The 72,089-nt window shown below is 36.3% G+C and overlaps 4 protein-coding genes across 4 annotated transcripts; 2 read left to right on the top strand and 2 right to left on the bottom strand.

Moving 5' to 3' along the window:
- The first annotated feature begins 19,389 nt into the window (after positions 1 to 19,389).
- Positions 19,390 to 22,010, top strand: LOC145765234 (regulator of G-protein signaling 21-like). Its single transcript, XM_082577021.1, has 4 exons — positions 19,390 to 19,565; positions 19,827 to 19,894; positions 20,612 to 20,775; positions 21,230 to 22,010. Exons 1-4 carry the CDS (start codon positions 19,417 to 19,419, stop codon positions 21,578 to 21,580), a joined length of 732 nt encoding a protein of 243 aa, XP_082433147.1. The 5' UTR covers positions 19,390 to 19,416; the 3' UTR covers positions 21,581 to 22,010.
- A 16,126-nt stretch (positions 22,011 to 38,136) lies between these two features.
- Positions 38,137 to 44,074, top strand: LOC145765274 (regulator of G-protein signaling 8-like). The gene is made up of 5 exons (XM_082577075.1): positions 38,137 to 38,333; positions 38,920 to 39,101; positions 40,145 to 40,197; positions 40,926 to 41,089; positions 42,160 to 44,074. Exons 2-5 carry the CDS (start codon positions 38,932 to 38,934, stop codon positions 42,298 to 42,300), a joined length of 528 nt encoding a protein of 175 aa, XP_082433201.1. The 5' UTR covers positions 38,137 to 38,333; positions 38,920 to 38,931; the 3' UTR covers positions 42,301 to 44,074.
- Positions 44,075 to 55,541: 11,467 nt separating this feature from the next.
- Positions 55,542 to 61,024, bottom strand: LOC145764390 (uncharacterized). The gene is made up of 3 exons (XM_082576007.1): positions 59,696 to 61,024; positions 58,843 to 58,981; positions 55,542 to 56,871 (listed from the first exon to the last, which is right to left on the bottom strand). The coding sequence occupies exons 1-3, from the start codon at positions 61,022 to 61,024 to the stop codon at positions 56,711 to 56,713; spliced, it is 1,629 nt and encodes a 542-aa protein (XP_082432133.1). The 3' UTR covers positions 55,542 to 56,710.
- A 4,225-nt stretch (positions 61,025 to 65,249) lies between these two features.
- LOC145765415 (uncharacterized) lies at positions 65,250 to 71,572 on the bottom strand. The gene is made up of 3 exons (XM_082577239.1): positions 70,301 to 71,572; positions 69,764 to 69,902; positions 65,250 to 66,730 (listed from the first exon to the last, which is right to left on the bottom strand). The coding sequence occupies exons 1-3, from the start codon at positions 71,498 to 71,500 to the stop codon at positions 66,576 to 66,578; spliced, it is 1,494 nt and encodes a 497-aa protein (XP_082433365.1). The 5' UTR covers positions 71,501 to 71,572; the 3' UTR covers positions 65,250 to 66,575.
- Positions 71,573 to 72,089: the final 517 nt, after the last annotated feature.

The following is a 72,089-nucleotide window of genomic DNA, read 5'->3' as shown; positions in this document are numbered from 1 at the left end:
TACACGTTATTGCTTTGTTCTAAGAAAATGCTCTGGGTCTTGGCGAATGCAAAATACTGAGGAGCTTACTTTCACCAGCTGTATCGCAGCGAATATGTTCAATCGATCGAGAACAAAATATTGATTTCATAAGTGATTCGGCGCCAGTGGTGCGATAATTTTAATGTTGACGTCCTATTGATATAATTTCGAACACGAATAGTGTTTTTTAATACCCAAGCGTTCTCCAACCGAACCAGTAGCCTACTTATAAAATGAAACTGCCCAATTTTTAGTCCAGAAATTAATACATTTACTTTGGAGAAAGCACATGCAATTTACTAGAAAAGTTAAGTGGAAGATATATTTTCTACTGTACATGCCATAAGTAAAAATTAGAAAATACAATGCTACAATCCTAACAACTAGACGTATCTGAGCGCGCTTTCTCATGCAATAAAAATGCCCTATTTTCAAATGCTGCCTGTTACTGATAGTGGCCTCATACCGCTTCATATCCCCAATAACTGACAGAGGTCTCACACTCTCACAGCCTCTTTACCAGGCCAATAAACCTAGCTGCAAGGCTTCACTCAGAGCTGGACCAAAAAATTGCAACGAATAAAGAAGATTGGTTTCTATTTTCTAACGATAATGTATCATAAACATTTCCCTTACAGCAAGTCAACAGTTTTTACATTAATTCAACGTCTGCAGACGTTGAATCAATGTGAAAATGGGTTGATTTGCCGTCTGGTATGTATTGACACATCCCTATATGCGCTGTTGGCTAGGTTACATGACAATTAAACTCAGCCTCATGTGATGCAACCAAGTAGTTAGCCTACCAGTCTCTGCTGAATACAACAACCCAGCAGTAAACGGAAACTTTAGTTTTAGGTTGTTTTAAAGGAGCCGAGGCAAACACAAACATTAAGTAGCTAGAGTGGTGCCTTAAAGTAAGCACTGTAAGATTAAAACCTCAGGTTACAAACCTCTTCCCAAATAATTACAGGGTTTTGCCATATTTGTACTTTTATGTTAAAACAGGGGGAAGCAGGCTCCCCCCTTCTTCATTCATTCAGCGGCATCTAATGGATGGAATAATTTCCCGGCAACGACACTTCAACAATCGGAAACTTCAATCTGTCGATTTTGGTGACCGGGCCTGCGTCTGTGGTTCAAAATCTTTACAAGTATGCAAAAACTGCCAGGATTGAGCTCTCAAAAAAGCTTTCCCAGGGTAAAGATTCAATCAATCAAAAACCAGAGCCCATCGAAAATTTGTAACTTCAAAGTTATTGCCAAATGTTTTCTCTAGTGCCGTCTAGCGGTAATAAAAAGTTTGATTTTTGACCACGCTTTTAGCAAGAAATAATTATATTTCTACGCAAAGCTAACACCACAAGGTTCACAGCTTGAGGGTCAACCACAAAAATCTGCCAAGGTAGTTTGCTGCGGTGCAGTATTGTTCAAATTATTATTGCTTGTGTCCCTGCGCTTGAAGGAAGGGTCACTATTCTACTTAACAGACTATTGGATTTCTGCTTGTAGTACATTTCTAATTTCATTGGGGAATGTAAAATAGGAAGCTATAACTCCCACTTGCAAAAACACCAAGCCAATTGACTTGCGTTTGATTTCCGCTTAAGTATTCCATCTCTTACTCCATTTTACAACGATAAAAGAGAAGATAGTCTTCTACACTATTTTAAGTAAAACAGTTGAATCTATTTAATGCATGATTTTCAAACTTGTTAAATCATACGTAACTACTTCAAAACACTGTTTTTAGAAGGTTGTTTTGACAAAATATTTTTTCTATTCTTTTTTACTTTAAACGTAGATAGGCTAACAAAGCATCTAATTAACCCACTACCGGCTTATTTTCATAAAATATGCATATGCCTACAATCAAAACTTTTAAGAAAATGGACAAAGCTTCTGGGACTTTATTCTTGGCACTGATATAGCCTACGTCAAATACAAAAAGTTTTTACAAAAATACTTTTAAAGATGTAATCGCTTTGAGATAAGCTACCACTAAACAACACACAAACTATTGAAAACCGGCTTCTCTTGATTTTCATCTGTATTGTTGTGCAGGTAGTGCATACACTTAATTAGTTTGAGTTCTAAAAATACAAACAGAACAAGATTTTAAATTGGAGCAACAAAAGAATAATTAATTACACTAGCATGTCATTTGAGGTTGTTTTTTTACTTACGAACCAAATGGAAAATTTTCAGAATAATTTTCTACTTTGCACCCTCAAAGCGTAGCCTACTTTATATCATAAATTAACATGTTTTCTTTCAATCACTTCACTAAACGTTTCATATGTGTTTACTATGTGTTTACTTAAGGTATCCATTTTTTTCTTCTTTTTGTGGCATAATTCGTATAACTCCTAAGTTGATGTCAATGCAATTTATATGATAACTAGTTGCTATGACTAGTTAGAAAAATCAGTCTTTTTCGCATAAAATAGGCTACTTTATTAGAGAAGATACGCATTTAAAGATACTGCAAGTTGTTCGATGTAATATTTTTACATTTTACCCGTTTATTACTCTTGTTCTGAAAGTAGTTTTTTTTGCGCAGCTGAAAGATAATGTGGTGGTTTTGTCATCTCCTCCGTAATGGGTTTTCAACACGACTTGAAAATCGAGTACGATTTCGTTTAGTAACTGCTGAACATGAGCTTTGGAGAAAAGCTTTTAACAAGCAACGAAAGTATTCTACTTTAATTTAGTTTCAGAATTCGAAAGTTGACGTTTAATAAAAAAAAACAAAAAAAAACAGAAACACTTTGACAGCGACTAATTGACGTCAACATGAAAATATAAAGAAGCAGCTGCGTTGCTGCAGAATACGTCTACAAAATCGACGTCATAATCCAGCAGTATATTTTCAAATTTATTTCTGGAATGCATTAGCCACATCTAACCTTGTTCTAGCTATATCAGTACAGACTTTTAAAGAGCTACGACATGATGACGTAGAATCGGTCGCTTCTCTTCAAGATATCGATTCAACATCACGTGACAAAAGCACTTTTATATTTTTGCAGATTAGATGCATGCCGCCATTGAGTCTGCAAAAGACAGCCATAAAAAATCAATGCATTTGCGAAAGAGTATAGCCATTATGTTTTTGTGTGGGGTTACCTGAGGCTGCAATGAAGCAACCCAGTACTTCATTATAGTTATTATGAAAATAGAAATCCCAAATGGTTGCTTTCAATAAACACACTGCCGGTCTGCTTACGTGGTTTATGGATAAAAGCAAAGTTTTAATAACTGATAATTTTTGTTTCTGTAGTTTAATTTGCTTGACAGTGACCCTTGTTGAAAAAAAACAATCAATATTATCAAAATGCAACTCATTGTCTTTTTTGATATTCTGAGCTAGAGTAGGTCTACATTAAAAATAAATAACAAAAACAATCCCTAAAGCAGTGATTGTCAACCTAGGTACCACGACCTTATTGGAGGCTGTGAAATTTTTTAAAGGGTCCATCAATGCACTAATATTAGCTATTCGCTCAATAACCCAGTTTGCTGAGCGCCCGACTTGTTGTACAAAGAAACCGTAACATCAAGCAGCGTTGGTTCAATTCTCGGATTGTGCGCTTGAGCAACGTACTAAAGAACCGCTTTCCATTTAGTGACCACTGATGAATGGAATAATTCAGAGACTTTAACAAGAAACTTCACTCTATCAGTCTCGATGACCTACGTCAGTGGCCTACGTCACCGGGCCTACGTCAGTGGTTCAAAGCCTTTACAAGTATGCAAAACTGCCAGGTTTACGCTCTTACTTAGATGAAGCTTTCTCAGTTCAAAGATAAAAATTACTACAATCAATCAAAACATTTCAAAATATAAGCGTTAAAATTCAAACACATAAGCATTTTACAATATTTATGATAGATCAGGTTCATTCTTAAGATATTTAGGAGGCCTGCAAGACCGATAAGTTTGACAAAACTTTGTGACCGCAGAAGAGTTGGGAAAGGTTTTAATTTATGTACAAGTTAGTGGCCACTTTTCAGCAGTCTAATTTACCTACAACACTGAAAGTAAACTAGAAGGGCGTTACTACGCAAAACTCATGAATTAGGAATGTAATCTTCTCTTCTCCATGTTTATATAGAAACACTGTAGCTGATTTCTTGGTAAACATGTTTAGACCAGCTCAATAGACTTTAAACGGAATGATAAAACCAATCAGGCTATGACAAAAGAAGTCGTGGCAGCAATTGACGAAAACAATAGAGTAAGTGCTTATGACTAAAACTATTTTGACGATGTCAGTGACAAGTATTCTGTACCGATGTTCAGCCTTTGGCATGATAATGTTATTGTCTGACGGTTGTAAACAACCTTGTTATATCATCTTGCTTTTTATCGTCATTGTTGGTCAGGTCCAGTATCTTTCGAATCATTTCAGTTGCTGACCGTGTATTACCTACTGGCAACTGATATGATCTCAATTGGTTTAATAAGGAAAATAGATAAGATTCATCTCAAAATAAAACTTTGTACCGGAAATAGCAATATCTTACGTATGCGAGTTCTTAATTATATAAATAAATTTGTATCCATTTGTGATGATCTTTTTGAAATATTTACTCAGTTACAGCAGAAATTCCCTGAAATAACAAAGATGATTTGAAATGAAAGCTGTAAGAGCAAATCGAAGGAGTTGAACAAAATATTGTTTACATTGATAGGGATTAAAAATTGTCATTGATGCATAATAAACGGGACAGACTTCTGAGCCCGTAGATACCCCTCATCATCATCATAATCCATCGTCGGTTTGTTCCCCACTAGTGGGGGTGGCCGATTGTTTTCGCGCAGCAATTGTTTTAATCCCTTTTCTCCATTTCACCCTGTCCCTTGCATCTTCCTCCTTCAGTCCGACTTTTTTAAATTCATCCTTCACTTGTTGTTTCCACGTTCTTCTTGGACGACCGCGTTTCCTCTTCCCATCCCTGTGATGTAAAACTGCGTAGGCTACACGTTTTTGTAAATTTACAAAAATACTATTTACAAATTTTTTTGATTTTTAAAATATATTATTTTTATGAACATTAATAAAAATCTCTTTCTAGAAAGATTTTTCCAACTTTTTTTTGTAATTTTGAAGCAATCTATAATTCTTGACTGAACATTTCTTGATTATCTCCTTAGACCGAACTTAGTTATTGCCATATCAACTGCATAATGGCAGAAGTTTCACGTGGGTTGCTTTGAAACAATATTTAGTCATTGCATGAGTGTTGAACTGTTGATCCATGACTTTTAACCTTTATGCGGTGTAGTATGCTTGGAAATACACAAATGAAAAGGAAGCCTACGTTTCTTTGGGCTTCATCTTTTTTCAAAATATGAATCATTTGTGAATTGTAATGTACAGTACTCCAGGGATTGAGACATTTCATCGCGTGCTAAGTGGTATTTACATTGGCCAGGAAAATCGATTTTATGCAAAACAACATTGAACCAATCGTCTATGGACTTTTAGTAATACACTTCATGAGTTGCGCAATAGCGTTGTTTGACTCTGCATTTGCAAAGGTTTGAAGTAGGCGTACATGAACTATTCAGCATGGTTTCTTACAGCTTTCTTCAGTAAAATCGATATTGTTTTATATCAAAATTGACACAATACGTTGGTTCTTGCTGATGTTTTGTGTTTGCAGATGACCTGATTTTTTTCGATCACATCAAATTCAGACTTTTCGTTTCCTACAAGTAATTTTTAACAAAAGCATTGCCATTTGGTTGTCACCTTATCAAAAGCTAAACTTAAACTTAGTCTGTTATTTTGTTTTATGTCATCTTTGGGTTGGTGGTGTCTTAAATAAGATATATTGGTCGAACAATTGAATGATTGTGTTTTCCATAAGATATGTTGGTTGAACAATTGAAGGATTGGTTGAACTAGAAACTATAGATAAATGATGGATTTGAATTAGGCTTTAAGTAAGTTAAGCTTGACATTTGTAAGCACGCAAGCAATTCTAATCGATTTAAGGGGGCAAGTTACGGGGTAGGAGGTGCATGGGGAACCATCTACAGGTCCTACACAAACTTGTCATAAAAACGGTGTACTGTAGACTACAAGACTGTAGCCACTTAAGCAGCTCTACTGTAATTAGACTTCCGCTACAACACCACAAAATTCTAGCACTAGTTGCAACGTTCTACTGATGAAATTGAAAGGAAAAGCAACAATAAACAGATTGATTTATTGCTTCACTGACTTCACTGACAAACTTCTAGTTATGTAACAGGATGAAGTTTAAGTCTTAATTATTTTTCTATCCTTACTGCTAAAAAACAACCCCCAGACCCCCTTTGAGTGCTCCGCCTTTGATGATTCGTTGCCCGACTCAATTAGCCTACATCTGCAAAAATACTTATTTGCCCCTTCCCACTAAATTTTGTGTTAGCTACGCCCCTGTCAGAATCCTGTCCCTGTTGGCAAGTGCGGAAAAAATCAATTTCAATTTCCGTTGGATCTTCAGAATGCTGAGGTGAAAAGTTCAAACGAATGAAGACATATTATTTAAGATGAATAACATGTGTACCCGATGCTTTTCTAGAATTTGTTAAAACTCTGGAACTTTCCCGTTTATTTGATAAAGTCATGATTGTTTATTGCTGAGCTGAGTTGGAGCTATTCGAATAATTGGCTTACAAGATAACAAACACTGCCAAATAGTCACACGACTTCCAATGCCCAAGCGGCTTCACACTTAAAAAACAACAAGAGGGTCTGTTTTCAGTTAACCCTACGTTATTTAACGTATGGAGAAAGTAACTGAAGTGAAATCACTGCTAATCAATAGATAATTTCACACTGCAAGCAAACATTTACAACCTCTCTTGTACGTTTCTGTAACGTGGTTAGACATTTTTTTTTTGTTAAAGCCAACGGTAATACAAACAAAAGCCAACACAACAAATGCAGCTCACAGTAGTGTTGTTCTCCACCCATAATAGCCCAACGTCTGAAGACGTTAAATCAATGTAAAAAATGTCTACTTAGCAAGCTTCGAAGATGCTATTGATCCAACTGACTCCGATAAACAAGGCACAAACGAAGCTTTAAAAAATAAACATGTCAACATTGCACACACCAAAAATATACAAATACAATGATTTGGGCGAAATTGAATGTCGATTATGAAAAATCTTAATTGCTCACGTCAAGTGGTTCATCCAAAGTCGTTTTCAAAATCAAATCCTTGACAGACGGAAAAAAGTTGTCCAAAAATTGGCATCCATCATTTTCTGCATTGAGAACGCGGTTTAAAATCTAGATGCGGTGATAAGTGGCGATTTTAGTGCTTCTGCAACGCGTGTAAAAACACACGTATTTGCGGACAGTTTTACTAAAAATAAAATAATAATCTCTCGTAACCGGATATAGACGCACGTATCAAAGCATAAGCTTAGTGCCGATCAGTAAGCTTATCGCTTGGAGCGAAAGCAGATTTAGTCACTACGGTATTATGCAGTTACAGTAGTACCTAAAAATATAAATCGTTTGCATTGTTACAAGAAAACAAATTGCTTATGTTTTGATTTATCTAGTGGTGATAAAATTAACAACTTACCATGAATTTCTGCGTATCTAAAGTGGTCCAAAATAGCAGGCAAAATCGCGGAGTGGTAGCCAAGGCGTCCGTACTAAAACAAGTAGAGTATGCAACAGTATCCTGTGGACCAGTACTGCCAATAGCTCACAAGGTTTAAATACTACCCTACTGACAATAACGCACATATTTTTATTTTTGCGTCCACAATGACAACATACAGTGCACTGCGCAAAGATGCAACTCAACAGACAACAGGAAACAACGAAGAGGCATGTCCCGCTGTAGTCTTGATGAAAAATAAAACACCTTTATTTCAAACAATCCTAAAGAGTGGTTGCATCCACTTCTATTGATTCGCTTGATACTGGGTCAAAATTGTGAGTTGGAAATTTTACGCTTCATTTCGAACTTGGTTCTTGTTCAAGGTGACTTTCCACTTGAATACTCCCATCATTGTGTGCAAGGCCGAATTTAGCCTAAGCGCTGCCCTAGGCAGATACGAAAAGTGCCGCCCCCCAAAAAAATTTTTTGATGGTGCGCTACGATTTATATTTTCAATTCCTTACAAAAAGTTATTTGCACTGTTTATTTGAATACATCAATGAATGTCATTGTATAATGAACTAATTGTTTAAAATCGCTTCCGGCGGGCTTTTTCTCTTTCAAACAAATCAATAATTTCTTCAAAGTCTGTAGAAACAAGTAAAGATGAGTTAATCCTCAAAAATGTGAGATCATTCATGAGATTATTCATTGTTTACATACTTTAAGCATCAAGGCAAGTACACAAAATACCCTGCAACTTTTCCATCAACCTAACATTGACTAAAAACATTTTTTCTAGGCTCCTTTAAGTTTAAGTGAAACAAACCGAACAAAGATTAATAAAAGTTGCACAGACAAAGCCTAGTCCTCCATACTAAGCGAGACAGATAAATAAAATAAAAGAAGCAGCACATATTGTTGAAAACCAATCAAGCGTGAAGTACTCTAGGAGCGATGACTTGCCATACATGACTTGCCGCACTGTTTATAAATGTGTGTGATGTGATAACATATTTATTAATTCTTATATATCTGTTGTGAATTAATATATTCACGTACAGTATTATCAATGTAATATATTCGTATATTTTGCCGCCCCCAATAATTTGCCGCCCTAGGCAACTGCCTACTCTGCCTACTGCTAAATCCGGCCCTGATTGTGTGTAGTATAATAATTTGATGCTGCGATGGCATAAAGTCTGCCACCATATGCCACCTGCCCAGCCCATATAAAAGGAATCACATTAAGGATGAGGGTTGGTAATAACATGCTAGGGCAGTGGTTTTCAACCAGGGTTCCGCGGAACCCTAAGGTTCCGCCAGTAAGTCTAAGGGTTCCGCAAGTTTACATTCAAATCTGAGAGTCTATTTTATTATTATATGGATGCATTCTGCTTGTTGGTTGAAAAGGAATATCCTACAATTGCTCAGAAAGCGCTGCGACTTCTTATGCTGTTTTCAACCTCCTACTTGAGTGAGTTTGGATTTTCAGCTCTGGCAACCCTCAAGCACAAGAGACGAGCACAATTGCTGTCTGTGGAAGATGAACTTCGTGTGTGTCTGTTAAACACACGACCCAATATTAAAGACTTGTGCAAGAAACACCAGGCTCAAGTTTCTCATTGAATTTTTTATGAGAATAAATGTAATTTTTTACAGTTTGTAGTTTTATTGTTCATAAATAAATCTGAACATGAGTATTTCAATTTTATTTTATTAACCCGTTAAGTGCGTAATTAATTTTTTTAAACTACCCTTACTGTGCGTATTTAATTTGATCACTCGCAGTATTTTTCGTCGCATTATTGCTTGCTAGGATATTGGGGAATCCCCATGACGCAGCATAATACGCTTTTGTTCAATTTCCTTTTGTGTCTATTGCGTTACCTTTTCATCGACTATTGCGGAGAAGTCTCCGTCTGGACTATTGTTTTCTTGTGTAATCGATTTACTCTCAAGTGATTATACTTTTCACCATTATAATTTCTAAGCATTTATAGGACACTAAACAAAGTACACTTAAGTTTAGTTTGGAAATATTCAGACTGTATGATTTTCTGACGCTTGTTTTAAGATTAGCAGCAACACAAAACCCTATTGTTTTGTTGACTTATGTTACAAAATATGTTTTCGAACACAACAAAATATTTCTGAAACTGCTTGCAACATTACATCAAAATGACTTCACACTGACTGAACGCGTATGATGTGGTTCGAATTTTATACACCGGAAGGAAGCCATTTCAGAAAAAGAAACGATTTAGGATACATCTTTTTATTCTTGCAATTGTGTTTATATTGTAGGTGAGTGCAGAAGCTACCTAATATTGTAATAGAGTGATTTAGGGATTAATGATTTCCGTCAGGCTGCAATAGTTATTGTAATGTAAACAATGCATCTATGTTTCTTCACACGTCATAATTGCGCCTTCCAGACAAAGCGAATAGAGGAAAGCGAAATTAAAAGTGCCATGAATAGCTGCGATCACGAAAACGACAATTGTCGTCTTACGCACTTAACAGGTTAATTAAACGATGTTTTTTGCATAAGGCAATTAAATTATGGAACAGGGGTTGGAACATTGGGTTCCGTTCCATCAAAAAGGTTGAAAACCACTGTGCTAGGGTTTGATGACATGTTTATTTTTAGATTTAAGTCACGAGTGATGAATAATGAAGCGGTGAACCTCGCGCTATGTTAACACCAAAAAACAGGCCCATTCAGATCAATCAATCAATGGTTTACTTGCCAGAAACAGCAACAGCACATGTTTGAAGTATGCGCGTTATACTGTACATACACTGCAAAAGTTGTACAAAGTTCCCGTACTGACAGGGAGACAACGAGACGGCCATACGGTCTACAAGTCAATTTCCACCCTGCAGTAATGATGATTTTGTCATTTAAAATATCAAAGAAAGGTAAAAAAAGAAAAAAACATATTTTTAATTATGTTCGGAGCAAATGGTATACAGACCACATATGTCTGCACAACAACTACCTTTACATGTTTTTTTTCATATTAAAACCTATAAGCAAGTAGCCACTAGCCATTGGTCTATCAGTTTCTCGATTAAGAGGAGGACGTTAATATCAACCACTGGTTTATATCTTCTTGACATATTTTTGGCTAATGAAAGTAGGCTAATGCTACAAACATGAAATCAAAGTTACTTTGTAATGTGATTAGTTTTTTTTTTTTTTTTTTGTGACAGAACAAGCTAATCTTTGTTAAAACTCCATTCCTCTAAAAGAAATTATACCTTTTAAAGGGTTTTACTTTGACAAGATGAAAAAATGCATTGTTTGATGAAAAAAAAATATTCAAGAAAAAAAACATTTGTTTGAATTTTAATACTATTGGAGAAATACAGTTTGAGTCACAACAAATAGTTGACCTATGAAACTTGTCCAAAATCATTCTAAACCAAATTGGACCAACAATGATCTTAGGCTATTATAATTCATTTCAGAGGGATATTTGGTCCGATGACGCTTTCTTAAGGTCACGTGATAAATGTGGCGGGTGTTACTTTTGAACGACTCAATAACACCCAAGCAAAAGGATGATCACTTTTTAGCGTCACATGACGTTAGTTTTACGAAACTTTCTTTGTTTTTAAAAATCATTTATCGACTTACGCATCCCTGCAATGCCATGACCAATAAAAGTTTCCTAGCAATGTTTAGAATAGAAAGTAATTACATCTACACGAATATTAAATTGCCGTTATGATAAAAATAAGTTTTAACCAAGCTTACGTGGGTCATGCTCCAAACAATAGTTAATCATAGGTTGTCATAATCTTGGTCAGAAAAGGATAACGTAAAAACGAAACAAAGGATATGCCAATTTAAATTATCTTTCATCTATATATGATTACAAAACACTTTTTGGAAATTATTTTAGTTGGTGAAAATATTTACTGGCACCAATTTAGCGTACCAACAACTTTTGCACTTCATACTTGGACGAACTTTAAAAGTCTGAAATCGGCTGTTCTGTAAAAGTTTATACCAAAGTCTACGTAATACCTTACGACAGCAAGTGCCATTTTGTTTGTATTCAAAACGTTGTTGTTCTTGCTGCAGACGTTGAACTTTATAAATGATAAACAGCCTATGCTCAAGGTCGCAGGCAAAAAAGCACTACTGCATTGCAATCTGCAATGCAAAGACAATGATGCATTTCGCAGAAGGCTATTCCTTTCCAGCCAAAACTTGGTCCTGTTTATTGTAATAAAGCAAGAATCAATGTAAAAAAGACTACTTCGCTTTACTCGCTGAATTGCTGTTGTAGGCACTTTAGGCCATACAAAATGCAACAAACACACGTTAGATTTTTTAAAAGTAATTAATTATGAGATTTTACTGTTTAGCACTGCGCACTTAGGCACGGCGGCAATCTGCTACAGTGAATTAAAAGCTGGGCGGAAACTACAAATGATAGGATTTAGATCGTAACAGTAACAATGAAATCCTTGACAAGCTACCATGCCATTCCAAAAATTCGTCCGAAAGCTACTGCAATTATTGAAAAGGAAACTGCTTTACATTAAGCTGTTAAGCAACAATTTTAATGCCATAAATAACTGCATTCTTTTTTGGACTTGATAAATGCTTTAATGTACTCTTTCATAAATTTAACAAACCATCCAGTAGATTAACTGTAAACCCACAACATAAGCTTTACATTTCTAAGCAACAATAGACTCATGCTGACAGCATGAAAATGTGGTAATTTGTTGTTGACTGGGTTTTGTGATGAATGTTTTATAAATTATAGTCAATCAATCAATAAGAGGTGCATTAGGATTAATCTTTTTGCATGGAGAAAAGCTTCAGCACGATTCGTCGTCGTTCACATGTCGAAGAAATCAATGTTAACAGTCAAAAATGTTGTAAAAATAGCACTTGGCGTACTTGAGAAGGAGGTATTGACGCTGCCAATCAAATGAATTATTAATTACATTAAAAGTATTCTACAGTGCTGTTGGGTACATGCTATTCTTTAAAAAAGAAAAAAATTAATGGAAAAAAATCGCTTCCGAAACGAAGAACTGTTAAGCTTAAGTTTCCTACAGACATGCATGAAGGAATAAGAAAGCAGCAAAGTGAATGCAAATATTAGAAAAGTATACTTCCATCATCACTATCATCATGATCATGTTTATCATCACCAGCAATAATCCTCCTTCACGTCTGAAAATCCAGCATTTCCCTTCATTTACTTGAATCTTGAATATGATTCGAATCAGTAAACCGATCTCTTTACCTTGTTAAAGGTAAGCCTACTTATATCATGTAAAACAAGCCTACAAAGCAAAACTATAGCCTAAGCTAAGGACTTCACGACGTGAGTGATTCTGGAATGTTTGATTAACTTTAAACATTTGAGACAGTCGGAGTAGTTCCTCAGTTTAAAGACGTTTAGATATTATTTTGTTTGAAAGTATTTTCATAGTTGCGTGGGTTAAGCTTAAAAGAAGGCAATCATACGGCTAAGAAACCTTTCATAGAAAAAAGTCGAAGAGTGAAGTTGGAAATAAAACCCTGATTTTTACATTGCAACCACTCAATAATTAACCGGGAAGTCTCACAGCCCTCATTTGAAAGAGACGATTGCTTCCGTATTCCGTCGTCACTGGTCTGGTTTTAAATTAGTGGTGCGATACTGGTGAGCCCAACCTAATGTGCGAAACAACTGTCTATGGCTTTCAATTCTTGCTACAATCGGGTTGTTGAGAAATACTCATCCCTGATAGTTAAAATTACAAAATTTTAACTATTTGTGCAAATTTTGAAAAGATAGATTTGTGATCGCCCATAGAGGAAGTGCCTTGTGCCTGATCCTTTCTATGACTTTAGCATCTTTTCAATAATAGATTTAATCTACGCCTAAATTTTGTAGTTTAATTAGAATCTGAAACAACCAACACAAAGTACGTTTTGAGAAATATTTGGTGTAAAAGAAAACTTGTAAAAATGCGAACAAATGTTTGGATTCCGTTCAGCACGATCCACTTTCAAAGATACGCTTTCAGTCTCCGTATATCGATTAGGGCACAGCTACTTTTATTCAAGCGTTCCCATAAATTTAGCATTGCACACGTTTTGAAGGGTTGTTGTGACCCTTAAAAGCTCCTTTTGAGCTGGGTGCCAAAATGTCACAATGAACCTTTATTGTGCGATTAAAAACAAATCCTAAAATTTTTAGAATGTCAACTTATCCTTTTGTAAACATTTCTTTGATTGGTGTTTGTGTCAGCCACAAGTCAGATGAGTAAAGCGATTGCGTACTCATTTCGTAATAGAAATCCCTCTTCAGAAAAAAATGCTTTGGATTATTTGGAAACAACTACGACATTAAAAAAGCACTAATTTCATTAACAAACTTCCATTAGAAAGATATTTGCAACTTGTTGACAAGTTACTTTGTCACCCGGTACGTCGACAACCATGATTTGGCCTCATGCTGTTAAAGCTGATCAAGTCAACTGATTGGAATACAACTAATGTTTACGTTAGTTGTGCCTCAGTGTCAGAATGAGCAAGTTTGAAAAGATAAGATCTCGAGATACTGAGTTGGCTTGTGACATATTGTCACAAAATTGCGTTTTCAAAATTTCACAAATAAATAGCCTACTTCACTATAAGTCAACGTTAAAACACGTTTTCAAATGCAAAATTAAATCTCAAGTTGTTTTGCCACAAAAATTTGGATTACCATTGTCATTATGTGGTTTGTTTTAACCCTAGAACAAAACAGTGATCAATATTTGTTGAAAATCTTTCTCAGAATTAAACTATGAAAGCGGAGGGATATCTGATTCGTCATGTTTGTAAATATTTCCACTTACGATTTATAATCTCGTACGAGTAAGCAGGAAATTAGTGGCTAAAATCAGACCCGCCTTCATAAATAGACATCACGTAAGAAAATTGAATGTCAAACGCCTATATTTAATTGCGTGATTTCGAAAGCGTACGTACGTAAAAATAATTTTGTCGCTCTACTCAACAGCTGCATTGCCGAGTGGTGAGGGCCCTGGAACGACGTTCGAAAGGGCGTCGGTTCGACACCGCTCAAGAGCATGTGTCTTTGGCAGGACACTTAAAAGCATACCTGAAGGTGGTCACGAAGATTGGCTTAATTGCCTTCCCGTCCACTTAATCTAAATCTTCAATCACCGGGCGTAACCCTGGATACGACAAACAAACAGCAGCCTACTCTTTTTTAAATTGCATCATATTTACAAAGTCACCACATTATTACCGACGTACTGCGTTATGCAAGAAGGAACACATTCGATACCGCTTTTGAAGTCTTCGGTATGACCCGAGCTGGAAGCGAACCCAGATCTACCAGCATTAGGATTCCAGGTGACAACTACAAGGCTACAAAACTGGTTGAAATCCTTGTAAAAACAGACAAAGCTCTTCAAGATAAATGTCAGTTGCATGTTATTGAAAATCCACAGCTTCAAAAAAGTTTGTAAATAATCTCTTCATGTTTGTGAATGACAGTTGTTAGATTAGAAGATAGTGCCACATTGCTAACTTTTAAAAGTAATATGTTTTTAAAACTTCTTCTCAAATGTAAGAGGTGTGCCGAAAAATAACGGTGCTGCATCCGCCACCTTTTTAGATCAATGCCAGTTGGCAAGCCACTTTTTCAGGCTACGTCTTCCATGTTGCCAACAAAATTCTCAAACGAGTTTAAAAGGTACTGCTCGTTTGCATTCATCAAATGCTGGCATTTGTACAACAATCTAACCTCTTAGAGTAATTTATTAAGAATCGATTTCGCTATAGTAATAGCATCTTCAGCTAGCACATATAAAAAAGAAAGTTTAAAGAATACGTAAAAGGTTCGTTCAGCAATATCAAAAAGTGCACGTAACTGCGCTAACCAAGTTCATATACAAACATTTTGCTAACTTGCGTAAGACGAACGCCTTACGTAGATTATTGTTAATTACATGTTTCGAACAGTGGTTTTCAACAAGTGTGCCACAATTCTGTGATGCATAACTATAGCAGCAGCTCATCTTGTCATAGTTTTAAAAATCGTTCATGAAATTCTGGCTGGAGTTTAATATTTTGAATAGTGCAAAAAACAAATTTGAAGATATTCTAATATGAAAATAACCCTTCAGAAACATAATAAAAACCTATTAGCGAGCACATCCAGAAAAATATTTAGTTTCGTATTCAAGGTATTTTTCGTAAAAACTCATTTGCTTACAATAATGTGTTTGGAACTGTTGGCAAAGGTGAGTTGTTTTTTTTAAATGCCCTACAAGCATGTTGAACAGTTTTTATATGCCATATTAGTGAATGTAGTGCCAGGTAGAGAAGAGATCACCACTTCACATTTGAGGTGATTGGATTTGTAACAAAGATGTTCCTTTTTCAAATGCATATCGCTCTTCATTGTGATGCGCCAAACACAAAATTCTTGAGCTAATTTTTGTGCACAGCTTGACAATTGCAAATGAAGACATACAAGTGACAACATGTTTTTGCATGGTCTCTATGCAATGCATCCCATAATGTTACGTATAAAAAAATAGCACACCCGGAAAGATTGAAAAAATGCCGAACTTGTAGTATTGAGCACGTTTGATTAAACTGTTTATTTATAAACTCACACGACCTAATTCTTAATTAGCAGCATAAAATAATAATGTTATAGTTGTATTCATTGTCGCTCCAAAGGTGAGCAAAGGCAACCTCATCTGCAGACGTTAAATCAATGTAAAAAACAACTGATTTGCTGTCTGGGTCCTTCATGACGGCATGTGGCTAATCACTTTCTTGCACTAGCAGTAATCGTGTAGGCTACTGTAGAAGAAGCGATCTTGGCGACAGCAGGTTTGGTAGCTATTTAACACACAGCTAAGAATTCAATTGGACTGGCAAAAGTAGCGGTCGAGAACTATGTGGCAAGAATTAGTGGTGCGGTACTGATGAGCTCAAACTAATGGGCGAAACACGTGTCTATCGCTGTCAATTCTTGCTACACTCGACTGCCGAGAAACATCAGTAATTTGTTCAGTTTCTATGCCATGTTTACTCAAAGTGGCAAACATTGTTTTTTTTAGCACCAAACTTGTGAAAATTCAACAGTAAGCCTAACAAACTTAAAAGTTCTTGTCCTTTAGTCAACTCTTTTCATGGAAAAACGCCGATAATGTGCGAGTTGTGATTCAAACATCTTTAAATTCAACCTTTTTAAATAAGGACTTGCCAGTGTTACTGAGAAAATCGTGTAGTCACAGTTCAGGTAGCTGTTTTCTTAATATCATGTTATTGTTTGTCTGTTTTTTATGAGATTCCAAAAGATTTAAATGAAATTTCTCTATCGATCTAGCACTTGCTCAGCCACTCAACTCAAAGCGTCTTTTTTATTGCTGTTTTACGTCGTTTGAGCAACAACAGAAATCAAAGTTGCAAAGACCTGAAAAAAATTGATAGTAACTAAATTTGTGTTTGTGACAGGTTGTGCATAAACTAGAGATCTCTCATTTGATCACAACGAAAACGAGCAAACAAGGAAATGGTTTCGAAATTACATTCACCCACAGTATTTTTCTGCCTGTACCTCCCCAAAGTGTGATTTATTCCTCTGAAAGTCTGTTTACTTGTTGGTGGTGATTAATCCATCAAAAAGCATTTACTACTTACTAACAGTGAAGAGAAAATCACTTTGGTAAAAACAAGTTTCATAATTCCAATTTTGCATCTCTGAACTTGCATTTGGTTGGCACCACGCGGTCTAGAAGTGTGGAAAGTATTGAAACTACCAGAAAAAACAGTTTTCAAAGTTCCATGGTTGCAAACTCTCTGCAGGCTTGAAAGTGAAAAAGTTATTTCAAACTAAACAAGAAATGAACAAAATAACGCTAAATCCGATTATTTCACTTAGTTTTATACGTTCATTTCGAATTTACTTAAAGTTTTTTGTAACTACTTATTAATCAACATACAAAGGTTACACCATCCCAAGCAAAAAATAACATCTTCTGACGTTAAATCAATATAAGAAAGGATTGATTTGCAATCTGAATAACATTGGCACTGGGTAGAATTGTTTAACTGAGTAATAGATTTATTGTATTTTGTTGATGATAAGAGAAGATTATATCAAGACTGTTGTGGGCTGAACTTCATTTAATTAGATTGTCCTGCAAAACTGATAGGAAAACAAGAATTTTGAACAAAGTCTGCTGTGAATGAATATTCTCGTAGAAATTTTTTATTTTTCCGGAAAAAGCAGCTTGATGTAAAGTAAATGTTTGTGGAAGAAATACTTTCAGAGAGGATGGAGAGGATGTGAAAACGATAATCAAAACCGACCGAGCTGTTGTTTTTACACAAAACTTTAAAAAAATATTTTTTTCTTGAAAAAAACTTAAAAGGAAGGTTTAAATAGATCAATATCTTCTTTGGTCCGTAGCCCAACGTGCCTTCTACTGCGTAAGTCATTTTGCACACTCCTCAACGTCAAGGTAATTGATAAACAAGATCAATCAAATTGAGCAAATCGATAAAACTAATTTACTAAAACGTGCACTTAAAATAGACTCACATGTTCATCGAACGCTTGCTCAGCTTGAACATCCAATTTAAACCAAATTATGTAACGCTTTGCATGCCTTGCAAAACCGCCGGTGTTTTATCCATTTGTTATCTCGTTAATTGGAGCCTGCTGCTGCTGTTTCCTTATAACACATTGTACAAGCGATCGATACAAGCCAAACCACGTCTGTGCAAGGCAGAGATAAATGAGGTTGCATGAATCTTGAAGGGTGATTTGATACAGAAATATCGCTGATCCATCCCAGTCACCGAATAATTCCTTTTCTTGCATTGAATCCACTTATGCAGACGTTGAATCAATGTAAAAAAGAAATGATTTGCTGACTGGGATCTCGCGTTCTGGTAATGTCATCACGAAAATTCCAGGAAGGGAATTTTAGAGGAAATTAAGTCTCTAAGGAGTAATTACTTTTTGCACATGATGTTGTACATGAGTTACGAAGCAAGTCGTTCTTTAACTTTTTTCTCTTACTTGAACAGTTGTTTGTTTAATTATGGAAAGACTTTTCAGTTGCTTCCAATCGCAAATGTTGAATATTGGAAATCAACAATGGGGGTCACATCACATAAGGTTTTGCTTTGCGAAGGAAAAAAAGCTGTAAGTTGTAAACCTGGGTTGCTTTGCAAACGAATGAGTCGAAGCAACGGCGTTGGTACAGTAAATCGTAGCCTACAGAAAAGAAGCGATTGTCTATGACCAGTAGCTAAGAGAGATAAACATCTTCGTGGTTCGTACTTTTTCTCACTTTGTCCTCACGGTCTATATAAGCTCCATGGGCGATCGCAAATCACTTGTTAGACACGACGTAGTGCTGAGGCGGCATGTGTTGAGCTTGAGCAAACAGTTCGTTTTAAGCAACCACTCAATTTAATTTCATTTATTTTGCTTTGTCAGAAAATACCAGCAATGATAAAGTTACAAATAGTGAACGGAAACAAGACCAACAAAAGGAAAAGGTGGCAAAACCACAGAAGCTTAAAACGTGCATGCGATGCAGATTTAAAGGTTACGTAGATGAAAGTAAATTAAGCACGGCCACCAAACCTAAATCTGCGGAAAGAAATTATTTATCAAATGTCGAACTTTAATATGTATTAATATTGAATTGTTTTTTACATTGTATTCTTTATTTCAGAAAAAAAAATATTCTAGTGGTAGTCAATAGAATGCCAAGCATGCCAATTGCTATCAACGGCTCGGATATTTTTCATCTACCCAAAAAGAGAAGTCTCAGAAGAGGATCTGATACAGGATTCTCCTCATCAGGAGAACAAGACACGCAGCCTAGGAAGAGGAAAAGCGATTGTTTTCATTCGTAAGTCTAGATCACATGATAATTTTCTTAACATTGATAGTTGTTGCTTATATGTAGTTATGTAATTCATTGCAATGTGAGAACATTTATACAGTGCACCCATCTGTAGAAAGCAATAAGCTACGATCTAATTATACTGTCAATCATATCTCTGTAACAACTCACCAAGTAAGCTACTGCGAATAAAATCGCAATCTTCTAGTGTCACATCGATAAGTGTACTAGAATGGAAACTAATTCTAATGCACATTTTTTCCACAGATTTACTTCTTGGAAGACGATGAACGGGTCAACGATGAAAACTTTGCGAGAATTTTTAAAGAAGAAATGTAAGTTTTATCAGAACAATTGCAGTAGTGTCAAGTCAAGCTTGTGTTTGCGAGTTTAATATTTCAATTTGGGTAGAGAGGTAACTCTTTTAAACCATAAACAGACATAACTCAGCAACAACACTACATTTAACATTATAAAAACAAAAAACAAAAAGCGAACGTTTTCTTATAGGCTTGAAAAGGGCTATATGACTAGCCGAAAACGTTCGCTTTTTGTTTTTTGTTTTTATAATGTTAAATGTAGTGTTGTTGCTGAGTTATGTCTGTTTATAGTTTAATATTTATCTACAAAATTTGACTATCAGGTCGGTTTGAGCAGTGCATTTTTGTGGCAGGCCTAAATTATAAAGCCTGTTCGCAAAACATTGACACCTAACCATCTTACATTTCCATAAATAGCAACCAATTTTTTTTTACAAGAAAGTATTTTTTGCATGATATACCGTTGCTGCTTCTATTTACAGTAGTTGTGATACAGTACCAGCAAGTATGTTTAACCAAAGATATTCCGAAATAGAGAAGGCGTATCCCATAAAATCTATTTTATAGGCCGAATATTTATGAGAAGTCATAAAGTTGCACTTGTTGAAGAAACAATGCAAATAGTCCCACTGGAAACCAAAGTTAAAATAGAATGGAAGAATGACCATCAAAAGTTGCTGACGTTGATTCAGGATATTAACTTTGATCTAAATGAAGAATTTTTTTTTGCAGCTCGCATATTATCATTCCGGGCATTCTTGCAAAGAGAATTTAGTGAAGAAAATCTCGACTTTTGGATTGAGGTAGAAGCCTATAAAAAGCAGAAGGCGAACAAGCAGGGCAAGATTGCAAATATCATCTATGAAAAGTACATTGCCGTCGATTCCCCAAGAGAGGTAAATAAAAAAAGATCTTGCTTGTAAAAAGTTATCATTAACTTTTGCAATAGTTTAATACACAAAGACGTTAAAGCAATGTAGCAATGCAGACGTTATGCATTTTGTAAAGTTTAATAAAGCATTTGGTAACCTTTACCCTTCTTTCCCAACCAACATGAAACTCTATTGAGAAAAGAAAATTTCTGACGCCACAAATTTTGATGAAACATTGTTCTTCCGATTTCATCAAAGGCGCTTAATACGTAATTAGTAAAATAGTAATTACCATTAGTAAACCGGTCGATAGGCTACTGTTTCAAAATTTGTTTGTTTCTTATGCTTTGTCTTTTGTCCAACGATTTAGCTCACTGTACTTTACTGAGGTTATTTTCTTGGCCGTTTTAATATGACAAAAAGGAAACAAATTCGAGCTCAAAATTTACCATAGGCTATATAAAATTTCTTTTTTCAGATTAACATCGACGCTGCCACTCGGCTGGAAACAAAACAAAATATGTCTCAACCAGACACAAACACGTTTGAAGTCGCCCAAAACCGTGTCTTTACTATGATGGAGAGGGATTCCTTTCGGCGGTTCGTCACGAAAGAATGGAACGCACCAAAAGAGGAAAAGCAGAAAAATTCCAACGGAAATAAACTGAAGCAATTAAATAAAAAATTAGCCATGAAAATGAACTCGTTGAAACGGAACAGCAGCGACGAAGAAGACGATTTGAGCTGTGACAAAAGCAACACGGACACCGTGCATTTAAACGTGTTACTTTTCAGTGGGGAGCGAAGAAAACGGATGTTCACCGTTTGAAAACTGAATTTTATTTTATTTGCATTCCCTGAAGTTCATCGATGCCACAGCATATTGTCAGTGTTAGATCATAATGGAACAGCGGAATTGCGGAGTAAAATCTGGGTTTCTTTATTTAAGGACGTTTTCTGAGGATGAGGTGACGAATGGCCAGCTAACAAAGCTCAAAAACTTTGCATTATTTTCTTGTTTTCGATAACGTTTTGCCAACGTGTTATTGGTGTGATGGAAGGTGATTTTCTTTATTTATTCTCGCGGGCCGAGATGCTCAACTAACTGTGAAATCAGCAAAAAATTACATTACTTTACGTTGACGCAACATAACGTAAAGATTGCGTGATTTTTTACTGGATGTCGATTTCTATTTCTTTTTGATTTCCTCCACTGATTGAGTTTTGTAGAAAACGCAATAAATTTCATGCACACTTCACTTCTGAGCAATTGCACAAGATGATTGAAAACAGTAAAACCCAGACTAAGAAACTTCAACCTTTCCTAGCCAGCAAATTAGTCACATGAGATGTGGTGCGTTAAAAATCCTTCATTTGTGCTGAAGACACGGCCAGCCAGCACTCAGCAGCTACCTTCAGCCTTGCTCGTCGGCTGAATAGACAAGTGGCGAGAGCTCTGGTACAGCACTTGAAAGGACGCAGGTTCGACACTGCTCAAGGGTATGTGTCTAGGGTAGGACACTTAATGGCATACTTGAACGGGGGCACAAAGATTGGCTTTGCTGCCTGAGCTATATTCCAAAAAATGCCTTAATTCTCCATCTGCAGCAGACCTCCACTCTACTCGATTGTGCAATCTAAAAGTTTTTCTCAAACGACAATTGATCTGCGAGCAATTTACGTCATGGCTATTTTAAGGTAAAAGGTTTCAGCCAGCAAATCAATTCTTCTTTACATTGATCAAACGTCTGCAAACGTTGAAGTAATACGAAAGACTGATTTTCTGGCTGAGATATAACACAGATGGAAATTAAACTCAAACTATAAGTTTTATAAACGCAAGCAAACAAAGGCGTAGTTTTACGAGGAGTTTTTGAGGGTAAATGACAGGAGCTTGTTGTAAAAGAGTCTCAAATTCCGACTAGATGCTGCGCAATTGAGTTACTGGGTCATCTTTTTGTTTGGTGACTTCTTCCATTTTCAGAAACTGCAGTAAACAATATAACCAAGACGAGAAGTGCAGACAATTCATCATTATGGTTAAAGTGAGAACTGTTAACTCAACCTACCAACAATAAACCTCGTTTTATGAGTGGAGAAGGGAACGTTCTTTAGAGCAAAGGTTGGACCGGACTAAAGTAAAGTTGTAGTGGCCGCCATACTTCACACACGAAATAGCTTTTCTGAACTAGGCCCGAGCCGCATCAATTTGGCTGAGACAAGTGCACAGGCCTATCATTATATACAACATCTACAGAATTTGGGTCAAAATATATTTGCAAACTTACGGTCCAAATTAGCCCAACTAAGACAACAACTGTGATTCTCCCTGCTTTGCACAAGAAAGAACACAATCGGTATCGCTTTTTAAAGGTCTTGGTATGTCTCGACCTGAAATCGAACCAAGCCGGTGGCCTCGACCAAGCGTGTTGAAATCAGAGGCGAAAACGATTACCACTCTACCACTGACCTGGTTATTATTCATTTTTCATGCAGATGACGAGCTTACTGTATTTTGGGTTTGTTTTCAGCTCTGTTTTCAGAAACTACTTGCTGATTAAGCATGAAAAACACCTTTTGTCTGTGAAAGGCTACTTTCAGTCAATCCTCGTAATCCTGTTGAGGTGTAGCAATGAGAACATGTTTGCGAAATTGTGGTTCGCACATGGCACATGATGGTTTTCGAGCTGAATTGCTGCAAGCCAAAGAATCAGACATTTGCAAGGGCAGGTGTTGCAGAATGCCGCCATACAAAAGCTATTTTCCAATTCAACTGAGCTGTACGAAAGTCGCTTAGGGATTTCTCTGCAACAGAGGCTATTATCAAACCGGCATTAGCAAAGTCAGACGTCAGTCACGTGACTGAATGTCTGCAGACGTTGAAGCAACAAAAATGGATATATTATAATAGTTTGGTGTAAAAAGGACGGTTTTCCTTGCTGGGTTGTGGAAGGTGACAAATCAATCAATCATACAGCTTCAAAAGCTGGCGTAATGCCTGGTGTGATAATGGAAGATCAGTGAAGCGGGCTACTGCAGCTTCTTTAAGCGTTCAAGATAACTGTATCGTTGCCAGACGTAGAATGTGCAAACGTAAGAGGTGATTTAAACAGTGATGGGATTGTGTTCCTCGTCGCAGTGAAATGTTGCAAGAATCGAAATGACTCGTGTTTTTCAAGCCGGACCCCTGTTCACCGAGAGGAGCAGATATCTGGAATAAACGATTCAATGCATCACTATCTCATCACATCAAGAGTGTGTCTTGATTGAAACAAAAGGCTGGCTACTTTCTAGTGGCCTTCCAGTGTAGCCTGGAAACATTGCAAATCTAGAGAAGAAAAAGATAGACCCTCAGCCCCAGAGGCACACACGATGAAGAAGAAAACAAAAAATCATCTCCACTATCACAAGACTGGCCAGAGGATTGAGCTAAACACAGTGAAATTCTGGCGACAGTTCTGAAGCAAACATAAATCAAGCTAAACAAGCCTACTGCAGATACTATCTCCTTACAAGGCCAATGTCAGTGCGATTGTTGCATGACCAAGTCAACTTGTGACGTAGCAAGCTAATGCAATGCGAGCACAACAGTCGTCATTTGGTCAATGCCTCGCATAGCTGTTGTGGCATCAAACAATTAATCTAATCAAATCGGAGACACTAGGGATAGAGTTACGCGCATACTAAGTTAATAGACATACCAGCTTCCCGTGTCTCCTTTAACAGCAAATTCAAGCATTGAATGTGAACGACGAACTGATGTGAGTAGGTCGCAGTTACGACTGACGAGTCGAGTAAACACAACCAACAAGGCGACAAGAAGGTCATTTCGCATTTGTTGATGCCATTCTGTGATTCATTTTAAATTCCCTTTCGTTTCAACTTGATGAAGGAAGTGATATCAGTTAAACTGACATTTCATTGCCAATTGGTCAGGAATTGTTTGATGCGAGAGTTGTGGTATATTTGAAGGGATGCGGCATTTGCAGGCATCGATGTGCACTGTGCAGTTTTATAATAATAATTCTACCATCATTCCAAGCACTAGGCATCCCCTGTTTGCGACCGTACCTAAATTCATATACATTTACTATGTCCCTCTCAAGCACGCTTTAACTTTCGCGTTTTGTCACTTCTAACTTTTTCCTGACTCCTGTTATGTTATGACAAGTGATAAGTTTTTTTGCTTTGATAATCGGAAATAAAAAACATAAAATGTACGACGAATTCACAAAAGATCTTCCACTAGCCAGCCAGCTCTTCTTTAAGTTGATTGAACGTTTCATTCAGACGTTGAATCAATGTAAAAAAGGACTTTTCGTTTGGATGATTCTACATTTCTTGATGTTGAATTAAAGTGTTTTTCTTTCTTTTCTGGTTCCTTTTTTCATTCAATATCCTCCATCCCACGACATTGTCATCATGAAGTTGAATCAAGCAATTTCAAGATTAGTTTGTATAAGTTTCCTCTTCTGATCATCCTTCTTTGTTAGTGTAAGTCGACATTTCCAACAGTGCTGCCATCATGACACCGCGGATCGTAATGAAGACTTTCTATGAGCACAACAAACAAATTTGTTGTTGCTAAAAATTTGTTTGGAGATCTGCATACGTTTGCATCGCAGGCCACTTCAGATGCCGCGTATTAAAAAGCATTGTCTAACGGTGTTTTTATGACTTCTTTTTCTTCAACCTCCTCATCTGTGTATAGAAAATTTATTGGTTGTTTATCATAGTTTTCTTAATACTCTAGTAGCTTACTCTTTCACAAATCAATACAATAAAGAAGTCAGTAAAAGTTTGTCGTTTGTTTTCTTAGTTTGATTCAATAACAAAGTATAAATGTATCATTGACAAAGAGGGCATGGAGACCAATGCCAAAGTGTTTATTTAATTTCCAGAGGAGGTCTTTCTTTTCTTTGGAATAAATAAATATTTTCACCATGTTGACTCGTTGTCAAAAAAACTTTTTCCTTGATTAAATATACAGATAATAATGACAAATCACTTCACACCATGCTGATACTGACCAGAATATGGCTGTAGTCTCACAATAGGACCAACTGGTTCAATGGTGACTTTCTACATACAATCGATCTCATTTGCAACAATGGAGCGATGTCGTGTCAAACCATTGACCGGCCTGGTAAGAAACAACAGAGTACATTGAACGTTGTGCGTTGTATTTTTATAACTTTGTAAATATTTTTGAAGCCGCAGAGAACAACCTCTGTGCAAAGTTTTCAAGTTTAAGGTCCGGAATCGGCTTGTAATTTAGAACACATATATTTGCACCACCAGCCGAAAATTTCTCCCGACGTTGTTTCACAGCTCGATTAAGTTGGTTTATTTACAAGATCAAGGCCCACTGGCCAACACAGTTCCGTCTACTGATTCATTTTTTCTAAAACCCATTATTAATCTGCATAGAGATTTGAACTCGTTAACCAAGTGAACGTTTAGTGAAGGTTAAAGATGATGACAAAATTATTCATAACATTTACGAAAGCCGAAAGGTATTTATCCGTCTTTTTGTTTTGTTTTTTTCTTGCAAAAGGTAATTCCGTTTTAATTCCGTTTTTTTAAATAATGTCAGTGCCTAATGTGTCTGAGGCCAGATACTATGCTCTTTGCACGAACACGAATATTCGTGAGTGAGCAATTTGGTAAATTATGGTCTTCGCTGCTAACAAAAGTCGCAAATATTTGTACCAAGATAGTTCTGTTCGCATGAATATTTTGTTTTGTTTATGACAATCGCTCACGTTATACTTTTTCAAAATGTTCATAAAAAAGCATTTTTTTTCGTTGATTTTCACGAAAGGTCAAGAACGTTAATTTCATTCTCGAAGATTTTTTTATTTTAAAAACGTCTGCATCAATTTTTTTGTGCAATTATTTTGAACAAATCTTGACGGTGCGTAAAAAATATGGCAACATGAAAATCTTCATATTTCAAAGTAGTTGCAACAAGCTCTCCAAACAAATATTTACACACAGACAGCTTACGAATGATGAATATTCGTGTTCGTGCACAGAGCATGTGGCCCCTGAATCTTTATCCATCACCCCCAACTCATTATTTTCTCGAAAACGCTCTCAGCACCACACTTACTTACTACTTAGGCTACATCCATATTTTTCTTCACTCCAGCTTTGATTAATGGCTTTCAAATGATAAGATTAAACCTTTATTGCAAAGACACATGGTGTGACAAACAAAATAGGCATAACTTTTCCTTTTTGGCTGTTTCAATTTGCTTCAACCCAGTATAATATGAAAGGAAACTAACAGTAATTGACTCAACAGTCAGCGCCAAAGGAATAATTCTAAACAAAAATTATAGCCTCAGTGTCAAAAAAACATAATAAAAAAAACATAATTTTCCATGTTAATTGTATCTTATGCCGGGTGGTCGAAGATTTAGATTATGCAGACGTGAAGTAAAGAAGCAAATTTTCGTATCCACTTTCAAGACTGACATTAAGATTCTTGTCAAAAACATAATCGCGTGTTTCTGATGAGTTTCGAAGCAATGTTCTCTGGAGTGTCATGTGGACGCTTTCATTACTCGACAACGCAGCCTGCATCGACAGTGATTGATCTGGAGAATAACAATTCCGCTCCGTTAGCTCAGTGGTTACGCGCCCGGCTCAAAATCAAGCGGCGCTCGTTCGACTCTCGGGGTGTGCTCTTGAGCAACGCAAGTCAGGATTGCTCTCCATTCAGCGGCACTTAGTAAATGGAATAATTTCCCGGCAACAACATTTCAACAATCGGAAAACTTCACTCTGCCAATCTCGGTAACCTGCCCTGCATCAAGAGCCTCTACAAGTATTCGAAACTATCGGGAATAAAGGCTTTGCCAAACATCAAGGCTTTGTCAGTCCAAGGATAAAGATTGAAAACCAACCAACCAGATGTGAAGTTGTATGAATAGGAGTTAGTCAGGCATGCAGTTATTGTACAGAGGCAGGTCCAGCAAGCAGCCTTAAGTGATATATTTCAATGAGACACAATGACGAGTTGGTCTACATTAATTCGACCTTGCAAATAAACCGTAAATAAAGTTATTTTTATGAATTTTAAGGGAGCAGTCGCTCCAATCTCCCCCAGGATCTGCCATCGTGCAGATGGCTAAAATCTTCGAATAAAAACTAATAGAGTGTTGGTATTCATTGCGACTATTAGACTCTGCATTTAGTGGCTCCAAATCGACATTTATATTACTGTGAAAAATTTCTCTTCCGAGCTTACAAGAGCGAAAGGCGAAGGCTAAGTAAGTTGTGGCACACAGTTTTGATACAATAACAAAGAAGTCGCCTTCCAAGACATTCTATCTTTTAAAAAGCTAAAAAGTGACTGCACAAAGTTACAAAAACTTGGTGGCCTTCCGGTAACTTTTTAAAAACGTGTAAACTTTATTTGGTATACAAAACATTGCACGTTTTTGAGGACAAGCATTAGCTTGTAAAGGTAAGATTCAAATAATAATAATAGGCTACGTAGGTTGTGCGTACTACATACTGTACACATGCCCATCCAATTTGTTCTGCCAAGTTAAACTAACTTGCTAAATGCTAACGTTCGGTACAACACTAGTTTTCAAATGTTCGCTTCATGAAGCAGAAAGTTATTACATTTGCTGTTAAAGTATTTTTACAATTCTTCAAATCTTCTATGATCCACCTATAAAATCTAGTATCACACTAGACTAGGTTAATGCCAACAAAAGTCAATAAAGAAAAATATCAGTAGCCTACCGATTGTACGTTGCATCATTTTAGTGATATCAACTGTTAAGATCGGCTTGCTTTGCCCAGATCAAAATGTTAAATGTGCCGTGCAAAAATTGCATTCCCTGTTTAATTCCAAAACGAAAAGGGTAGCTAAGTCTTTTTATGGTTGTGTGTTATTATCATTGTGCACTGGCAAAAGAATCATAGAATATTTTGCCTAAACAAAAACATTAGAAACAACTGAGAAAATAAGAACTTCATTTAACACAACTGTGCAGTTGCGCAAGCTTTTATTTATGAAATTTTGACTGTTGCTGTGTCACAGACAGTCAACAAACAAAAGCAAAAACTGCCATAACTTAATAGTAAAGTCCATGGGCTCCGTTAGAGGAGGGGCCGCGGGGGTGATTACCCCCCCACCAATCGGAGTGGGGGGTAACTAATGCAAAATTACCCCCCACTAATGTAGAGATAAAAATATCATTTTTAATAATTTTTTTACTTTTGTGTTTTATTTTCATGTTTTTATTTTGTTGCACAACTTTTGAGGATTTTGCTTGGAAACTCCGACTCGCAAGACAACGTCAAGTCATCTACACAAAAATATATGCATCGCAATGCGCTATGTGTGACGTCATGGTTTCTCACTGCTACAAACTGTTTAATTTCGCTTTTACCACTCACGAACGAAACCCACCACAGTTGCATTGTTTCAATGTCTTTATATTTTCGGTTTTTGTAAAAGTTAATGCATTTTAGCTTCTTTTTTTTTTCTGAATTGAATGTAGGCCTGCCGTACATCCTAGATCAGCGCTACTCAACTGGCGGACCGCGGTCCGAATCCGGACCTTCTGGGTGTTGAAGGTGGATCTCGGGCTTCTGGAAGAATAACGTCATTGCCGCATTTTAGGGCCTCTTTAAACAGATTTCCATTAGAGAAAAGCGATTTTTTTGTGATTATCCACGGAGCTGGGGGCTTCGCCCCCAGACCCCCCAACGCTTTGCCGTCTTCTCTGATGTGCGATCCACACAACTACACTACAAAGAAACACAATACATTTTTTCTTTTTTTTATTTCTTTGTTTGTGTCAGTCAAAAATCCAAGTCTTGTGACATACTATACTGAAAAGTGTTTCGGTGCTCGTGGGCTACTGGTTGTTTAATTTTCGTGGTTGCATATGAAATATTCATAATAAATAAATGGACCTTTGCTAACATGAGTTGAGTAGCCCTGCCCTAGATGCTGAAACTTTTTCTTTCACTGCGGATGTTATGGCACAGGTTATCGTGTTGTAAGTTATTCATGCAATTGCAAATTAAGTTATAAAAAGCTTTGACCTTAACGCTTTTGATCTTTTTAATCTAACCATTTAGCGTCTGAAGTACAAAATTTGGAGGACTTGAGCCAAGGAAGAATATAGAGAGAAATTTTTGCGTAGGCCTACGCCCCTCTTCTAGTCAAAATTGTCTAAAAACCTCAAAAAATGTGGCAAATGTTAAAGAGCTTTTGCTCGCTATTTTAGATTCGTTGAAATAATTTTTCGATTTTAAATCGTGCTGAAAGGCAAAAATTTTGCGCCTTTGGCACGAAACATGCCGCCTGAGACGCTGTATCAGAAACTGAAGCTTTCAGTAATGCGAAGGAGGGTCTGGGGGGCGACCTCCCAGAATGTGATGCAATAATTCAATAAGCCCCCTGTCGATGTCAATACATCGTTCCCGCCACTGCTTAAATTACCCCCCCCCCCCCCCCACTCTCAGGAAGTGTCCGGAGCCCCTGGTAAAGTCACACATTTCGCACCAGTTTTGAATTAGATTCTGTAGCCAAGTTAGAGTGAACATATTACAATGTCTGCATCTACGTTTGATTTAAATGTACCTGAACTGAAGCGTTAAAATAAGTGGCATATAGCCTACGCGGCAAAAATAGAAATTAGCCTACTTTATTAATACGAAATAAAAAAAAATACTCTTTGCACAAAAGAAGCTTGTGATAACAGTTTATCAAGAAATTTAGAAAATTGTTATTTTTAAAACACGATGATAGAAAAATAACATAGTAATTTAACAGAAACTTCAAGAATATTTGTACTCAATTCAAATAGTAACGACTTATCAAAACTAGATCATCCATCAAAACAACAATAGCAAAAGTTAAAGTTTGTTTTACCTCCAAATACATCTGCACATGATTTCTTGATTTTATTTTGGTTTTGTTTGGATCTGTTAGCAGTTGATTTGTATAGTTTAAACATTATGCTCGACGCATATTTCATTACTCCTGATCTAGAATGTAAAAGTAGAAACGGAAGTATTGAAGTCTTGTCTCTGTGTATCATTGAAGAAATGTGAGTGATGTTATTTTTGTACCAAATCAATTTTTGTCTCTCGTCAAACCAAATGGACGTATAGAAAATTACTAAAAATTTTAACAAGACAGTACATTGCAGTCAACAAAGTTTTGAAAGAGAAACGCATAAAGTGAATAGGTTTTGCGAATTATTACACCTGGTGTCTTTAAAATGAAAAAGTATGTTGTGTTAGATGACTCTGTATATCCCTGTCTTTGTTAAGATAACACTTTGACAATGATTACACTTGTATCAACAACACTAAGTTTGAAGAAAAAAAGTACTCGCCCATTTTTCATATTTATATAATTCCATTTTCTGTATCTGCAGATAGAACAATATTGACATCACTCATACACGAAGTTAAACGGAAACCTTGATTTGTAAAGCCTGGCTAGTTGCTGCGCCAAAAAATCTAAGAATTTAATACAGGAAAACCCAAGTTTTTTGAGATGCGGTCCAAAGACAAGCAGGCCTGTACACTATCAAGAACTGTAATTTTTCTGTTGATACTTTGGTGAAGCTGCCAGATCTGGCTGGCGTACAGAAGTTTCTCTATCTCTGATTTAAAACACCGTAGCCTACGGTCTACACCATCAAGTAGATCCAGCAAGTGGCCTGAAGGTGAGGGGCGATTTTCACAAAGCGCAATGATGCGTAGGTACACATTAATCCAACTTTGCAAATTCACCATGAATAAAGTCACTTTTTGTGTATTATGTTTCAAGGAGCGATCACCTCAATTTGTACCCGCCTCTCCCCTGGATCAGCCACTGATACCACGCACTACTTGAGAATTGTAAAGGTAGCAAAACATTGTATTTTTTTGCTATTTTCTCGCTGTAGTTGTTAATAGGCTATTTATCTGTGGTTGCTTCAACTGTGGTTGCTTCACTGCTTGTTTATCGAGCCGGATCAGTGATCAGGACTGGATCTGGTCCACCAGCCGTAGTTTACCCATCTCTGGTTAAAGAATGATAACCCCTCGCAAATTGAGAATTATCTTCACATTATTGCACCATTTCTACGATGAATGACAGAATTTATTTTGCAGTCAACGCAGTTCATAAAACTGAATTGGTTTTTATTTATATTTTACACTTCAAGTGGTCTCTTTCCCCACTCAGAGTGGTACAACATATGCTTTTCCTGTTGTCTGATATTTAGTTAAACTGTTTAGTTCCAGAAGTATAAATTTTAGTGTAGCAGCATTTCTATCCGTAACTTTTATTGCACATTGAGTTCTGATGTGGCTCTATCACAGCCAAAAGCTTTAACTTTTTTTTCACGTTAAGTTAATGTAATGTTAAACCTAAACCCAATGATTTAAATTGGATTCAATATGTTTGTTATACAACAAATTAAATTTTACCATAACTTTACCGAAACTGGAGACCAACAATTGCTTCGTTTACATTTTGTCAGTAGCCTACCTGTTATCTTACATTGCAGTCAATTGGTTTGGTATGTTTCGAAATTTCTTTTAAGTTGATTCAACATTTTCCTACATTGAATCGATGTAAAACGAATGAAATTCATTGAAATTAGTTGAAGATCTTTTAGTGAATCAATAAAGACAGCAACGGAAAATCGTGATAATTAACGAAGAGCAGTAGACATCATACCATGCAAACGTGTGAATCACAACACGGATTGCCAATAGCAATAATTCATCGACATCAGGCCTTTATCCTGCCTTTCGTGAGATGAATAGGCCTGACTATATGTCACAGGATTCTGTCATAAAACGCTGTCTCCTTCCGGATGAACAACTGACGTCATTTTAAACTAAAAAAGCGTTGCCAAGCTAATACACACGGTATTTAGCGAGTTAGTTGTTAACTAGAAGACTTTTGTTCAAGAATTTGGACGTTGTCTCATTTCTTGATCTTTTAACACTTTTGATTGTTCCCATGTAGTTGGAAACTTGAGGTTAAAAACTATTTAAAGTTGTGAAGAGCAATTAGTGCAGACAGGACTGTATGTCAACCTTGTGGGCCACAGAATTTTAAAATTTTAAGTTAATGCGAAAATTGATGCAATTTAATTGTTAAAGGGTCTTTTTGTGTAAAAGTATATTTTGTAAATGGATTGATTTTGTCGCGCTAACCCGTACCATATAGTACTGACCGTGGTTTACTAAAGCCTTTGCAAAAACTTTAATTTTTTTTTCTCAACAGATTATGCTTTAAGAACTGTAGTTGTTAATTCAATTGTGCACTGCAGTGTAAAGTATTTATCTCAGTGAAAGATAATCAAACGAAAGAAGATAAAAAAATTTTCGTTTTGAAAGCAATGTTGAATTCAGTTTAACCTTCTCTTTGTGATTCTTCTTATGTGGAAAAATGAATGTATTGTAACAGAATTATTTTTACAACTTTTAGATTGATTTTGTCATAAACTTAGTCCTTGGTTTATTAAAATATAGTTAAAAAAACATCTACACTTTTGTTTATAACGGGCATAGCAAAAAGGCAAGTCAAGAAAACTATAGAAAATAACAAACGCAAGCGTTGAGAGATGTTTTGAAAGAGAATTAAGATTCCTAATGAAAATGACTTAGTATGGTAACGGTACCTAAAGTATGAAGATGAGAAAAAGTTACCTTATAAAAAATATAAAAAAACATTCGAGCTCATATTTTTAGAGAAGATCGTTGCTATGTTGATTGGCCATGGTGCGTCATCCAATGCGTTGGTAGTCAATGCGCGGCACAACTTAATGCGTTTACCTTGTCATCAGGATGAATAAGGCAGGCAAAGAAAACTTCTCTTAAAACTTGGTAATGTGGACAAGGTCTAAGAAACTTCATTTGCCAGAACAGAATAACGCCAGACATTTTGGCATGATGCAACTACCGAAGCATTACTGAGTTGGGCAATTTGGCATAACTGGAGTGCAGCTTACTTAAAACATATAAATGTTTTCTTTTGCTATTATCGAAAGAGACTTCCCATTTGTTTATGCATTAACCAGTTGCTGGTATTTTTCTGGTCATTTTGAATACAAAGTCAATAAAAGAAAAATCATATGGTGATTTTGAAATAAATATATTTGGTGAGATAGATGCTAAGCAAAGACGTCCAAGGATGTTGCAACATTTTGATCATGTGACAAAACGGACCATTCAAGACTGACAACTAAGAGCCGACTAAATTTATTTTTCAATTTCAGTTTTTACTTCCGGTAGAAATTTGACAGATAATAAATGGTACCCGTTTCCACAAAACTTTTCCTTCGCTGGTAATTATTTATCATTTTTGCTGTCGTCTGTTTGGCCACGTTCAGAAAGCGTCTGACCGACGCTGAAAAGAATGTTGTTTTAACATCAATCAAGAACGCGTGACTATGTTTGGCCAGAGGTTTAATGACCCGCTTGAAAGGTGGAAGCGAAGATTGCCTTCAATGTCTCCCAGTTCCCAGACACCAAAATCCGTTATTTTTACATTGATACAGCGTCTGCAGACGTTGAATCAATGTAAAAATGACAGATTATGCTGTCTGGGCAGTTCACTTAATTCAAACCTCATCCACCAGACACAAGACTGGATACTGGATAGGTCAATTTGTATTGTCCATCCTCGAAAGACACTGCCTTAGTTTGAATTGACGTTGTATAGTGGTTATGAATTTGTGTCATCAATGCATTTGCGTGCGGCGACATTGCTTTGCTTTTAAATGTAACTTTGAATCACATTTAACCATTTTTATTTTAAATGCTTGGGTTTTGCACAACAACATAATCTCAACACATTTATTGAGAAAATTATAGTTTCGGCAGAGGCTTTGCTTTCTTGTACTAAAAACAGGCAAGAAGCAACAATGCAGCAGATTTGAACAATATAACAATATAGTTTCGGGAGAGAGTTTGCTTTTTTATACCAAAGGCAGGCAAGACACAACAATAACACAGGGTTGAGCATGGAACTCAAGTCCTGATGAGGACTTAAGTTAAGTCGAAAACGTTTGAATGTTGAACTATTGTAAATATGTAATATACTGTTGTAATGCTCAACCTTGTGTTATTGTTGTGTCTTGCCTGCCTTTGATATAACAATATATTTTACATATTTACAAATAGTTTTAACAGTCGAACGTTTTCGGCTTAACTTAAGCGCTCATCAGGAATCTGAAAATGTTTATAAAAATGCAATAAATTTTAACTTCTTGAAGGTAACTAGCTAATTGATTATAAGCATCAAGAAATATTTCGCAAAGTCAATATCGTCTCGTTTGGGGCTGTTTAAATGTTATATAACGCCTCTGGGGAGCAGTGTTATTGAAACGGTAATATCATTTAAAGCGTCAAATCAATGTGGTTGGAGAAGGAGTAAATACATTTTTGAAAATGGCGTCATATTATTTTTCAATAGACCTTTGGCTACATTGATTTGGATACAACTAACTGTTACGAGTTAACGTTTTAAGTTAATTTTAGATAGATGATTAGGGCGTAGCATCTGAAGGTGAACAGCCGAAATTCCCAATGACAAGCTAAATGCAACAAGTGCGTCCCTTTGTGCACATATTTGCTTTAAACATTTGACGTTTGCAGCAAATATGCGATCATTGGGCTAAATTTGGCTAAGTTTGATTCATTGAGCGTAGTCATGTTCAGCTAACCCCACTGGAGGTGATCATAGCATGAAAACTATTTTGGGGAGCATCTCATCAACATGCAACTGTCATTACTCATCAGTATGATCACTTTGGATGACAAACGCCATTCAGTCGAGGATAATATATGTTTAAAGATGTTTTATAAGTCACACTTCTTTCAAATGTGCCTGAGTCGTGTCGTCATTGCAAATGGTAAAATTGATCATTGCACGACAAATCTGTTCATGACTAAATTTTATCTCATTAAGACAAGAATTGAATAATTGTCAAAATCTGATAAAGTTTTACTTCAGATTCGTGACAAAGTCTCGACAAACCAACTTCTCAACTTAGCTGTCTCATGCACTTGTAGAGGTTTCGAATCGTGGCTTAAAGAAAATTTCTAACAAAGACGCCTTCTGTAAAATAAAACCAAAACCAAATTTCGTCTGAACAAAAAAAATATTTTATTTTTAAACTGTTTCATTTTAAACATTCAAGTTGGTGTTGAAGCAATTGACGCAACTCCCATCAGAGCGATATTATTGGCGGGATTGCATTCGAATAAAAGCGTCATCAACTCGTCATAGTTCTTATACAAAAGGATTAGAAGTATGACACTAATCAGTTGCGTAATACTGTGCAATGTCAACCAAGCAACTATTGGAGTTCTCTATCCCAGTCAGCAAATTAGTTTTTTGTATTGGATCAACGTCTGAGACGTTAAGTAAATGTAAACAGTAGCGATTTACTGACTGGGATGCTAAATGCAAGATGATTTTAAGATGCAAGTTTAAATTTATAGAAGATCATAAAATGCCTGTGTTGTATTGCAAAGAAATATAAGACAACTTTCGTCCTTTCACGGTAGGCGGATGATTTTACGTTGACCACTTAATAGAATATGAAATGCATTGAAACTAAAGTCTGTAAAGAATAATGTCAAAATGCACCAAAATCGCGCCACTGGTTGTCGCCCCATTGGGAGTTGCATTATCAACAAGACGGCAATTGAAAATCTGAGCTAAAGAACTACTGTAGTCCGAAATATGACTTTTGGGATAAAGCAAGTTAAGGTTTTTTCAACTTTGTTGAATATTTTATTTCTATGCAAACACCAGCGTGCAGTATAACAAAACTAAGCCGTTATTTAAATCAAATTTTACGAGGGGACAGGTAGGTTATTGACCACCATACTACATATTTTCTGTGATAACTTAGATTCCACAAAATGCGACGTAGTTCTACAACTCAGGTCTTCAATTTATCGACTGACAATTTTCTAACATGACTATTTCGGGACTTTCAGCTTCAGATTATTTTTATTTATTCATACCATAAAAAAAGGACAAAACTTTTTCTCTCCGAACATGAGTTGCATAATTAAGAGCTCTGATTGGCGCATTTGACGTTCGATCTGATTTGCGCAAAGTCAAAGCAGGTTTTATTACATAACAGGTTCCGGGCCTGCAACAGCCACCCTGAAGCCGTGAAATAATAAACGCAGCTTCTGTGGCACGACTTGCGTGTGTGTTAAAACCACCAAATGTCAAAGCATGTGATTAATCTACGGTCAAGTCTAACGAGCCCATACTGAAACTTTTTTTAGCCTGCACTAGATAAAAGTGCTGCCAAAAGTTATACAACTCAACTTGGACGGCTTGAAGCATCACATGCATGGTTAGTCATGTGGCCTTGCAGGAGCAGCTCTTAAACAAATCTCGGCCAACTTACATGTGAGGAAAATGACTTTAGAGCTGCGTTAATAGAAAAAGTGTTTTAATTTTATTTGCGGTTTCCAGCCACTAAAGGTTGCTTGTTTAAAGTTTTTGATTTCTGCAGTAATTGAAAAAATGGAAGGATTTTCCGTTTGCAAAGTATTGCAGGTTTTTAAAAGATTGCGATTTTTAGCAGCGTATTCTTAGCCTGAGTCCAAAAGGTTGAAAATCAGGGTTAACAGAAGTAGTGATACATTTTTTCTTATTGCACTAATGTAAGTCCAACGCATGTCATGCATTATTCAGTTTATATCACTGCAGTTTTCGTTCCTAACCATCGTATAATCACGTTCATTATGAAACACCAAAGTTAGGAGAAAGGTAAAAGCCACAAAGTTTAATATTTTTTATGACAAGAGGCGTTCTTTTTTTTAATGTGTTCTTTGTCATTAATGTAGTTTTTCGTCATAAAAAAAGGACGTATATTGTTATATAACAATTAAAGCATGATTTTTACCTTTTGACACGTCAATTGTGTTTTATTTTGGTTAAAAAAACTTAAACTACAGTTAGCTATGTAACGCCACCATGTAGACAAGAAAAACAATTATACAGCAGGGCACAAGATCGCACTGTGAACACTGACTTATCGTCGTGGCTTTACAACAGAAAGAGCACAAACGGTATAAGTTTTGATATGATTTGACTCAAAATCGAATCCATACCTACCAGCACTAAAGCCAAAGTGTCCAACTACTGACGTCAGTGGACATTGATGGAAATCTTTCAGTTGTCAAAAGATCTAAAAGTTAAAGTAAAGCAGCCGACATTTTTTAATCAAGTATTCATAAGTTAGTTTGAAAAACTAAAAACCTCTCAAGACGTCTTTCTTGATTGCTTTCTTTTTTCCTTGTTGTCAGGCGTAGGTCGATAATCATTGATTTTTTGTAAAATATAAAAGTTAAAAATTCAAGGCATGGATTTTGAACAAGCTTTTATGATAAATTTTTAAAAAGCAACCTTTCTGTAAAGCCAGACGTCTTGAAAAGAAGGCACGAAGACCACTTCTCAATTAACTGCAAGCAGGAAATATTTTGCAACAGCTACAGTAGGCCTATATTCAGGAGCTGTGCTGAAGCCATCAGCTACAAAGAATATCAAAGAAAACCGTAACGTAAGTAGGCTATTAATTTATGTAATTTACCAATAAAAAGAAATGTCAACAATAAAAGAAATAATTTATTATGTTTGGACTTTTCGTCAAACAAGTGTTGATTTCTCGATTGCTTAATTTCATGAGACGAATTAAACTATTGGGCTTGCGTAGTATCTTCTGCATTTTGTGTATTACTTAACGAATCAGACAATGCATAAGATTTGTAAATAGCAATGCAATGTGTAGTATCGATTCAGCATGAGGATTCTTTAAAGGTCTCATTTTAAGTTGATACATGTTGAAGGGTAAAAGTCTTTTAAATATTAATGATTTCATCCATTCGTATACTTTACTGAGCAGTTAAAGTGAGATTTAACCAAAAATACTCAATAGGGCAAATACCAAAGTGTTTAAACTGATCAGGTTGTATCTATTTTCCCCCTTCATCATTTATTCTCAATACCCCTAGACTAACTCCAATACAAAAACTTTGTTTTTGTGGTTAGATAAAACATATGCAGTATCTTTTGCGCCACACTTTATGACGCACCACTGGTGGCTGTAAAATGGACTTTTCTTGATCAAAACTTTATTCTTGTTACAGAAATCTGTCATAATGTCACTGAAGTTTCGAAAGCGAGCGGAATCAACCAGCACAGACGTTGAAAACCCAACGAGGAAGGCATTCGCGAGTCATAGACGAAACGTAAGACAAAGCTCGAGAGTAACGAAGTCAGAACAAGGCAATTATCAACTTCAACAAAAATCTACCGACAAGCCATATGGGTAAGAAGTAAAAGTGGTGCGATGTAGGCCTACCGTACCCGAATGTTTGTAAAAGAGAAAATTATTTTTGTCAATTTTGTTTCAAAAGCACTCAGTTGCAAGTAAAATATGAGCTATCGAATCAAATGTTAAACTTTTTGGCCTGAAAGCTTTCATGGAAACTCTTATGCTTTTTCCTCAGTTATAAACTTGGTAGGGTCTCCTACGTAAAGCTACTTTCAAAATTTTGACGCCATAAACTGCATATTTTAAATTGTGTAGGGAAAAACTTTTATTTGTACGCCAAAGTTTTAAATTTGTTTATTGTATTGACCATCTTCAGCATAAAACTATGGCATAACATTTATTATTTTTTAGCCTATTTTGATGCGGTTATTGACAACTTTTGTATCGATCCAGCAAGCTCAAGAATACATTTTCAAAACCATTGCAGCAGCGGCAATAAAAAATGCAATACCACAGCATTTTTCTGACTTTGTCATAAATCAGTTACAATTGCTAAATCAGAAAAATCATTATCTGTCCCAAGATAGGCTATGTCCTTTCATCAATGGTCCAATTAAATATTGATCTCGACTGGAAAATCGCGAAATCAAATTCATTAAATTGAAAACGCATTGAGGTTATCTTGTTATGAGATAAATATTCAAGTTCCATTTACTGAATAATTGACACTAAGCTGTGACACTTTCTTACTGGTTACGCACTGCAGTGCAATTGATGCTTGGAAGGAATTCTGTAACTTGGTTACTTTACAGCAGAGATTCTCAAGCTGTGAGTCGCGATGCCCTGGTGCGTCGTTTCAATTTTCCAAGAGTTCATGACATATGCATTCGAACTCATTATTACGAAACTGTTACAATTGATTATGATTTAACAATCTCATGGCAGAAAATTCTAAGTCACTTCCCAGCGAGAAAAACGGGCTGGAGAGAAAAACCAATAAATAAAAATTACTGAAAATTCTATCGCTGGGTGCGTTGGAAGTTTCGAAAGGGAAAAAGTTTGAGAACCACTGCTTTACAGGATTATTTTTGTCGCAGAGACAAGCAACACAACGCTCTAAATGCATTGAAGAACAATTTAAATCTTAAAGGTAAGAAAATGTTTTACTGTAGCTCATGCACTGACGCTGGGTCGTTCAAGTATTTAGTTTCACTAAACTAACGTAGCCTACTGCAATAATAAAATAGTGTAGACCTTTGGTTATATTTGTGTGCCATGTCTGTTCAAGGGCCTTGGCCTGCACACTTTCATTCATATTTTCATGTATTGTGCAATTTAACTATTGGAATCTCGAACATCCGTTTTGTTGTGAATTAAAAATGGTTTTGATGTCTAAAGACAGTTTATCAGTGACATTACAAACAACAAAACGATTCAATGATATTTTTAAAACTGTAGACATATCGCCCCCCATGGTATTTATTCTAGTAACACTCAAAGTAAAATACACAATAAAGAATAACTTGAACTTAAAATAGCTTCACCGCTTTTGTTCTCTATTGATTCTATTTTAAGCCGATTCAAAGTCAAAGCAGTGTTTTGACAACACTTCAAAAAGTTCAAGTTTACTCACAGTAATACTCACACAGTTATTCACCGACTGGGTGATGCTATTATATGCTATTCTTGGCTACAACTAAGAAAATAAAAAATTGTATGTAACGCACTGAATTTGGTTTTATTTTTCTAATTTTAGATGAATAAGACATTGATCCACTCTATTCGTAAGACAAGCTTCAACTGTCTTCTTTCTTCTTTGTTCTTGCATAAATTAGGCATTGTTATGTAATCGAAACAACTTATTTTCTCAATATCCAGGTAGCATAAATGCTTTCCGAGACTTTTTGGAAAAAGAGTACAGCCATGAAAACTTGGACTTCTGGTTGGAAGCGGAAGAATATAGAAATATAGATGACGTCAGCAAACGCGAGCGTGCCCGCGACATCTACTTCAGCTACATCGATGAAGATTCCCCGCGTGAGGTACTGTGATTGATTGATTGATGATAATCTTTATTTTCGGACTGAGAAAGCTTTTTTGAGAGCTTATTTCTGGCAGTTTGTCTTACTTGTAGAGGCTTTGAACCCCTGACGCAGGGCCGGTTACCAAGATTGACAGAGTGAAGTTTCCGATTGTTGGTGAAGTGTTGTTGTCTGTGAATTATTTAATTCAATAATAGTTGCTAAAATGACAAATTACTCGAAATGCTTTGACAAAAATCAAGTTAGCCTATGCAGCCCTGCGACTTTTAATCGCCCCTTTTATGTCGCACACGGCAATAAATCAAGCTAGTTTTTACGACGTGCTTGTTAAGTAATGACACATCTTTTATTACACATAGGCTACAACTGTTCCGTTTTTACCCCATTCTTCTGTTTTTATCTCGAATAAGTTCACGACACGAAATAAAATAGATTTTATTTTTAGTATGTACAACAAAAAGCAATGGTATACTGTAGTTGTTGGTGCTGTTCACCATAAGCGTACAGAATGATGTAGGCCCATCAGCTATCACCATACATGGCACTATAACTTATAAGCCTGCAGACCTTGTCTGAAATCTAAATATACATTATAAATGAGCAACTTTATGATATATAGCCTACCTAAGTTGGTGAATCAAACATGTTTGCATCGCTAAAGTAACCAATTGTGGCTTTGGTTTAGAATAGACCATACAAGTCATATTCACTTTTGATGAGAGTTTATTGAAAGTTTAAAATGCCGTTTCGTTTGTGGATTAAAATCTAAGGCTAAGCCCTGTGATAGGCTTATCACTTACCTTTTTCGTAAGCTTACAAATCACATCTATTTCATTCGGTCTCCAACACGCTTTTACGGTCGCGTTTTGTCGCTTCTACCTTTTTCCAGACCCCTGCTATGTTCTTGTTCTGGCAAGTAGCCTACTAGGCTTACCGTACATTTTCCTTTGATGGTGGGAAATAAAACATGAAATTGATCTTAGGTACCGTACCAACAAAGTAACAAAATTAAACAAAAACTTACAAAAAACTCAGAAAATGTGACAATGCTTATTCTGTTCCTTTTACAGATCAACTTGACTCATCGTGTACGAAAATCGATAAAGATGGAGTTACTCAACCCTAACGAATTTATCTTCACAGAAGCTCAGCAGCAAGTGTTGGGATTAATTAAAAATGACTCTTTAATGCGCTACTTGAACTCATTGTGAATTCACGCTGGTATTTTGCTTTGTTGGCTATATAGTCAGTGCCGTCGGCTGGGGTGTCCTACTCCTAGAGGTACTTTTAGACACGAGTCTAGGATGGCTTTAGGAGCCAGTAACCTTTCTAAGGGTTCCAGGAACGTGAAGAGACCGAAGGACTGGTACCGGGCACAACTTTTCTCCTCAACGGTTCTGGCTATAAATATAACCCGCATTTGTCTTTGTTCACAGTTAAAAGGGCCACATCATCGGCTATGCATAAAAAAACTGTGAGACTGGCTTTGGTCAAATGAAGCTAAAGGGCTTGAAAACCAGCTTACAGTCTTTAGGGCGTGTTCAAATATAAAACGACGCCCTTGAGAGAAGTGAAAAAATTCAAAATTGATACATTCAAAAAAGTGAAGAAAAGAACACACCACGTCATATGATAGCCTATTGTATTAGCTTTAAGCGTGAACGCATAAGTATTATCGGTACAGAAAACGAAATCAGCTCTTCAAATTTCAACATGATTGAACATTTTATGAAGTTCCAATGCACAGCAACAGTAGGCCTAATCTTAGAAAACGTCACTGCCGGTATACTTAAAGTAAAAAACAGTGACTAAATAGTGACTGTCTCAAAAACAAGCCAAACCCCCCAAAGATTTATGGCCTATAGAAAAGGCATTTATAAAAGTTATCTAGAACTGTTATCTGTGCTTACGTCAGTGCAATGTAAGTTATCTGTGCTTACGTTAGTTATCTGTGCTTACGTCAGTGCAATGTAATTGCATTTGAAACTTGTTCCAACTTAACATATACGCCTTACCAAGTTTGAAAGAGTGTTAACTTACTTGAGCGCAAATTTCCATAGTTTTCCACCTTTTCTTGTTTTGAAATGATTTTTCTTCTTACTTCGCATGACTTTCCATAAACACCGTAACAAGGTAGAGATTACTGTACTTGTGTTGTTGTTTTGAATAAGTTGTGTTCTTAGTATGTTTACAGTTGGACTATCGTAACAATGTGGAACTCATCAACCTGTCTTATCTTCGTGATGCAAGTTGGGTTGTTCCAAACACAGTGTCGTAAAATTTGAAACATTTCGTTTTAAAGATTTTTTTCTTTTCATTTTGTTTCGAATTTAATGTTTTTATGAAGAAATTCGTTTCCATCAAAACAGCTCTAAATGCAATATTCACTCTGTGTTAGGACAAACATGTGTTCTCTCAAAACCACTGGTGTGGTTTCATCATAGGCATAGAAGAATAAAACATTCTGGGGGTGCAAACTAACTTTTCCCAAATTTATTCTTTGCAAAATGCATATTTTTGAAAACCTAACAATTTACGATTTTTTAAAGTTTGCCCAATTAACTGGACAATTTTGCTCAAATTTGCGATGTTTTTTTGTAGCCGGGGAGCGACCGCCGCCATGCACATCGCACACACATGTCCTATCGCTATGACGATTTCACATAACTTGTAAAATAAGCGTTTTTGAAGAAATGCATTATTTTGAATTGCCGCTCAGCGGTAATACAAATAGACTATACGCTCTGAAACTGCATAAGTCCAATGCCCTATTGTTATATTCCAGTCTTTTTCCTCTGGCATCTTGGAAGGAAGATGAGTATGACAAACCGCAGTTTATTTGCTACTGCAGCTGTGTGTACTTGCTACTCTATGACTTACTGCAACTCTGCAACGGACCTTATTTAGTGATATTATAAACTCTCTGCTGACATGACTAAATATCGTTGTTATTATCATCGTAAAATTTAATTCCCGTACTGTATTTATTTCAAGCTGTTTGCTATTGGACAAACAACTGTCAATAAAACGTTATCAAAAAATTGGAATGTTTAAACGGCTCCTATAAAAAAGATCTTCAAATACGCTTCTGGTACAGCGTATCTTAGTTATACAGCAGTTTGTGCTTTTTTGGTAGCCTAAGCTAAATTAAAAAATGAAGCCATTTTAAGTCGGCTTGTATTTTTAACAACTTCCGTAACATCGTAACCTATTTAGTTGTAGCCAGTTGACCAACGCAATGTTCGACTGAAACAAAGCATCAAGTTAGATAATAGATTTAGTTCAAAACAAATTAAGTCAGTATCCCATAAAATCTCCTCGCTGAACTTTGCTAAGAAAAGATCCGTTCTGGCAAATGTCCTTTGGGAAAAACATCCTCCCACTAACTAGATTCAATGTTGTACTGAAGAGCATATTTACCAGAGAACATTTATTTTTCGCGGCGATGGTAAATGGGGCGACTTCCTGGTCAGACTTTCCAATAATGAGGCGACTTCTTGGTCAAAGACACAGAGGGCATCCACGTTTGGAAATCTTCAAAAATCTTTCAACATGGACAAACCAAGATTTCGTCAACTTAATAAGAACTATGGACAATCAATCTTTGTGGAGACTCACGGTAGCCGACGCCTTATTCAGGCATGGCCGATGATGATGATGAGTAGCCTATTAGCTGCATCATTAATAAAGTAGATTTTTTCTGGGAGATATTTACCAGGGTAGATGTCTCGAGGGAAATTACGTTAGGGGATTATTTACCTAGGCTACAGTAGCCTACATAGGGTACAATCAATCCAATAAGGAATAATAAACACGAAGTTACTCACCGAAACTCGAACTGTATCAAGCAGGTTAGGCCATTCGCAAATCTACCAGCATCTTGATCAAAAATCTGTCGTTTAACCGCAATATGGATCAAGATCAACTCACACCAGTAGTCCAGCACTGCATCATTGCATTTTGTGATAAATCACCTAAATGAATTTAAACAAAAACACAAGAAAAGCATTTCATAGAAATTACATTTGCGCGTTTGTGCAGCAGCCAGCGTTCGACAATTACTGAAGGCATTTCATTTCAAGTTCCATTGACTTGAAGAAGCTACAGTGCAATGTTAATTAGATTTCTAAATTTCTGGTTGTCAATAGCAAAAGTTTACATATCTCTAAAAGCAAGTTTTTAGCGGCTCATGAACAAGAATGTCACACTAACACACTGATAAAGATGACAGGTAAATTGACTGATTAAACCCCTTTCAATCATATGTTACTTATTATAACGACAAGTTCCTGAAGAGAGAGCCAAACAAAAAACCACTACAGCTTTGAGCAATAAAAAAACATCTCTTTGCCGTATTACACCACCTAACGTAAATTAATCATGGTTTGACAAGTCGTTAGGCGTCACTACGCATCATTGGCTGTGTCTTTCGCGTCGGCTTGTGGGGAGGTGAGAGCATACGTTTAAATACGAAAACAATACAATTCGATCGGCCAGTAGAGTGGGCAGGGGTGGTTCGATTGAACCAGAGACCGAGATGATTGATGGGTCCTAAAGGTTTTTCCAGGGGTCTGGGGAGTTATAAAAATCGTCGCATATTTTTGCTATAACACATTTGCATCAAGTCCACGTTATTTTGGATGCGATTCTAGCTTTTTGAGAAAAAAAACTTTTTTTTTTCTCGATGATGTTACTTCCAACGTACTTTTAATGTCCTCCTAACGTATTTCTTAAGAAAGTAAATGAGTCTTATTTTCAGACATAGAAATGCCATTGCCTTGATTGGTACCAGGCTTAAATTAGACTATCTTATCGGTCCTGAATAAATTTTCTATAAATTTTGCTGTGAAAATGTGTGCCCGCTCAATACGTGAAATGATGGAGAACAAAATGCAATTCCAGATTATTCCACAAAATAATTGCTTGTGATTGTTTATCATTTGAATTATTCAGTCTTTAAATCAGACTACGCGACATATCAGAAAGAAAAAATCTGATTCACTAAAGAATTAATGAAATTAAATTCTGGTTGAGAAATCTTATTTGTCTACCTTTCCCAAAGCACAATACAGGCAGTTTCTCATAGTTTCCTTGTGGAGAGAATTTTTAAAAATGCATTTCTACTCTTTTGATTCGATCAAACACAACGTGCAGGTGGAATCAAGTTGAGATCTAATCTCTCTGGGCAATTTTCAACTTCTAAATATTAATGTAAGTTCTCAACAGATTAACTTTTTGTTTGAGGAAAGAGTTTTCTTCTCGTCTCAAAGCACACTGAAGATAATCATTTTATCTTACAGTGGTTGACGTTGAACCAATGTCACATGACGTTGTCATTAAGTTGCAAAAAATAGGAAAAGTGTTTGTTAACTTTGCGGATTTATTTTATGCAAAGATTGTTCATAAATCCTGCTTTATCTTTTGTTAATGTCTGTTGACATGCTCAGCCATGCATCAAAGGGAAATGGCGTCTTCCTCTTCTAGTGAATGTGGTGGTGAGAAACAAACCGCAGCCCACATCATCAACGATTGCACCATCTTCAACCTACCCAACCAAACGGAAGGTCTGCTTGTTTGGGATGCTAAAACAAAGACTTGCTGCTTTCTATAGTAGCTTTCCAGTGTAATCCTGTAACATTGTGAAGCTGGAGTTGTGAAAAAATAGACTCTTGGCCCCAGCAGCTCAAATGACGAAGAACAAAACTCAGCCATGTGTTTGGCCGTTGAACTTCCAATCAATTAGCAAACTTCACTCTTTTTACGTTGAATCAACATCAACAAAAAGTCAGTTTTTTTTTCATTGATTCAACGTCTGCACATTATGATTTAATGTAAAAAGGGACTGATTTGTTGACTGGATTGTAGCTGGTGCTTTGCACAAAAATTAGCTTGCCTTGTATAAATCCTTTGCGCCAAAAAACTACACAAATCATCAACAACTCAGCTAACACATTCAGCTTTATACATTGAATTAATGTGTATAGACGTTGCATCAATGTAAAAAAGACAAATTTAGCTAATTGAGGAAAAAGGGTGATATAAATTATGGACTATTGTGTTGGCTTTCACCAACTGCCTACGTTGTTTGTGTTAATAAAAAATAAAACGGCTATTCTTCATAGCGTAAATTTGATCGCAGAATTTGCATAATTTATCAGCTATTCATTTGCAATTCTGCTTTGATATCGAAAAAGAAACAAAACCTAATGAATAAATTCCATAAGGACCAAATTGATTTATGGTCCATAACGCCCATGACTTGTGGAGTCAGCCAGTGCTGTGTTAAGGGGAGGGCCAAGGGGGGCCCGGCCCCCGGGCCCACCATCTCAGGGGGCCCACAAATACAAGACATTTGCGTTTCAGTGAATTTTTTTTGATTTTCTAAAGTTTACTGCGTGTACTTGTCCATTATAAAGATGATTTAGGTCTAATTATACTAAAACATCTCAAATTTGGGCCCTTACTACACTGAAACTTCTCTAAAAACACCATTACTATCTTAAAAGAAAGTTAAAATGCAACAACGTTAGTTCCGGTAACATGATCTGCAGAAATATATTTAACATATATATAACAGGTGGGATGCAATTGAATATTGAATTCAAGAAGGGCCCAATTGCCACAAAGTGTTTTTGCACAACCGTTTTAATTGTTTTGGTCATTTACTTTTGTGGTGAAACTTCGATAATGATTTTATGCTTACTGGTAAGAAGCACCATACCTAATAGGTTCACTCGGTGAAGATTCTGTGGAGAAACTATTTAGAAGTTGAAGTGTAATTGATGTAGTTGGGCCCATTTCAAATTCAATGGAAATATTGATAGGGTATTTTTTATGTGTTTACCGAAATGTTTGAAAAATTTGGCTGTTTTTTAGTATAATTTACAAGAGATTGAAAGAAATTGGAAAGCACAAATAGTGAAATGAAAAAAATATTAGAGGGCCCTTTTTGAATTCACATACTGGCATTCAATTTCTTTTGATTGAAAGAAATCGGAAAGCACAAAAAGTGAAATGAAAAAAAAATGGAGTTGGGCCCTTTGTGAATTCACATACCTATATATTCAATTTATTTTATGATTTATCATTTCATTTTTAACATTTACACTACCGTAATTATAAATATCCTTGACTAGTGATGTCACAAGCAGAAAAAACCTGTCCGCTGCCGCGCTGCACATGTCTTCCCGTACACTACAACGCAAAACATCTCGAAATGTCATACTGCCTCTGCAGTCTGCACCATGAAGAATAAGAGTGCACTTGTGCAAGTGCACATCAAATGCAACGGAATCTATTAAACAAAAGCAAATTTGGAAAAAATTTAGGGCCTATTTAGGCAATAGAGGAACTTGCACCACTTGTTATCCACCTTTTATAGCTCATCTGAGTTGCTTTTTATTGAATGCTGGATATTTTTAGCAGAAACATTCTTCTGTATTTACTTTTTTCTGAATATATGCACATGAAATTTCTCTTATCTTCAAATACCTTATAGGCCTGGCATATCACATGTTGTATATATCTTGTATGGTAGCCCAGTAACAGTAAGCCCACTGAAATTGCTTTGATCCAAAATAAAAATCATTTATTCACAAGTGACCTGTTTAAGTGTTTATTCCTGACACTAACCAAGGCTACCATACCCTAAAAACTTTAATTAACTTGAATGCCTGCATAAAATAATGAAAGCTTTGCCTTGGAATGAAATAATGTTAAATAAAAATAATTAAACACCTGATTCTCAAAACTCTTGACACTGCTTTTGTTTACAAACTAAAATTTACAATCACAATCACAATGTTTTTACCTTGGTTGACTGAACAAGTAGTGTTGCCAGATAAACCATAAAAATGGTGAAAAACAATAATGCTACCAGACCAGATGACCAAATCTGAATGAAAATTAATAATTTCTTCAGTTTTGGTTTTATCCTCAGATTTTATCGCGGTACCGCGACGCAAAGTTCAAACAGTCAAAATTCTGCGCGGTACGGTGGTATTACCGCGTCGTCACTATACTCCATTGCCAGTATTTTTTTTATTAGAAATTGTTAACACTTCTGGCTTTCATTCCGAGCAAAGGTGTAGCTAAGAAATGATATACCTATGTTTGCGGTTACTTACACTTGTGTTGTTTTTTAATGTGGTGAGAAAGTCTATTGAAGTGAACCACATTTCCATATCAGTACAGTGAAAGTATACACAATAGACAATACTATAGGTCTGCTTGACGATAGAGGGCCCAAAATTATTCTGGCCCCGGGGCCCACAAAGGGTTTAACACAGCACTGGAGTCAGCTAAGGATTTTTCTATCCGGCAAAAGAAAGTGGAAAATTGAAAGAAAAAAATACAGCTTAATGTTGTATTATGAATAGGGCGGTGCCAATGCTATGCAAACTGTGTTTATTTGGCGAGAAGTGTCACTCCAATCTTAGACGATCATTTACTCATTTGGTTTTCGTGAAGTGACACCTCGCCTATCTATGCTTTCAGGTGGAACTTAGTGATGTACTTTTCAGATTCTGCCGCTATTGTTTTCGCAACAATGGCAAGTGACTGACCGTGCACTAATTGTAATCTACTGATAAATTTATCAATGCTAAGCGATCGAAAATTCACAATTTGAATGCAAATGACAAACTGTATGTGTCAATATATATTTATCCTGATAAAATTAAATCGAATGCGGCGTAATTAAATTTCCAAAAATAAAAACATGTTTAGAGTGATTTAAAAAAAAACATCAACTTTATTTTTTCAGGCTGTAAAACGTTTGTGAGCATGCTTATACGTATATGTGGTCTCTTTTGCATATATTTTGACATTTGCATGACAAGTGTTGCCAGTGTGAACAAAGGTGACCTTTCAGCTGCATTTGCATAGCCAAATGGTGAAAGGTTTGGTACAGCACTCGAAAGGGCGACAGTTTGACTCTGCTCAAGAGCATGCGGCCGTGTCTTTGGCAGGACACTTAAAAGTATGCCTGAAGGTGGACACGAAGATTGGTTTCCTTGTCTCCCTATCCACTTAATCTACATCTTTAACCACCGGGCGTAAGCCTGGATATGACAAAAAGCTGTATTTGTGCTCTGAAGTTTGTGACGTCAGAGCAAGTTGTGAGAGTTGAACCAGGGCTGCTTGTTCTTTCCGTTTCTTTGCTACAAAGTTGAAAGCTTAACCAACTGAGTCGAGTCAAGCATGTGGTAGTTGAATTAACAGAATCTTAATACATTTATAGTTTAGTTCGTGACAAAGATCAAAAACAACTCGAATGTTTGAAATCGTGATATTTGTTTTCAATCTACGTAAATGGAAAGCACTTGTGACCGAACGAATTCCCCTTTGAATTAAAAAAGTAAGTGACGATTCGTGTTTGATAAGCAACCTTCCTGCTTCATAATGATATTAATAAGCACTGAACAAATCTATTTTACTATACACAACCGTTTACGGTTTATGACAATGATTGTATGATTGTCTGTAGAGTGATTTTAGATAAAACCTGGTGTGATAAATTTAAACGTCCTTCTTTGGCCAACATTCACCAATGGTTCTGAAACACTAGTTTCAAGGTCCTTTGGCTCATCTTGGAATTTCTAGAATGTCAGTGAACACGTAAATGTTAAAAAAACGTGCTGTAATGGAAGTACTTAAATTTAGTACTGCAAAGTTAAGACTAGTTTTGCAAAGTCATCTCTCTGGGCTATTGTTGGATGTTAACAGATTTGCAGGCTTGATAAATCTTTGAAAAAGGTCCGAAACTTCAAAAAGTTGAGATTTACTACAAACCAACTTTGGTTGGGACATTTTGATAAATTCAAAACAATCCTTAAATGCAAATTCAATGTCATAAATGTGGTCTGACTAGCAGAGTCTAGGCTACTACACTTGAAGAGACTCTGGCTTCAAAATGATTGAGAGCATACCTCTTGTCTTTGCAAGACTTTTATCTAGAGAGCAAATCAATCGTTATTGTACATAATTCAACACTTGCAGACATTAAATCAATGTAGAAAAACGATTGGTTTGCTGTCTGGTTAATGGCTCGATGCAAAGAAGACATGAGGAACAGCTTCCATATAATTTTTAGATCAGAGATGTAGCTAAAAAGAACAGTCTTAGGTTTCAAACATTTATGAAGCGTCATTTAACATGTACCGGTACTACAATGCCAACAAAATGGTAAAATCCATTTTTGGGTGAATGAGATAATTTTTGTTTGGAGGAGGTGATTGCTCCTCCAAGCCTCTTCTTCCCCGGTGCAGTGGCGCCGGCAGGGGGGGCAGGCGGGGCAGCTGCCCCCCAATGTTTTGGGGATCATATTTTTAATTTTTTTTATTTTTTATTGATACATATTAATATTATTTTTTTAATATTTGGATCCCAACCTCAAGTAAATCAACTCAAGTTGCAGGGGGGGGAAGTAAAAGCTCTCTCTTTAAACAAAGTATGGAAAACCTTGATGACTAAATTGTACAGCAGATAAAAAGATTTTCTACAGAAGCAAAGATATAGACTTTTTAGAGTTTTAACTAACGTCATATTGATGTAGAAAAATAACAACCTGTTAAGTTTTTGATACCTCACACTCCCATGACTTCTTCCGCGCGCATTTTGGCATTGGTTGCTTGCAGTGATTCTTTCACTTAAACAAAACGTTTTGTTTCAGCAGTTTTGAGTAGTTCGATTCTTAAGTTGTAAAGGGGACTCAATTTCTCCAATATTTATCATTTATGTTTCTTCTTTAATCTCAGCAGAGTATAAAACTTGTAAAAGTTTTTCATCCATACGACGTCATGAATGAAATTATATCTCAAATCGGCGTAATGACGTGACATCATCTAAACATTTTACCGAATAATAAATTAACAAATTCGATCGTCAAAAGTGGTTTGGTGGTGGTAAATATTACGTAATGAAAAAAATGTGATAAGATTGGAAGACATTACGTCATGTATTTTCAATACAAATATGAAGTTTAAAATTTATTCTTTTGTTCATAGTCGTAATCCACCTTCAAAGCGGTACTACAAAGAACAATTTTCGATAAGGGGGGCATCAAGAATAAGTCGACATGACTTTTAACCCTTAGAAGATTGGGCTCCTGGAGTCTTGCTCAGTTTGGGGGGGGGGGGGGCTGTCAATTCTTCTTATGCTTTAGGAGTGATATCTCTGTTATTTTGGCACGGTTTCAAAATTTGGGATTCATTTTGTAAAATTATTCACGCTGAGCATATCCGAAAATTAAAACTATGTGAATTTTAGAGATATACGTTGAAATGTTGAGGTCACATAATGAGTGTAATTTGTAGCGTGAGTTTACACATTATTTTTTGGTAGAGTAATGAAGAACGTGCATAGTAATGTTGTGATTAATTTTTTTTACATTATTTTACATACAGCCAATGCCCTTCACGCTGTGAAACAGTTAGGATTAACGAGACATGGGCCAAATTAATTACTTTCATCCAGATGGTGGGAAAATGTTTCACAATAGAATATGAAATATTTCAGAGGATGTGCTGAGAAATGCCTTATATCTTTCAATTTATAACCTTTGTTCGCTCAAAATTTCAGCTCAATAAAGGTGAATAAAAGTTAGGAAAAGTCAAGAAATCTCGTAGTCGCAGCCTCAGTGGTTTTAGAGATATACTGTTGATACAAAAAAGTTGAATTGACAGCCCACCCCCCAACCTTCAAAGGGTTTGCATTGAGTCAACAGATCTATGCCTTAAGGTTTACGTCAGCTCCGGAGATCAGTAAAATATAAGGTTGTCATTTTCAGTGCAACAAGACCATTGATTGATTTAGTGAGGATTCGTGGTCCCATTGCTTTCATTTTGAGTGATCATAATGATTTTCAATTTATTCCTACAAGACGTTACGTAATGAAGAAATATATAACTAAGGTTGGAAGACATTACGTCATGTCTTTTCAATTCAAAATGAAGTTTAAAATTTATTCTTATGTTCATAGTCGCAATCCTCCTTCAAAGCGGTATTACAAAGAACAATTTTCGCTAAGGGGGGCATCAAGAATATGTCGACATGACTTTTAAGGTTTACGTCAGCTCCGGAGATCAGTAAAATATAAGGTTCTCATTATCGTGATTGTAAGCCGCGGGAAATTTTTTCACTAAAAAACAGATTCCCGGAAAGCTAAACATTTTTTCCAGCCCTGGTAGAAAACAAGAGAAATTAAATAATATACCACTGTCTTGCACCAGTGGCGTAGCCAAGGGAGGGGGTTCGGGGGTTTCAACCTTTCAAATTGAATTTACGGATGTTAATACATTGTTTACAAGAAAAGTTTTAGCCTATGATGTAATTTCTCTTCAAACTGTGCAAGGATGCAAGCCATCTGCAACTGCTGAGATCGCTTGTTTGATCTAGATTAACATCTAAACAGCTATTCGTTATACGAAACTTGAATACATCAGAAATAGCCTAAAGTAACTTCATTGTCTCAAAGCTTTTTGTTTGACACTCATCAAGATGTATGACCTCTATGACGTTACATTTTCTAAACTTTGGGTTGACTTCAGAGCATAAAAGTTAGTGACTTACTGGAATAAGATCGTTTTTTGAATCAACCAAGGAGAAAATTGATAAATAATAAAACTGTAATAATCTCGCAAAAAAAAGCAATCAACCTATGTCTCTAAAACAAAGTTTGCCTAATTTTAAACCAAACTGCATTAAAAGAGCGAGTTTTGCCAATACCAAACATTCAAATATCTCAGTCTGGAATTAGCAACAATAAAACATAGAGACTTAGCTTTATTTCCGAAAAATGCCAAAGAAAACATGACCTTATCCTTTTGCTATGCCATCGGACAGCACCATTTTACAGAAATATTCATACCCACAATTTTGTTGAAAATGCTCTCAGAATGCACCAAACTGAAAGAAATTTTTCAAAATTTTGTGGGGGAGGCCCCCCAGACCCTCCGCCGCTAAGTGTCGCCTTCGGCGAACACGCCATCGGGCTTCGCCCGCCGGCTGTCAACACCCCCCCTTTTAAAATTTTTGACTATGCTACTGTCTTGCACTGTCAATACTTTGCCCCCCCAATGTTAAAGGTCTGGCGGCGCCACTGCCCCGGTGGCTACGTTCTTGCTTTAGATACGACAAAAAATTCTAAATCTAAATCAACAATGCGACAATTGTCAAAAATCTAAGTAACTATGTAACTCCATTATTACAACCTAGTAAATAAATAATTGGCCAAAACACTTATACTGGTTTAACTGATTCAATAAAATTTCACAGCAACACCATTCGTCATAGCACATGACTAGGAAACTGTGTTTCGAAAGCTAATGCAATTTGCTATTACCACAGCGAACTCGCAGCATCAGGTTAAAACAGGTCGTTATATACATTGTGAAGTAAACTACGATCATGCTGCTAGAAGCGAAACTCAATCTGGTAAATAAAACCATGATAAAACTTCCAACACAACTTGAGCCAGCACCACACATTCGTTAGAGAGTGAAACACTTCTGTAATTGATTTTGCTTCTTATCTCAATGCTTCGTTTGACTTATTTTGAGATTTTTTTGGATCGGTTACTTCACTTATATTTCGGCTTGGTTTAAAATCTATTCCAAATCAATTTTCAAATGCTTTTAACGGCTTTGAAAGGTAACCGATATGACATCAAATTACCAAAGACAGTGGGCTTCTCTTTCAATGTTAAGATTGCCAGCTATTCTTATTGCGACTTACACTGCCACAAATACAGATTATAAAAGCCTTTTACTGTGGCCTACTACTGCAACACTTTCAATCGAAGCTTGAAAACCAGGATTCACCAAAAGTTTAAGTTTATGATCTGTCCTCTATTGTTTTTTTAGTCAGTTAAAATCTTTTGCGAAGAGTAGCTTAATGTAAAACGTCCACAAATCCGGATAAAACACAACTTTGAAACCATGTAAGTTAAATTGTCATTGGCGTAGTCAAGGGGTCAAAAAAGACAATTGCCCCTCTCCCTCGAAATATTTTAAATAAACATTTTATCCTCGGTAATTAGCATCATTTGATAAAGTTTTTCTATTGATTTAGGCTGATTGCTCTCAGAAGGCGCAGTTTTACCTTATTTTTTCAAAAATTTTAGGAGAAGACCTTCTAGATCCCCGTTTGCGTGCTTCGCTTTCGCGGACTCTTTGCCTGGCGCACTGACACATGCAACGATATTTATTTGCCTTCCCCAAAATTTTGTGCTGGCTACGCTCCTGGTTATTGTAGATGTAGACTGTTATAATGTACTGCATGGAAACAATCGTAAGATACTGGAAGACCCATCTAGACATGTTTCTTCTTTACTGTATAGCTGAAAAACGACTGCAATCAAAGGAAAACCTCATTGCAATTAAAGACGTATGAACAAAATGTGCAGAGTTTGAAAACTACATTTATAGAAGAAAATTTTCCACAGATTTCCCTGTTCATCAAAATGAAACAAAAAATGCGTTGCCAACAGGCTTAGCCTACTTTGTTTACGAAACAAATGTTATATTTAGTTTGGAGCTTCCACCAAGAAAACCAACTCACAGCACGACAACTGCAAAAACAGCCTTGTATTTCAAATCAGTAAAAAAACAACGACCACAACACAGTTGATTGCATAAAACTATATAAAAGTACTGTGCTTTATTTTGCGCAAAGCTAAAATTTTGATAATGGCAATAAACTACTGGTAGGCCTTTTCTTTAATGTTTATGTTGCACGCTTGGTGGCATTCAAAGTTTTTGTTTAAAGTTCTTTCCGAAGTGAAACAAACTGTTGACCTTAAAAAAATTAAAATTCTGAGTCAAGTTTACAAACTTGATTGACGAACTGTTGAAACGGACCTGCATCGTTGGATGACAGGGAAAGAGGTTTAAAGTATGCAACGAATCACCTTCTGTCGGCTACATAGCCGAGTGGTGCGAGCCCTGGAACGGCAATCGAAAGGGCGCCGGTTCGACACTGCTCAAAAGCATGCAGCTGTGTCTTTGGCAGGACACTTAAAGGCATGCCTGAAGACGGACATGAAGATTGGCTTCCTTGCCTTCCCGTCCACTTAATCTAAATCTTCAACCACCAGGTGTAAGCCTGGATATGACAAACAAAACAAAAAACCTTCTGAGTTGACAGTGGGCGCTTGACAGTGAAAAGAAATAAAAATAAACCAACCTTGAAGTGATTTTTGGGTCAACAATAATATAGAAATGTTTAATTTCTTAGAAATTTTGTAGCCCACAAACAGTGGCGTGCACAAGAGGAAGGGCATTAGACTTTGCCTCCCGTTTTAAAAAAGATTCAGTAATTTAATAAAATAGAGTGCAGCGTTTAATAAGTTTTGGATAACACTGTCAAAGCAAATAACAATATTTTTGAAGACTAAGCAAATACTAAATCAACGGATCAATGCCCTTCCTTCGGGTACGCTTCTTCTTCTTCAATTGCCTTGCCTGAACCAGGCATCGACGGCCTCAGATAAATAATAATTCAGATAACTGCCCACCAACAACATAAAACGAAATAAAAATGTGGCAATAAATAGCTTACACTGTAGCAGACAGATGTAGAAATATTTAAAGGTGAAAGATCTTCTAGTCCACGCACCAATGATTAGATTTTAGTTTTTCGAACATACGACATAAATTTTTTGAACAAGTTTTTTCCACTTTTTCGGAATTCTCGATTTCTTACGTTGTAGATGACGCAATTCCACAATGAAGACGTCATAAACAGACCGACAGTGAAAGTAAATCCAATAGAAAGAGACTTTTCTGCAACGCACAAAAAAAGGTAAATAACTTTGTCTTTAGAGGACAAATAACTTTTATAGATCAATTAAATGCAGAGTAATTTGATGAACACTGGAATCTTATACAGGATCAAGTAAGTACGCAAATTAGCTGAATTGTAAAATGTCTTGTAGCATATTGTTAAATTTACTTTTAGAACAATACATCCAGTTCCCTGTTGAACCCGATCTATTTTGACTCATCATGGAATTGACAATTGATACATGTGTACAATACTAAGTTTTTTAAGTCAAACCACCAAGATACAAAACGAATCGGTGGATTTACGATTGGCAATCTATTAAACTATTGCAGCGTTTTCCAACCTTTTTTGAGGCAGGGAACACTTTATGCATTAAAATAATCTTGCAGAAGATCAAACAAATGTTTAAAATAATGCAATGAAGTCAACAAAACAACAACTATTTGTTTACTTAGTTTTTTCTCAGTGCGATATCTGGCCCTGTTAGGATGAGTACAAAATTAACATTTGGGCAGAAATGGCAGAAAGACAAATGAAAAGCTCTTGTGATTTTGATTTTCGACCGGTGCTCCACGGAACGCTAGTCAAACTAATAAATTTCTTGCAGAACACCTCACGATTTCTCACGGAACACCAGTGTTCCGTGGAATACCGGTTTAAAGTCACTGATGCATTGTATTGTACCTTAAAAAATCCACAACAAAATGTCTCCACATGAAAATCGAATGAGGCTGTTCATCAGGCATTTAGTTAAGTAACATGATTTCGACGGAATAAAAGCAGATTGTCACTTTATACAGTTCAACTTAATTTGCACCAGTAGAACGCATCATGTTATTTAAATGGTTCCACATTTTGTATTTTAAAAAGGTTTCCTTAGATGTTGGAGAAAAGTAAGTAACACATAACTTAAGGCCTAGAAGACTACGAGGCAAAAGCATGTGATTCCTAATTTTAAACTGTTGAAAGCAGTTAAGCAATATCGACAATTACGATGTTTCCCACTTTTACCCAAGGAAGTGATTGCGCTGATGTCACTGCACGAACTTAGCATAAAACAAACAAAGATCTCAAGGCGGAAGAAACACGATCTGCGTCATTGCGAAAATGCAAACTCCCACTCAGAAAAATCCGTCATTTTTACATTAGTTCAACATCTGCAGACGTCTGCAGACGTTGAATCAATGTAAATAGGACGGATTTTGTTGTCTTAAGTTGTCATGTCATATGTGGAAAAGAGTAAGAAGAACAAGCAAGGAAAAGAAATGGTACATACGAATGCATTTGTCGGCACCAACCCAGTATAATTGGTCTATGTACGTATATATCACTTAGGCTGCACATGTACGTACACCAGTGTTTATAATCAATTTATCTTCCGAAGTAAATTGTTTGGAAACCGTCGAGGTGGCGAATTTCAGTTTACAGTAGCTTTAACTTCATAATTTACAGTATTTTTCTGTCAACAATATTGAAGCTAAATAGTCTACGCGCAATTGAAAACGGCAAGCAGTTACAGGAGTGACCGTACAAGTTGTTATAATCATCACAACTGCCAAGTTTACTAATTAAATTTTCGGGTTCTGAACTAAAACTTCCAATTGTATAATTACATGTTCCGGGTCAAATTGGAAGCAAATTTAAGCTGGTACCTGCGCAAGCCGAAAGATTTAATAAAGAAATATTAAGCAATATTTCCATTCCATAAGTGAAGAATTAATTTCTCCATACCAGCGGTGTATCGTGACCATTTTTTTGGTCGTTCACTTTTTTAGTAAACTTCAAGCATATAGTTGACTTGTATTTAAAAAAAAAAAACAAGAAAAGATAAACAAGTAATGGAGGTGACTTGGCTCAATCGCACTCAGGACTTTTTAAAATACAACTGGACTAAAGTTTTCTGAGAAAAGTGAACACTCAAAAAATGGTCACGCTCCATTCCCATATAATTTACACATGCAATAACTTACGATTTGAGTGTTTATTTTCTCCTCCTAAGAGATAAAGTACAAGGAGTGTGGTCAATGGAAGAACACATATCGAGTAAATTGCCAGGATAAGGATCAGTGTTCGATTTGCAGTTTTGTGTTCATTTTTTCTGCGACGAATCTGCAAACAATATATTACATTTCAATCTCAATTAATATTGACTTTGTCTCGTCCTTGCACATGACTGAGGAATTATGTTCCGATAGCTAGTGATAAACCTCTACTACCACAGCAAACCTGCAGCATCAGGCTGAAACAGATCGTTCGAATGTACACTTGTGAAATAGACAACAATTATGTTGCTGTTTTTTTTTGTTTTTTTTTTTTTTGCTGAAAGCGAAACTCAATATATTATACTGTAATATTCTTTCACGAAGTAATGATGAAATGAAAATATATATTTATTGCTTTTTCGATTGGTAGTTTCATCACATACTAGATTAGTATTACTACTGATTATTACTTTATTACTATTATTGCCTTGATTTATTACTGATTATTACAAGATTATTGGTGGTTTTTGTATATACTTGACTAGATTATAACTTTGTCAACAATGAGTGAGCCAATTCCATCGCCACAGGGACGATTCGATGGCTAATGACTAATTTGACAAATTTCAATCAGTTGAAAATGAAATGATAAACTCAGTATTATGCTGTGTGATATGACCAAGACAACAGCTCCGACAAATAATTTTCCATGGCTAAATGCTTAGCGCTGCAACAAAAAGGTTTATTTGACATTACTCCAGATATAAAGGATAAATCGAATTCTAATATCAGCAAGAGTTATTTGTATGACAAAAATGACAAAAGCAAGTACATAACTTACTGTACGTGTGGTGGATCTATTTGCTTTTTTGTCCAAGTATTTCTTTCTGGAAGGAATGGCTTTAAGGATTTTTATGAAAGCACCAGAAACTTTACGCCTATTCCTTTCGCTGGGTGTGCTGTTGAACACTTCTCTCCAAGTCTCACCAACACTAAAATTCCTTGAGGTAATGTCTGGTGGTTTCGTGTCCACAAAAGAAGATGAAGTTCCAGAAAAGCTTTTTCTTGGTAACAATTTCAACGCTATAAGTTCGAAATTTTTATTTGTCGGAAGGTTTTCCTCTGAGTTACTTCGTTTTGATATCGAAGGTACTTGAGAAGAAGACCTGACCAGCTGCTTGCTGGAGTTGTCAGTGTGAAAAGATGTTGTCAAAAAAGAAGAAAAGGTTCGTTTTCTTGAACTGGGACTTGAGCTTTTGTACTGTGACTGAGCAAAGTTTCTTATTCCTTTGAGTTTTGTGAGCTTGCATGAAGTAGCAAATGATACAACGACGTTGGCAAGAAAAACAACGGACAAAGGGAGTAAATAAACCAAAACAATATACAAGCTTGTGTGTTTATTTTCGTCTGGCTGCTCTATCACCGGAAGGAACATAGAAGATGGAGTCACTCTAAAGCTTCCCAGTGTCAGAGTGGTCGCTATACCCAATGTAGCAACAGCGAGCCACATCCCTCCAATGCAAATTAAAGACTTTGCCTTTGTCATGACTCTGTGATATCGAAGGCTGTAAGCGATAGCTATGTAGCGATCGACATTTAAAAGCAAAAGACTGCAAAGACTTGCACCTTGGGAAATGTAAAGTATTGCTGCGGACACTGTAAGGTGTGAAGGGGCAAATAATTTTCCCCACCCTTTTTGATATCCTTTTATGTTTTTGTGGGAACTTTTATAAAAAGTATAATATTCTTCATTGCCTTCATACATTACGCTTATCAGATGAGCCAATGTCTCAGGCAGAACCAAAACTCCAAACAGAAAATCAGACACAGTCAGGGATAACTTGAAATATATCTGAGGGCGTTTTTTTGTCACATTTAACCAGACAAAAACAGACCAAGTATTTGCTAAGATTGTACTGCAACAAATGATCACAATGTAAGCGAAAACAGCATCCAGCAAAGTTCGGTTGCATATATCGCATTTGTACAGCGGTAACGGGAATTCGGTTATATTTGGATTGCAGAACATTTGTTGTTCTTCTAGAGGAAGAGTTGAACTTATGTTATAAGCTTTCTCATAGAACTTGCAACCAACGCACTTCATACCCAGTACCAGAGGAGAGTAAAAGTCTTTGGAACAAAACGGATTTAAATCGATACCGCTTTCCATATTCTTCTCAAGCAATAACTTTTTCCAACTATTCAATTTTTTAAACTAAATCATGTGATGCAGTTTTACCAAATGTACCCGTAGATCACATCTGCAAAGGAAAATACCGGTGTTCAACAGCAATTTATTGTTTGGTCTACATTAGTACCACGAAAACATTCTTGCTAGTTGTTTTCATCGAATTGTACTCTGGAAGAAACCATTTCACTTTCACTGCGTAGTTTCGAAATGACCAACTGTTTTTCGTAGTTTTGCTTATTTCACTAAGCGATAAAAGCTGGCGGCGTCCAGTTTTCAATTCAAACAGATATTCAGATGATTTAACAACCATCAGGTAGCGGATGCAGAGGGGCACTTGGTCACTTGCCTCAAAAAACGAGAAAATACATGCATTTTATCCACGTTTTTTAAAATGCTCTGCTTTGTAGCTTGCTCAATCACACTCCCTTTACCTTATCGGCTCAACAATCGGAAAACTTCACTCTGCCAATCACGGTAACCGGCCTTGCGTCAAAAGCATCTAGAAGTATGCGAAGCTACCTGGAATAACCAATCAAGGCTTTGTCAGTTCGAGAATAAAGATTCAAAACCAACCAACCAACCTGCTTCTCTCAAAACCAGAAAAAATAATGCAATAATAAGAAATAAACATTGCTCACTCAACTAGCCTACAGTATAGTAAACAATTCTATTAACCAATATTTCAGTGATAATGAGGTGAAATGCGCATTGTAACCAACAGTAGGCTATCAGGAAAGGTGGGAACACCTCGGACGAATTTTCGAAGTTTTTTTGACAGAAACCTACAACACTATCAATAGGCTATAAAAGTTGGTCACAAAATAAATTATTGCAATCTTATACTGTGGTCATGCCAAACCTGATTTGAACCATCAATTTTAAACTGAACTTTGTAACTTTACCTTCTACAAAAATCTAGCTTTGGATGAATTTGGTAAAATATCATGCATGTAAGTTATTTTAAAAAATACAGCTTTTTGAGCCAGAAAACAACTAAGACAAAGTAAAATGTATCAAAATACTTTTAGGCAAGCCACAGACTATTTGTTGCTTTATACCGACTTCAACAACTTTCACATTGTTTATTTTTCTTCAAACTTTTGCATTGTTGAAACTCTGATGCCCGGCATTTTTTATATACATCTGCTCTACTTACAGCAAGCTACAACTGCGTGAGCTGAGCAAACCAATTTTAAAATAAACATGACTTGCGAAAGCGAAGCCTTATATAGGTTTGGTGTCGTCATGGAAATATGGAGTAACAGCAAATTAAAAAAATTAAAAAAACGTTTGCTAGCGTGAAAGCTTATTCATTATAGTGGCTTCTCAAATTTCTCATGGTATTTCGAATAATATTCAATATAATGTTTCTTTTACGGTTTGCACAGCATTTGTCACCTAATTATACTGATTTTGTTTTGTGAAAAATGAACTGACAGTATCACAAAAATTAATCTTCGCTTCCTACAAGTAGATACGGTATGTAGCACTATGTTAAACTTCAATGACAAAACAATTTACATCTGTGCAGCTAGACCTTCCATACATAAGGTGTCAAAATTACATAATGCTGACAAAAAGCGAATTGTTTTAAATAACTTAATTGGAAGAGTGCTGCTATTATAAAAATATAATACTAATATCTTATAAAAATAAATAAAGAGCCTAAAATGTAGATACTAAACTCATGTTCAGCAAACGTTTCGAAAACTATACTGTCTTCATCTTCAATGTAATTAATGTGATACGTTGAGTTTAGTATATTCATTTTGGGCTCGTAATATCTTGGTTAGATTAACCAGACGTTCGAACAATATTGATACAAATATCCAACGACAAACAGAAGAGAACCCAACTTACATCAGTTTCCATTAAGCTCTAATTTATTAAAATTTGAAGCATTTACTTAGAGAATTGCACACCAATAGTGGATTATCGTGCTGACTTAATCTTTGAATCAACATCTGTTTGAATGTTAGTCATTTATCGGACTATCCAGTATGATTACAACACAATGCTGGTGGTAACTTATTTCCTTGTATTGGAATTTGAAAGCTTGTATTTTCTAAACTATGCTGATACATCTTTCTAAGAAACGTTTATGGTTAGGGCCATGGTCATTTTTTTCTTAGCACCAAAAAGCATTTCTGCCTTAGGCTCAGCATCTTACAACAATAGTTTTGTTTTCGTACTGCAAACGCTGGTGTATTATGCAGCTTAGGGTAAAGCGTTCATGCAGGCGAACCGCTAACAGCTTGCAAAGTGCTTTTTAAAGTTATTATCTTTTCCGTTGTTATTCGCTATTACATGTTTACATCGAGATGGAGCTCCTGATATCACTATTTCAGACATCAAAATCCGCCATTTTTACATTGGTTCAACGTCTGCACACGTTGAATTAATGTAAAATGGCGGATTTTGTTGACTGGGCAGGTGGTTAGTCAAGTCGATCATTATTTTGTCCTATTAAAAACGACTCAACAGGTCTGTAACATTGAAATAGAATGAAGTCTTGCTGAATGTGATGAGCCGGCGTTCAGCTATAGGATGGTGGGACGGCGGTACTTGTCGACAGTGGAACTACCGCACTCTGAAAAGAGCGGTTCTTGTAAAGTCTTCTGAACGTTCCTGGTCGACGTCCGATTTCGACAGTCTTTGTTTCACGTTTTCACGCCACTTACTTACTTGAATTGCTCCTGTTTTATTTTCTTCATATCTAATGTGTCAATTTCCTGAAAATAGCTCAGTTCTTTGAACTTGTTCTGTTTTGTTCATTTGACAAACGACAAATGTTGGAAACGCATTGTATGCAGAACAGCGGAAATACAACAATACAATTGATTGCATAAAACGACATAAAGCATTGTGCTCTTTTTTGTAGAGAACTTAAATGTGCAAATTGTGATTATATCATAATTGTGAAGAAGGGAGCGTTCTTCATGGCTATCAACACAAACTGAGTCGGCTGCTGACTAGCGCAGCGAGCAGTTGCGATTCGCTAATCATAGTGGTGTAACCTCTACGCTAGCCATTTAGACCAGGGGTGTGCAACCTTTATTACAGGAGGGCCATATGTAAATATCTGCGTGAAACCGCGGGCCGCACGTTTATTTAACATATGCTTTCTAGTAGTTGCAGGCACAAAAAAGTAGTTTTTTTGTTATTCATGTTATTCTTAATGGCATTATTTGGGGTTATCTCATTCCAAAAATAATAAGTTAACACGCATAAACGCATTTCTGGACAAAAAAACTGCTATTCAATTTATTGTCACACCGTCTTTATTGTAAACGAGTTCAGTGAGAAAAATGTAGCTGGCTTCTTTTCCCGACGACTTTTTCCAAATTTGCTTTAATGGAAGTGCTCGCATTTTGAAGTCCATTTTCCAAGTGTTCGTCTGTTACGACGCCCGTTTTAAAAAAAAATTGTTGGCACAAATACGTTGAGCCAAAAAGAGCCATTTTTGAAGCCATGAATATTTTCAGATGTGGAGAGTCATCTTGGTTGAGATGTTTTCGATAAAAATCGCCAAGATTAATTTCAAACCCGTTTTCTCTTAAGGATCAATCAGTTCAAGTTGGATAACAGCTGCTGCTTTGTTAATATCTCTGTTGAATGGGGAAGAAAATTTATCAAACAAATGCTCATGAGATTTGAAGTCCTTGAAACGAGCCAAAAATTCATACAATAATTTTTCAAGTTGGTCTGCAAATTCATTTTTCTTGTCATGATGCATTCCATTGTCTTTCAAAGTTGGAAAGTGGAAAAGATTTCATTGCATATCCAATTTTTGTCTTCCATTTCAGCTACTGGCTGCCCTTTAAGTTTCAAAATTTCACGACTTCTTTCCGCAGTTCGTAATATCGTCGCAACATGCAACCCTAATTGTTTTACCAACGCATTTCGGAAAAGTACAGTAGATCTTTATGTGGCGTGTTGAAATCATCCAGAAACTTTTGAAACTGACGATGGTTGAGCCCTCGTGCTCAAATGAAATTTACTGCCTTAATAACCGGGCTCAAGACGTATTTGAACTTCAAGGATTTGGCGCACAGGTTTTGCTGGTGAATGATACAATAAAAAATTGCTATGTCATCATCGATTTTTCTCACCCTCAAGGCAGACTTCAAGAGACTTATGCATCCAATGCCATTTCCGGACATGGATCAAAGCACCATCAGTTGCGATTCCGCATAAGCTGGACAAGTCCAGTTCGAACTTGTCAAAAGAATTAATTAATTGCTTCAGTAAAGATGTCAGCCCCAGTTGTCGTGCCTTTATTGACTGTAGTGACAGAAGCTCTTCCGTTTCGTTCAAGTTTTTGTCCACTCCTTTTACAAATATGGCCAACTGTGCTGTAGTTCTTCACCTTATCCCTGAGAGTGTCACTGATATCACAAGCAAAATCATCGATACGCCTCGCTATCATCCACCGTAACAGACTTATTTTCTCGAACCCACTCTTCATTTCAGGGCACATTTCTTCTGCGACATCGATAAGACACTGCTTCACAAAATTACCGTCGGAATACGGTTTCTTAGTTTGAGCTATTCTCTGCGCAATTCTGTGCCTCTGATCTACTGACGTTCCAAATAATTAAATACAGTAGCCTAAAATCGGATTAGCTAGATTTTTAAAATGGTTAACAGAAGGTGCAAAATGTACAATGAATTGTTCTCACGTACCAGACTAAAATAAATTATAAACACGTTTCGCGGCCGCACATAATTCAAAATCGGTACATCTTCGCGGGCAGCACAATTTTTCTTCGCGGGCCGCATTTGGCCCGCGGGCCGCACGTTGCACACCCCTGATTTAGACCATTCAAGATATTATTGTGGTCGTAATGTTGAACTTCTTGCATTAGCCTGGCTTATTGCCTCAACACGGCAGCATTTCGATTTGTTTGAATTTTTGTCAATTAAGTCAATACCCTCCTGCGTCAATTTAAACTGACGGCCACAAAAAAAAAAGGACTCCAAGCTTACTGTTGGCGATAGCTGTCGATATGCCTGATACTAGCTAATTAACTGGATTCTTATATTTCTGATTAACCGAAAAAAAGAATAGACTCCTGTCGGCATCAGAATTTTATCAATCCTTTTTTTTGCGCGTCAGTTTAAACCGACGCTAGAAGGATATGGGTCAACAAACTCTTCCCCTTTTACAGTTTGAAATTAAATTCACAAAAATTTTTAAAGTGCACGAGTGACTTTCTAAACTTAATAAGGTACTTGACAGTGCCCTAGTCACGAAATCAGTCCTTTTTTACATTGATTCAACGTCTACAGACGTGGAATCAATGTAAAGAAAATCTTAATTTGCTGGTTAGGAAAAAGCATCAAGTAAACCGACCTTCAATAGATATCAACATTCAGTTTGTTAAAGTACACAACAACAAATACAAAATAACACGAAACGATAATTTGGCAAATAAAGTTATTTCTCTGTGACAATACATAGCACACATTGGAAAGATTAAAAATAATGTGCTTTGAAGGTTAAAAACAACGGCTAGAATCAACTTAACTAAGAATTTCGAAAAAATGTTATTAATTTTTTGAATAACTTTTTTCCACTCTTTCTGAATTCTCGATTTCGTACGTTGTAGATGACGCAGTTCCACAACGATGACGTCATAAACAGACCGACTGTCAAGGCAAATCCGATGGAAGCAGACTTTTCTGCAATGCGCAAATGAAAGCGGTAAATAATTCTGTTCTCGGAAGATAAGCAACGTAACAAAGATTGTTTAGAAGCACGGATGCTTATATCATGGGCCATGAAATTACACAGAATTACGGCGTTGTAGCATATTGTTAAATATAGGCTATAAACCTACATTGTATAATCGTTCAGTTGCCTACAAAGTCTAGTTTTATTCTTCTCATCGTGGAGTAAATGGCTGGTAAACCCCTGTTTCATATTTAACTTAAAAAACAAATTCTTAAGAGATTAAACAATGGCGTAGCTACAGTAGGTTGGGGAAAGGATAGCCTTTTTACCTCGGGCGCAATTTCAGAAGGCACCAAATTTCCTGCAAAGCATCCAGTGGCGTAGCCAGAAAAAATGTTTGGGGGAGGCCAAATATTTGGTGAAATGATGAGAATGACAAAGTGTTTGATTAAGCCATCGCCACCTGATGTGCAGTGGTGGGAGGTTAGAGCGTGCCGAAGGCACCCGTATTTTAGGGGGGTCCGGGGGCATGCTCCCCCGAAAAAATTTTGCAAATTTACACTCAAATAATGGATTATAGCGCTTTCTGGAAACAATTTTAGGGTAATATTTATATGTATTTATTAGCAGATAAACAGCTATTAACTTATTAAAGGTAGCTCTTACACACAAACGGGGAAAATTTGCGTCTAAAATTAGACAACACCAAAAACTCAGCTACACAAAAACTCAATAACTACACAATAACCTAACAAAGTAAGCCATTCTGAAATTGCTCCACAAATTAGATGAAAGAAACGTAAATCGCGTAAATTTTACGCGATTTACGATTTGCAAAATTTATTGGTGTCTTTCTGTGAGTCTAAAACAAGTCCTTGGGGATGTTAATAGCCAGATGTTTTGAAAAACGTTATAAATTCCTACAACTTTTATTATATTTTCAACAAAGGGCTCAACTTTGGAATCCAAAATTTAAAAATTTGGGGGGGGGGGGCATGGCCCCTTTCGCCCCTCCCTGGCTACGTCTATGAAAGCATCACGCTTTATGCAGAGATGTAGCCGAAGAGTGGCTTGGAAAAGTAATCATCAGCCCAAAATTTGATCTTGTCCTTTCAAAAAATCGGTTTTTAAAGTTTTAATAACATTGTAACTTATTACATATTGAATAACGTTTCATACATGCTTGGCTGCATTCAGTGCGTGTAGTTTTAAACAAACTCTAATTTTCAAATATTAAAATGTTTGTCCTTCAACAGTGGCTGGCTTTTTCCCCACCGTGAAATTTTTTTTCTACCTACCTCACTAGCTTTATGGCTCAAACTTTATCACCAGGGGCGGATAAAGTGCCATCTCTGGACGCCGGAAAACTTATCTCAGGCCTCTAGACGGCGGTGACCTCCCCAGTCAGAAGCATGAGAAGCACGGCACTGCGTGATGTAGGCCTACTGTACGCTATTCAAAATTGAGCTTCTGTAGTTGCATTTCTATCACGTTTTCTTTTTAAATAGCTACAAAAATTAAACAGACTAAAGATTGAGCATAGCCGTAGGTTCCCGGCTGGGGAATACGGAAGGCGGTTAACACGGCCCTGGTCATAACAAATTTTGTTAACTTTCGTCAAGCGAACTTGTTAGCTTGTTAGTGGATCATGTTGTGCTCTTAATAAAAGAGAAATAAAACAGAGTAACCTTAGCGGGTTTAACATACTTCTTTTACACACAAAAAATATAACATAATTAAAATAAACTCAAACGTTTTCGACACGTACGTGTGTCCTCATCAGGAATTAAATCTGCAATATACATAAAATGAAAAATCGTAAGATAAATTTGATTTTGCACCATCACTGTAACGACACCCTGGACTAAAAAGCACAAACTGAACAAATGATACAAAATGATTAAGACTAAATTATGCGGTGGGAAACAGATCACATGAGGTGTAAACTACAGGCATTGGACAAACAATTAGAACACACACAAAAGGAACGATGAGCCACAGGCGAATAACTGCCGGCGGTTGAAAGATGGATTGTTACGTTTGATTCTTGAGGCTTCCATGTGATCTTAGTCTGAAAATTAGATCTGCCTCGAGAGATAATTTTAAATTGGTCGATCGAGACATTGTTACTGCACGTTTCACAAGAGGTGATGTGCTCTTTGCACTTTTAGTTGTTAGGTTTGGGTTTAAGTGTTCCCCGGCCGCGAATTTTTTTTTTCCCACGAGATTTCTGTCTCATTGATTCTAGTCACTCTAAAAGTAAGATTTTCCGAAAGTGTTTTGAGAGATTGGTTGATTCAGATTGCGAAATAACTATTTACCAATGAAATTCTGCAATGATAATAAAATATAAGCTTTCCCTAACCCTACTTTTTTTGAAAAGCTCTTGTGCACCGCAAAAATTAATTTAAAGAAAAAAAAAAGATTGACTTCGACAGGCGTCGAACCCTCATTCTCACGATCACTAGGCAGAAGATGAAATCACTGAACCAACCGTCCCAACGAGAAAATTTTGCATTCACACGGTTTTAATACAAACTTTTACCAAAATATGTAGGCTAAATGAGACAGAATTCTCGTGGGAAAAAAATTTTCGCTCCCCGGCCCTTGTCAACAAATGTCTGGTTGACATTCCAATGGCAATGTATGTCTGGTTTGCGTCACGCAAACAAATTCATCTCTCAGAATTAAAATCATCTCTCGAGGCAGATCTGATTTTCAGTGATAGTGCAAAGTCAAATTTATCTAACGATTTTTCATTTTATGTATATTGCAGATTTAATTCCTGATGAGGACACACGTACGTGTCGAAAACGTTTGAGTTTATTTTAATTATGTTATATTTTTTGTGTGTAAAAGAAGTATGTTAAACCCGCTAAGGTTAGGCACTTAGGCTACTCAGTTTTATTTCTCTATGGTTCAACAAAGCAAACTCTCTACCAAAGCTTTAATAAAAGAGGTAAACAAACTAATTTTAATTCTCATAAATTAATGTTACTTAGCTATAATGTCAAAGTTATGTAATCCATACCAGTCCCTACCATCTGAATACACATCGTATCCTCCAAGCTGAAACAATAAGAGAAGCACGGTCAACGGGGACACACATATGGAGTAAGCCAAGAGAATGAGCATCAGAGTCCGGTTTGATGCTTGAAGTTCTTTTTTTCTCCGATAGTTCTGCAAAGCATTAGATTATGGACCAATTAGAAAAGGAGTGTTCAAAACGACGTTTTAATAACAAAAAAAGCGAAATTCTGTGCAAAAAAATCTATTCCAAAATGAAATCACGACAAACACCGCGTCGAAACGAAATATTTCGAAATTTATGCGGGTCTATAGTCTTCTATTTGTTGACGAAAAGGCTTTGTTAGACCTTATGCCAAAAAAAAAAAAAAAAAAAATTGAATTTAACTATTCACAAATAGTGTTTTTGTATTGAGCAAATAGCACAATTTGATAAAATCGTGTAGGTATCTCAATCTCATCGCATGGCTTTAAATAATAAATTAGGTTCTTTGCTGGAAAACACTACTGAAAATAGTTACGATGAGTTTTGTAAAAGCACCAGAACTCACATGTGTGTTTCTGGGTGTGGTTTTGGTATCAGCCATATGACAGATCGTAGACCTTCTTGAGGTAGGGTTAGATAATTTCTCGTCCACAACGGGAGAAGACGAAGTTCCAGAGAAGCTTGTTCTTGATAACGATTTCAATGCTGTGACTTCGGAATTCTCGAGTTTTTCCAATCTTGTTGACTTAATTCCGAAAGTGTCAGTGTGAAAAGACGTTGCCAAGGTGGTTAAGTTTGGACTTGAGCTTTTGCGTTTAGACATGGAATAGTTCTTTATGCTGTTTAAATTTGTGAGGCTACAGGAAGTAGCAAAAGATATAACGACATTGGCAAGAAAAACAACAAACAAAGGGGCCAAATAGGCTAAAATAATATGTAAACTTGTGTGTTTGCTCCCAGCTGGGTCCTCCTTATCTATTTTTACATCCACGTCAACTACTGGAAGAAAGAGTGACGCTGGGATAACTCGAAAGCTTCCGATTGTCAGAGTGGTCGCTATACCCAATGTAGCAACAGCGAGCCACATCCCTCCAATGCAAATTAAAGACTTTGCCTTTGTCATGACTCTGTGATATCGAAGGCTGTAAGCGATAGCTATATAGCGATCGACATTTAAGAGCAAAAGACTGCAAAGACTTGCACCTTGGGAAATGTAAAGAAATGCTGAGGATACTGTAAGGTGTGAAGGGGCAAATATTTTTTCCCACCGCTTTTGATTTAGGCCTGTTTGTGAAATGTTGTGTGTTTCCGTGATGCCTTCATAAAAAGCATAATATTCTTCATTGCCTTCATACATTACGCTTATCAGATGAGCCAAAGTCTCAGGCAGAACCAAAACTCCAAACAGAAAATCGGACACAGTCAGGGATAACTTGAAATATATTTGAGGGCGTTTTCTTCTCGCATTCAACCAGACAAGAATAGACCAAGTATTTGCTAAGATTGTACTGCAGCAAATGATCACAATATAAGCAAAAACAGCATCCAACAAAGTTCGGTTGCAAATTTCGCATTTGTACAGAGGTAGCGGGAACTCAGTTATGCTTGGATTGCAAAATCTGCTTTGTATTTCTGGTGTAAGAGTTATATTGTCACCATAAACTTTATTAAAAAATTGACAGCCAACGCACTTTAAACGCAATACACGAAGGTGGAAGTGAAAGTCAGTGGAGCAAAACGGATTCAAATTAATACTGTGATCCATTTCTTTTCAGGCAATAATTTTTCCAATTAATAGATTTTTCAGACTACATGTAAACTGAGTTTTACTTTTTGTTGGAATGATGTGAAGAAGAAAAGCCTAATACAATAATCTGTAAAAGTAAAATGTAAAGGTTAAAATGCATAAAAAACATTTAAAAATCTGCAGTATTTCTAAATGACCAACAGTTTGTTGTACTGTATGTTTATGGGAATATTTTGTTTTTCTGTGAGTGATTAGTTTATACGTGAAAAATCCTAGACAGAAAATCAGGGTCTCTTACATTGATATAACCTCTGCGGACGTCAAATCAATGTAAAAAAACGACTGATTTGCTGTATTGGATTGAATGATATAATTACCAATTGGATTCCATCAATTAAGGCAGGGGTCACCAACCTTTTTTGCATGCGGGCCACTTCGGCTTTAAGGAGAGCGGTGGTGGACCACACTAATAAAATTTTAGGTAGGTTGACTCTTATGCTAGAAAAGAACTCATTTCGTATCCAGTATCCAGCGTTACATGTTGTTGATATTTATCTTAGAATACCGCAGCAACAAAATCAGTCGAACAACGCTACTGCCAGGTCAA

The sequence above is a fragment of the Aplidium turbinatum genome, chromosome 2 (assembly GCF_918807975.1).
Source record: "Aplidium turbinatum chromosome 2, kaAplTurb1.1, whole genome shotgun sequence".
Taxonomy (NCBI): Eukaryota; Metazoa; Chordata; class Ascidiacea; order Aplousobranchia; family Polyclinidae; genus Aplidium; species Aplidium turbinatum.
This window is presented reverse-complemented; position numbering and strand designations above follow the sequence as displayed.

Excerpts from the sequence above, each read along its gene's own strand:
- LOC145765234 (XM_082577021.1), top strand. The coding sequence starts at position 19,417 with ATGCCAAGCATGCCAATTGCTATCAACGGCTCGGATATTTTTCATCTA. Across the intron at positions 19,895-20,611 it reads AGAATTTTTAAAGAAGAAAT|CTCGCATATTATCATTCCGG; the intron begins GTAAGTTTTATC and ends TTTTTTTTGCAG. Across the intron at positions 20,776-21,229 it reads CCGTCGATTCCCCAAGAGAG|ATTAACATCGACGCTGCCAC; the intron begins GTAAATAAAAAA and ends TTCTTTTTTCAG.
- LOC145765274 (XM_082577075.1), top strand. The coding sequence starts at position 38,932 with ATGTCACTGAAGTTTCGAAAGCGAGCGGAATCAACCAGCACAGACGTT. Across the intron at positions 40,198-40,925 it reads GAACAATTTAAATCTTAAAG|GTAGCATAAATGCTTTCCGA; the intron begins GTAAGAAAATGT and ends CTCAATATCCAG. Across the intron at positions 41,090-42,159 it reads ATGAAGATTCCCCGCGTGAG|ATCAACTTGACTCATCGTGT; the intron begins GTACTGTGATTG and ends TTCCTTTTACAG.
- LOC145764390 (XM_082576007.1), bottom strand. The coding sequence starts at position 61,024 with ATGGAAAGCGGTATCGATTTAAATCCGTTTTGTTCCAAAGACTTTTAC. Across the intron at positions 58,982-59,695 it reads ATAGATCCACCACACGTACA|ATTCGTCGCAGAAAAAATGA; the intron begins GTAAGTTATGTA and ends TATTGTTTGCAG. Across the intron at positions 56,872-58,842 it reads AGAAAATAAACACTCAAATC|AAAAGTCTCTTTCTATTGGA; the intron begins GTAAGTTATTGC and ends TGTGCGTTGCAG.
- LOC145765415 (XM_082577239.1), bottom strand. The coding sequence starts at position 71,500 with ATGGATCACAGTATTAATTTGAATCCGTTTTGCTCCACTGACTTTCAC. Across the intron at positions 69,903-70,300 it reads CCACACCCAGAAACACACAT|AACTATCGGAGAAAAAAAGA; the intron begins GTGAGTTCTGGT and ends AATGCTTTGCAG. Across the intron at positions 66,731-69,763 it reads ATACGATGTGTATTCAGATG|AAAAGTCTGCTTCCATCGGA; the intron begins GTAGGGACTGGT and ends TGCGCATTGCAG.